The sequence below is a fragment of the Prionailurus bengalensis genome, chromosome F2, assembly GCF_016509475.1.
Source record: "Prionailurus bengalensis isolate Pbe53 chromosome F2, Fcat_Pben_1.1_paternal_pri, whole genome shotgun sequence".
Lineage (NCBI taxonomy): Eukaryota > Metazoa > Chordata > Mammalia > Carnivora > Felidae > Prionailurus > Prionailurus bengalensis.
The window spans coordinates 8,495,645-8,567,733 of NC_057353.1; the positions used below are offsets into that span (position 1 = coordinate 8,495,645).

The following is a 72,089-nucleotide window of genomic DNA, read 5'->3' on the forward strand; positions in this document are numbered from 1 at the left end:
GAAGGTGCCTCCAAGAAAGCCCTGGAAGGTTTTGGGTGGAGGGCACAGGCCACAGGGTCAGCCCAAGCAGGTTCACTGCCTCCTCGGAGGCTGAGGACAAGAGGGGAAGTGGAGGCAGAAAGAAATGCCCCTGAAGATATTGGTTTGGGTCGCTGAGGGAGTTTGTACTTGTCGGATTCAACTTTCTTGGTGAGGTAGGAGCGGTTACCCTTGGGGAAGAGTGAGTGATGGTGGGGGGGTGGAGAGTGAGCTGGGGGTGCCTGGATCAACCCCAAACAGGTCACTATCCTGGAAATGAAGGTGCCTAGGCCGCCCCAAGATCTCTTCACAGAACCATTCTGCCTGGGGCGTCTTGCGTCGCCTCGGCTGTGGTCGGCTGGCCCCAATTCTTGGTCACGTTTCTCTCGAGGGCTGACTCTCAGAGCTTGGGATTGGTTTAGTTTTGCTTTGTGTTTCAGGTACCTCCAATTCACTCTACCTCCAAGATTCGAACTGCTTTCCTTTGACAAACCGCGACCCCCTCAGCGGTAGGACGCGGTGGGAGCGTAGAGATCGCTCATGGCCTGGAGTTCCTTTTCTATCTTGGCATCGGCATGGACTGTTTACATCTCTCCGAATTCATACAGGGAGGCCCCAAACCCGCAGTGTGGGGGTGCTTGGAGATGGAGATTTGGGGAGGCAATCAAGGACAGATCCGATCAGGCAGGGGGGCCCTCGTGAGGGGAGTAGTGGCCTTCTAGGAAGAGGAACAGCTACAGGTCTCGCTCGGTGCCTGCACATGGAAGAAGGGCCGTGTGAAGACACAGTGAGAAGAGGCCGTCTGCAAGCCATGAAGAGAGCCCTCACCAGAAACAGTGTTCTCTGGCATCTCGATTTTGGACTTCCCAGCCTCTAACACTACGAGAGAATAGATTTCTGTGGTCGAAGCCACCCAGTCTGTGGTATTTTGCACGGCAGCCTGAGCTGACTCCTACTGCATCACCAAATGAACAAGGAAAAGGACACGGTCACCTATTTTTATCCAGCCACGCTCAGAATACCAAGAGTTCTTCTTGGTTCTCGAGCAGCGTGGGGACTACGGGACGCTAGATGACGTCATCCTGGAGGGCAGAGTGCCCGGTCCTGAGGTACAGCTCTCGTCCTTGAACCTTTCTCAAGGGTTGCTCCCGTGTTGGGCTCTTGATCATGGCTTCGTTAGGACTCCATTTCAAACGACGACCGGTACGAAACCCGGTTCAAGTGAGAACACTTGCTCCCCGTTGTATTAGGTCACCTTGGTGCACATAACCCTCTGGAACCCTCTCATTTACATGCGCTCTCTTCTCATATGAGCTCTTCAAGTAAATCTGAATTTGTTTAGACAATTTTATGGGTACTGTAAAACCACAATTGAATTTCAGGCCTTTGTAGAGGTCCCGCCAAGATGCACTCCAATTAGAAATAATTGCTGTTAATGCTGTTACGATGTGGTGGCTGCCCGCTATACCCCAGACCTTTGTTCTCCTAAATCCCTCGAGTCTCTTCTTTATTCTTCAGCTAAATAGACAGGCCCCTAGAATATACGCTTTTGGAATCGTAATATAGGAGCGATATTGTGCCTCTCTCTTAATTAACCTTGTTAAGCAAGGATTTGGAACATTAGCCGGTTAGGCTAAGAGGGCCTTTTGAGTCGCTCAGTACACATCTGCAGTTGAGTAGGATGTCCCTCTTGTGAAATAAAATGCCTTTTATTCTTTGGCATACCCCAAATACCTTTATTATTCTTTGAGAAATGGTGTGACAGGCTTGTTTAGCGAAACAATGTGTGCAAAGCACATAGCTTCGTGCCAGGCACAATGAAACCTTAGCTACTGCTTTTATTATTATAAAACAAGGCTCCCCCCCTCCCCCCCTTTTTTTAAGGCTTTCTGAATGAAACGGAAATACAGGGCAGAGTCAGAATCATGCAGGCGGCTCAAGATAAATCAGTCCGCAGTGGATTCCACTGATTCCACACTGCCTGAGACCACTGCCTTTCTAAGAGCATCTTACCCCACGACGTTCATGACTTGTTTATTTTGACTCTCACAGGGTCTTCTAAAGCACTTCTCATCCTTTCCTGCTCCCCGTACAAAGGAAGGTAAGAGACAAAGGCTGCTGTTTTTCTCCCGAGGCAGGCGCCCCCTCCCAGGCTGCGAAGGAGTTCCAGGGATACGGTAATGAACACAGTTTTCTTAACCTTGCTTTTATAGTTAATATCCAAATCATGAGAGCAGTTGGCCAGGCCATTAAGCTGCAAGAATACAACAGATTTGAGATAAAGGCAGCATCGACGAACACCAACGCGTAGAATTGCCCATTCTGTGGAAGAATACAACACGAACCCCAACCTGAAGTGCTGAATTAAACATTTGAAATTAACCACATGGATATGTTTTCTGGACTAACAGGCAGCAGTTAAACTAGCTCAGTAGAAATGTCATTTTCAGAGTCAGAAGCAACCATTCTTTGATCTCTTCTAGGGAAAAAAATGTGCTCCTGTGTAGACTTTGGGCTAGAGTCACTGTCTCCCAAGTTCATTCAGGGAATGTGCAGGAAGGCTTCCTGACACAGTGGCTCCTGATGTACCCTCAGCAGCACTGGCACTTAGTCTGTGAGCACACAGGGCATTAAGCAGTCAGCGTTGGTGTGACTGTGTTGGGAAGAAGGACACGGGAGGCTGGCCTGTCCTATACCTGGTGGCATAGGCTCAAAAAGGCCAAGGCTGAGAGCAGGGTGATAGAGAACCCAGAGCCCTGTGTCCTCTGTAAAGAGGGCATTCTAGCAATCTACAGTAAAACCTTGGTTTGCGAGCATAATTTGTTCCGGAAGGGTGCTTGTAATCGAAAGCACTTGTACCTCAAAGCGAATTTCAAGAACCATTGGCTAAGTCGTGATCACGTGACATTCGCTGTCACGTACTACGCGTATGGCAAGACATCGTTCCTTTATCACGTCAAAACTTATTAGGAATGTTTGCTCATCTTGTGGAACACTTGCGGAACAAGTTACTTGCAGTGCAAGGTTTTACTGTACTCATTCATGCTCCTCACCTCTCACTCCGGTTCCCTGCTTCACTTGAGCCACCTCCCCCCGCCGTGACCAAAGTAAAGGGCAGTTCATGAGAGAGAGGATTATTTTTCTCTCCCATCTGTTGCAAGCAGACTTGACAAAAACGGGCTATTTTTTTTTCATTAAAAAAAGAATAACCTAGCCAAAAAGCAGATAGCAACATTATTTGCAAAGGCATCAGTTGAAAATACGAGTCTAGATAACAGAAAAAGAAGGGTACTTGTAGTTTCCAGATACATCCTGTTGGACAAAAATGCTGTTCTCCATCGAAATAAGCATTATGCACCACTGGGTATCGGATGGTGTCGGCCGTGGAGCTGGTCTTTAGTGTTTCTTGTTCTTGCAAACGAAGCCATCCATTATGTTAAAGATGCCCATAAAGTCACACAGAAGCAACGCTATCTTGACAGGCAAGATACTAAAGAGAACACAAGAGAAGGTTCCTCGGTTATTACCATGAAAGCACCTTTGCCAGTTCAGTTGAAGTGCAGTGTCACTGACTTGTTGTAGCTGAAGTCATTGGCACAGGCACACATTAGTGTGCATGCTTCAGGGTTACCCAGGGTTTGTCTACTACGTGGGAGGACACTTGCCCGGAGTCTCTCTACCTCTTCTTGCTTTATTTGCATTCACTTGTCTCCCTCCTCATGTCAGTGTCCAAAGCTCCACTGCACTATGTAATGATTGCTGGGAAGCAGGGAAGTCTGGTGGATTTGGACGAGCCTACCTTGAGTCCTAGCTCGGTCACTTATATGCCAGCTCAGGCACATGACTTAGCCCTGGAGCCTGTTTCCACAGGTGTGAAACCAGTCATCGATCTTTCTTTTTTGGGACTCCTGTGAGGATTAGATGTAATAGGTCTCCAGACCTTTGGCAATATCCAGCTGAGGACTGCTCACCTTCTCCACCCCTGCTCACCTTTCCTAGCAGAGCACAGACCCCGTCAACCCTGACATTCACACCACAGAGCTAGGGGAGGTACACTAAATAGCACAGGCACAGTACCACTCTTGTGCTAAGTGAAGCCTGGCCAGCGAAAGGATGTAGGAATGACATCGGTGTGTTGCACAAAGTAGATACAACTAGCTGCAAAGAAAAAGGCACTTCCTTAGGCAAGAGGGACAATGGCTACCAGCCATGATATCTACGTTCATATAATGAACAACTGTTGCCCAGAGGACTGGAATTGCTCATCGTGCCAGATGGCCAAGCTAGACCCAGGGAACGTTAAAACAACACAGATTTCAACGCCACAGCAGGGGAGTGGTTCAGTAATGGAATGTGCTTCCTTGCAAAGCAGGAAGCACATTCCTTGGGGGCGGGGCTGGGGGGGGAAGGGGGGAGTGTAATTGGATGACCTGTTACAGTCCAGAAAATGAATTGAGATAGTGGGGATCGGCAGTAGCTGCAGCAATATGGCATCACGATTCCTGTAACTGGGGTCCCGTGCCCACAAAGTGCCGCTGAAGGTCTCAGCACTGAAACCCAATGGGGGGCAGAGAGAACAAGCAAGGATGCTCTCTTGTGCTTCCGAGAGGTCGTTATGTTCTCAGGTTTCCCCCCCCCCCCCATTTTTTTTGAAACCATCTTATACTCCAAATTTATCCTCCAACTGCCAGCTTTACCCATACCACAGATTCCTGAAATGTTTGGCTTATTGTCTGGCCTTAACTTTGGGGCTCTGTCCTCGAGGAAGCATGGACACGCTCTCTGTTCCAACATGATTATTCTATGATGCCCACAAGAAAAATCATCTCTCCTTAAAAAAAAAAAAAATCACTTCAGTCTGTCCACAGATCATTCAGGAAATACACTTCTTTTTGACCATAATGCAATACTAAGAGGGCGGGAAGAATCCAATTCCATTCTCTAGACTCTCACGGGAAACACTGCAACTATGGGAATTTGAGATCATGTCAGCAAATAGACACAATGAAGGGATCAAAGTTCAGTCATTTAACAGACAGTTTTTCAGTGGCCCCTCCTGGTAGGGGATAAGTTATTGACTGGCTTATTAGAGAAGTCATAGGAAGGTGATATTCTTACCTTTTAAGAACCATTACGAAGTATAAAAACCTTGGCACATATAAGTACACTTTCTCTTTCAGGATAGCATCGACTATCTTTTCAACCACGTATTCTGGTTCCAGAATCGGTAACAGAAAAGGACGGCTAGGGAGTGAAAAAAAGCAAAAACAAAAAAAGCCCAAGTTAACAAATTAATAACAATGAATCTCACAAATCAGGGATAAGAAAGATTACAAGCCATTATTGCTTGCTTCTTTCCCTGCCAATTTGACCTATTTCTAGATTGACTGCTTTATTATCAACACGATAATAACAACTTTAATTTGAAATGGCACAAGAGGATTCTAACTCATACACTCAGGTCACAATATGCAGCTATAGGTTAAACCATATTAAATAGCTGCCCGTCATCTCCATGAGATGCAGATTTGGGCATCTGTGTCCCTTCGGTGATTCTCAGTCTTTCCATGGAGACAGGGAAGGGGGCAGGACAGAGTTTGGTGGCAGACAGAGAGTGAGGCCAGGAATGCTGAGGGGGGGGTGGGGGGGGTGGGGGGGATACGGGGGGCAGGTCCGGTTCCAGGGGTGGTAGGAGCTGGACCCAGCCTTGAGAAAGCATCCACAGTAAACTCAATATCTTCAACACAAAGACATCTGAAGAAAGAAAAAAATTCTGAAACCAATTATAGATCAGGCTGAATCTGAAGACCTTTCTAAAGAACATTAACATATAGAATACAATAAAATAGGTGGTCCATCATTTTTTAAAATGTAGTTTTATTTATTTATAAAAAATTTCAGTGTTTAGTTTTGAGAGAGCGCGCGCGCGCGCATGAGTGGGGGAGGGGCAGAGAGAGAGGGAGACACAGAATCCGAAGCAGGCTCCGGGCTCTGAGCTGTGAGCACAGAGCCCAATGTGGGGCTTGAACCCACAAACCGTGAGATCATGACCTGAGCCCAAGTCAGAAACTCAACTGACTGAGCCACCCAGGCGCCCCCCCTAAAATGTAGTTTTTCTTAAAATCAAAGGACGTACTTACACAGTAGAACAACCTTCAAACATTCCAGTGTTTATAAAAAATGGGCACACGATAGTGGTCTTGATCCCCTTTAGTTTCTGGACTACTGTTTCTGTAAATACAGATTCAGCAAATCCATAGGCTGCAAATTTACTTGCACAGTAATCTGAAAAAGGCAAACGACACTAATGTTTATACTGGAATTTTCAAACGGCATTACATCGAGGTTTCCTCGTAACACTAATACCGACAAAGGATGGGACAAGTTCAGAGTTAGTTTGTATGGCCTTGGTCTGCGCCCACTGGAGGAAGCGAGGGGCGAGTGGGAAGGAACACTGTCACTTCAAGGTTGGTTGACAAGGACCAAGGGCCCTCTTGGAGAAGCAGGGCCCCGGGGGTGCCTCCCGCGGGTCACAGTGCTAGATTTCACTTCCACTTTCACCTTGACGGGTCGTCAGACCCTCTGCTAGCTGTTACGCAGGGCACAGCATGTGCCACTGGTCCCCGTCCCAAAGAATTTCAACACAATCAGGGTGGGGAGACACACACAAGAATAAATAAAATAATACAGGAGGTAGAGTCCAGGCTGAAGAGATCAACGTGGGTCACAACCCTCAGGTCAAGTTTTTTCCTAACTAGGACTCTTTCTTCCGACTCTTCCGGAGAACGTCAACCTCTACCTCTTATGCATCCTGCAAATGCAGGGTGAATGGAAAGTGGCCTTCACGTCCTTGGTGGGCTTTTGGTCTACAACTGCACTCACTCCAGAGGAATGGAATTACTCATCGTGCTAGATGGCCAAGCTAGACCCAGGGAACGTTAAAACAATATAGATTTTGAACTCAAGGCATGGAAACGTTTGGAGAAGAAAAGGCATTTCGGTAGACTTTGACTTTCCTTTTCCTCACACAATCAGAAGGGGCAAACCTGTTGTTCATCCTTGTTCTGGAGGGAAAGCAGCTACCGCAACCAGCAAGACTCCGGTCCCCAGATTGGCCACGGGTTAGCTGATGGGGGGAGGGGAGGGGAGGGGAGAGGGGGCGTCCCAAGCAGCTTCCAGGGTCCTCTGAGTCATTTGGTGTAAATGCGGTTCACTGAGCCCCTTGATCTCTGAGATTCAGATGAGCCGATATGGCCCGGGACTCGGGCAGCCTGCATCCTAAATGGCACGCCTGGGGATTCTGCTGCCGGGGAGCCAAGAGAACACCGTGGGGATTACAAAAAGCTCACACGTTCCTAAGGTGAACAGGGCGCCGGACGGTCTTGCATCTTTAGACAGATGTGCCAGGAAAAGGATTCAGAGAAGCTGCAAATAGCCCCGTGTGAGTCCAAAGACCCGTGAGGTAATAACAAAATGCGGTGGATTCCAAGGAGGCTGGAGGAAAGGAGGTCCTGCATTCAGGGAGGTGTGTGTAGACGGGTGGCATCTGGGGTGGCCAGTGATTCTGAAAACCCGGTTCGCGGAACCGATTCGAACTGTGTTAAGACCACTGTGCGCCGTCTCGAGCCGCGAGTCTTCAACCAGCGGAAAAGCAGAGAGGTCGATTTTCGGTTTCTTGGGCTGGAGAAACTTTCTCCAGGCCCACAGCCGAAGGAGACGGCTCGATGGAAACTTCTGAAGGCCCAGTGCTTCTCTTCACCACCCTGATAACAGTACCAGGGGGATTTGTGGGGGGGGGGGGGGACTATGCTAACCACTTGTATAAAAAAATTAGCAGTCAGGTGTCTCTCTCTCTCTTTCTTTCTCTCTTTTAAATGTTTATTTATTTTGAGGGGGGGGCACAAGCAGGGGAGGGGCAGAGAGAGAGAGAGAGAGAGAGAGAGAGAGAGAGAGAGAGAATCTCAAGCAGGCTCCACAGAGCACACAGCCTGAGGCAGGGCTCGATCTTGTGAACTGTGAGATCATGACCTGAGTTGAAATCAAGAGTCGGACGCTTAAGTGACGGAGCCACCCAGGTGCTCCTCTTTCTCTTTTTTTTCATTCCAGGGGATTGCATGGACCCAACGATCCCAAAGTGCAGAGTTCAAGTTTGTGTAAGCATATCTGATGGGCAGTTTTGAGGCACAATGTTCTCCACCACTTACCTTGTGGAATATATCTCTTGATTTATTCCCCTTTATCATTAGTACCTGAGGTCAATGTTGATTATTCAGAGCTGAGTAAGACAAGTTATAAAAGAGTTTGTGAGTGCAAAATATTACATTTCTCTTACCTGCCAGTTTATTTACTCCAACTAATCCAGCTGAACTTGAAATGCAAACCAAATGGCCATGATCATTAGCTATCATAGCAGGTAGAAAGCATTTATACGTCTAAGAAAGGCAAAGAAGACTGTTAACCTTTTATACTTTTTTTCAGACGTTTCTGTATGATGAAGAAAGTCTTTTAAGTTCATAAAAATACCTGAAGGCACGGGGATATAAAAATGTAAACATCTGGAAAGTAAGCTTCTTAACTTGTTTAACCTTTAAATCAATATTTTTCTGATGGCAGTTCTAATATTATTAAACATAATTTATTCAGACTTACATTTTGCTCACATTTGACTTTCAAAAACACACTATTCAGACAGTAATTGAAGCTGTACAGGACAGCCTGAACTATGGTGGGAACAATCCATAAACCAGTAAGAGAACTCGGAGACATGATTATTCAGATTAATATTGCCTTTCTCCCCCAATTTCGGTCATGTTTGAATTTCAAATTTTTCTGAATATTGTTCATCGGACACACCGCTGTTGGCTTTGGTTTAAAAATTCCACTTTCGGGGTGCCTGGGTGGTTTAGTTGGTTAAGTGATATTGGCTCAGGTCGTGATCTCACGGTTCACGGGATCGAGCCTCGAGTCGGGCTCTGCACTGACAGCATACAGCCTGCTTGGGATTTTCTCTCTCCCTCTGTCTGCCCCTCCTCTGCTCACACACGTGTGTGTGTGTGTGTGTGTGTGTGTGTGTGAGCAAGTGTGTGCTCTCTCTCTCTCTCAAAATAAATAAACTTAAAAAACTAAATAAAAACATCACTTCGTCTTGAAATTCATCTCTACTTCTTTGAATAATGGTTTCTTATTTGTATGTCATGTCATTAAAGAGAATATGCTAGAAAAAGAGGACCTATGCTGTGTCTCAGTACTACAGAACACCTTCACTTTTGATTTGGGACCTGGAAAGAAAGAAGGTAAAGGAGAGAGAAATGAGCTTTGATAGAAGATATATTCTACAACAAAAAAGTAATTCATTAAACAGGAATAACTGAATACTTACATGAATTTATGTTTCATATTTACTTTCAACTGTGAGTAATACGAATAAATATGAGAAAAGGGATTTCTTATAAAAGTCAAAGAACGTTTGCATGCATCGAATGAGTTTCAGAAAGAAACTAACATGTAGGGAGAGGTGGAAAAACAAAATGAGCCAACAGTGCAGCATAATAAAAAGCCCCCTGAGTTCCGACAGTCTGAGGTGAGTCACTTCTTCCTGGGGACGCATCCCTTGGGAGCATGGTCACCATGAGCTCTCTGACCCTCTAGCAAGTAAGTGCCTGCTCCGTGCAGAGGCTCAAAGAATGTATGCAGACTTGCCCAGACAGAGTGTTAAGAGTGAGGCTAATGTGGGGCAGGGACACGCCAGCATTGTGGGGACAACTAAAGGAAGAGGGAGAGAGAAGGAAAAGACCAAGGACAACAGAGAGGAGGAAAAAGAACCCAACATGAGATTATGGCTTTATCTTCATTCTGGCTGAATAATCTACTTTCATTCTAAAGAAGGAGAGGCACATTTGGGACAGGGTAACATAAATCACTTGCAGCAGCTCCTGAAGGAATGTGGCGGCCGCTTAGTTCTGAATGTTTCCATCTTTCTCCTGGAAACGATACAGAATGCCAAAAATACCACCACGCAAGGATGCTTTTGGTGAAACTAGGGGACAGAAACCTACGAAGTCCAAATAACATTTGAAGGCCACCACATGGGAGTGGGGTGGGGAGGTCAGGTGGGAAGGCGTGAGGAGAGGGAAGCTCAGGAGTCTCCAGCAAATACTCCCTCCCAGCAGAGAGGCTGCCCAGGGCAACAGGAACAGGGAGAGGCAAGCCGGGGCATATGAGTGGGTGCGGAGGCATGGCAAGACAGGCTTCAGCAAAGACCAGGAAAACACAACTTCTGCAAGGAAGACCATCACCTCTGGAGATCAGGAGCTGTGCCCCTTAACGTCCATGGTACCTGTGCTGTGCCCTTTAATGTCACCGAGGCTACAGGAAGAAACTTTCCTTTCCTTGATTGGATACTGAGCCAGGTGACGATACATCTTGGTTTGCCCAGAACAGACCTGATTAATGCCTGCTTATTAATAATGCCCTCTTCCGCTTTATTTCATTTTTTGTTATTTCTAGATTTTTTACCTCCTCCACTTTCAAAAGAGTTCCAACTTAGGCAAATGATAAGGTCAGCCTGGTCATGTATGTGGTGTCATTTCTGTGTAGCCTCGAGCAAATCTTTTAACTCCTCTGATCCCTTATTTCATCGAGCTGTACCAAGGATTATGCAGGAGGTGCCTAGGATAGCACCCGAGATAGGCTGGCGATCGATAAATGATAGTAAAGACATGGGCAAAGTTGTGTCTTTGCAAGATTCCTGAGCAGGGGCTCAGGCAAGTGCAGGCTAAGTTGGATCAGGAGTCTAAAACTGAGAAGCCTGTGCTTTATTGACACGCGAATACAATTGTAAGAGAATAAGAGGAAGTACGTCTAAATTCCGAGTAACTGTATATTTGTTATGAGACGAAAAAATAATTACCCATAAATGTGCTTTGAAATTCACATCTAAAGACTTTTCCATCAGGTCATCTGGGCAGTTGAGGAAATCGCTGCCTGTCACAACTCCGGCATTGTTGATCAGGATGGAGACATCGCCAACTTCTTTTTTAACCTGAATTGAGTAACAAGAGCCACACCACCCACAGAGTAATTCCTTACGTGATCGAAGTTTAATTTTCCCATAGTTTTTAGACGCTTCTTATCCTCGTTAACACAGACGGGGTTTACGTCCTTTGCAAACAAAGCACGTTTCATTTCCCTTGCTGAGTTTGCAGAGCATCAGCGATCCAAGTCTGATGGTTTTCTTCTCATTTCTTCCCCCCTCCGTGCCCCCCTTCTTAGGACGGTTCCAACACTGCAGGGCCGTCGGCCTTAACAGAGCGGTTAGAGCTATCCTCATACTTAGCGATCAGTCGCTTTGTGGCAGGCTCTGTGTATGTAGCAGGTGATTTCAATCACTGCGACAGGACCTAAGGCATTATAGGCGTGACATATAAATTAAGACCCAGCCCACACTGAGAGGGGGGTGGAGCAGGAGGGTGTGGAGAAAGTGCAAAATTCCTAAACACGTTTTACACTCGAGGAACAGCGCAGAACCCGTCTGTCCTGCTTGGGCTAGTGGGCTGGTTTTCTTCTCCCTGACACAGGCTTCTGGGTACTAAGATGTGTCAAGAGAGGATCTGAGTGGGCTCCCTTTGCCGGCCGGAGTAGGCACTCAGTAACTTTTATTTCAGAAATAAAATGTCTGGGTGTGACCCTGGGGCCTTCCGCTTACGGTGAATCTTTAGCTTGTCATCTTGGCTCTACTGGCAGAAGGGAGCACGGGATTTTCCAGGATTGGCCACGGGAGAGGGTGGTGCCCCTCTGCTCCCTTCTGTGTTCTGAATTTCATCACTGTGATCTGTATCACACAGCAGGGCCTCTGTCCCCAGGTCAGCGACAGCCACCGGCTGCAGGTGCCCCATGCTCAACAGGAAGCTCACGCAGTACTCTCACATCTCTAGCTCTGTGTGTGTGTGTGTGTGTGTGTGTGTGTGCGCGCATGTGTACACCTGCATATACGGTAGCAGTCGGCACAGAGGGGGACATATTACTGACACCACCTGAGGCTGTCTGTCATCTGAGGTTGTGGGTCCTAGCAACGAGGCTGATGTGTTGGGTATTTATTTGTTACCCAACTAGATGGGTGGCCTAGGGAAAAACCTTAGGACGAAATACAGACTAAGAAAAGCTCACACTTCATGGTAGTGTTTTCAGATAAAAGCATCCAAAACAATCTAAATTAGAGTTTTATTTGGAGAGTAGCTAAAATACGTCGCCAAATTCAAGCTGAATGGCTGTCAAGGCTAGCCACAACCAGCCCTACCTGAGGCAGAATCAGGTACGGCCTTCCGGTCACGGAATAATCAGTAAACCACAGGAACGGAAGGCACAGCGCGAGGAATGTCACCAATGGTACTGTGGTAGTGTTGCACGGTGACACCACACCTGTGGTGAGTGGGCCGTGACACATAACAGTGTTACCACGTCACCATGTTGGACACCTGAAGCCAGTGTGCCATTGTGTGTCAACTACACTCAACTGAAAAAAAGAAAGAAAGAAAGAAAGAAAGAAAGAAAGAAAGAAAGAAAGAAAAAAAAAAAAAAGAAAGAAAGAAAAGCTGGTCCGGGCTGTGGACCGGAAGACAGTACTAGCATTAGAGGCTGACACGTTAGCTCAGAGTCAGGGGTGGCAAGGCTAGAAGTGACATCCAAGGGAAATAAACAGGGACATGTATGTCCACTGTGGCCTCTCACATAGATCAAGAGTGTTCTCAAACACTTGACCAAATAAACATCAGACTAATTTCAAAATGGCCTCCAGGGGCGCCTGGGTGGCTGCGTCTGTTGAGCCTCCGACTTCGGCTCAGGTCACGCTCTCACAGTTCGTGGGTTCGAGCCCCATGTCGGGCTCTGTGCTGACAGCTCAGAGCCTGGACCCTGCCTCGGATTCTGTGTCTCCCTCTCTCTCTGCACCCCCCTTCCCCACCGGTGACTTATGCTCTGTCTCTCAAAAATAAATAAATTAAATAAAAATTAAATAAATTAATTCATTACATTAAAAAATTTTTTTAAATGGCATTTAGGCTTGTATCTTTGCAGTACATGAAAATTATATCTCTATGAATCATGCTTTAAATGTACGGGGCTAAGCATCCGTGATAAGATTTTTCATGTGAATAACCTTCCTTCCTATTGATTTATCTATTTAGCATATAGGTTGATCTTCATCTATTTTTTTTTTTTTCTGTTAAAGGACTCTCTTGTTCCAAAGTCTCCTTTTTCTCTTTAAATTAAACTTGGAAAGACATCATGAGTATTCAGCCCCTGCCACACTAGAGCCAAAGGGACCAGGTTTAACTGTATGAGACTTACATATTTATTACTGACCAATGACAGCCTAATAAAATGCTCACCCATGGGATGAGAGTAAGCTTGTCAGTATCGTGTACGAGAGACAGAGGGTAGCATTTAAGGTAAAGGCTCTAGTTTTTAACTAGTTTCCTTCTTCTGCAATCATTACGCTCCTCACTGTAAGAATATGGCCACAGACCCCGCCTGATAGGTCTAGTGACATTCCCACACAAGCTGTGCCCGCCTGTCAGTTAAGCACTGAACTTTGGCTCAGGTCACGATTTCACAGTTTGTGGGATCATGGCTTCATACCCCGTGTAGGGCTCTGTGCCGACAGCGCGGGGCCTGGCGCCCGCTTCGGATCCTGTCTCTGTCGCTCTCTCAAAAATAAGTAAACATGAGGAGTGCTGAGGGGAGTTGTTTGCAGTCGGCACGAGTGAGCATGCCAGGCCATCGGTGCTTTCAGTGCACAGGGATGAAGCTGTGAGCTCAGCAATAGCAGAGACATACTTGTGCTTTGAGGGAGGCGCGTGCTTGTCAGGTTTGGGTCCCCGGACTGTACGGGGCTGCCTGTGACGGAGGCTGTAGTTACCGATGCGGAAAACTGAAACAAAACTTCAAAGCACACCCACCAGCCGGTGACCTGCCAACCTTACCAGGAGACAGTGAGGTGGGAAGCAGCAAAGGGGATTCGACTCAGGGCCTAGAAATTGTGCCAGAACATTCCAACGTGGCGGGTTCCTTCCTTCTCACTAAACTGGGGAATTCTGGGTGTTGCCACAAGGGCGGCCCAGGACAGTGACATGTGGAGTACTCATGAGGACGCGAGGGGAGAGAAATCCTCATGAGGGAGAAGAGGCAGCCATCGTGCGACTATGTGCCTCCATGCACTAAGGAAACCCTTACCGTTGCATGCTGGAGTGGTGACGTCCTGCCAGCCTTCTTTACACGGGCAGCGGTATCATCGCCAAAGGAGCAACTGTGGTTAAGGGTCTTTGGGATGAATACGATATTCTGTTTTTCTCATGACTATTTAGGCGAAATATACATTCATGTGAAAGGCACTGTGGTGTGGTGGAAATAGCTGGGTTTAAACTCAGACAGGAAATGGGGTCGAGTCCTGGCTTAGTCACGGGCTAGCTCCGGGACCCTGAGCAGATTGTTCAAGATCTCTGTGCCCCCTTTTCCCTCCAAGAAACGGGCTGCCCCCTGCCTCTTCTACTGTAACAGGAGAAAGCACAGTCCATATTGCCTGGTATGTAGTGGGAGTATTCTGGAGTCAACAGACTCAAGGCCAAGCTCGGTCTTTGCCACTTGTTAGCTGTTTCTTGGGTGAGCTACTTACCTCCCTCAGCCTTGGTTTCCTTATTTGTGAAATGAAGATAATATTGGACCTCACTTTATAAGATTATGATACAATATAGATGGGCTTAGTACGGTATATTGTACACAGTGACCTCTCAAAAATCCTCATTCCCATTCCCCGATACTTTTTAAATTAAAGGGATGCTGGAGACAGGCAAATCTGCACCGAGCAAGGGGTTGAGACAAAGAGGAGGATGCACGTGAGCGAATCTGTAGAGAGAGCTCACCGCCCACAGGAGATGGCGAGACGCAACACCTACCTGCTCGGCCACTCTGTATATTTCTTCCTTTTGGCTGCAGTCGCAAGTGTAGGCATAGACTCTTGTGGCTCCGGCTTCCCGAGCCATCCTGCATGTTTCCTCATTCCCCTCCTTGTTAATATCCCAGAGAACCAGCACCGATCCGAGGTGGGCAAATCTGAGGGCCAAGAGCCTTCCCAGTCCTCTCCCAGCACCGGTGATGAGCACGATTTCACCAGCAACGTTCTTCCGTGGTCTGGGGATGAAGGTGAAAATCAGGGTCTCCAGAAGAGCAATCACTGATTTTCCTAAGAAGGTGATCAATTCCTTGGTGAACTTCAGGTTGGAAGCCATGCTGTGGCTGAGACCTACAGAGAAAGAGAGACCCACATAAAGACCTCGGGGACCATTCCCTCTGAGTGCGCCATCTACGTGGAGCGCAAGCTTTCTGAGATAGTGGAAGAAACTGGCTGTGTGATTGAAGCTTCTCTCTTGGTAGCAGATTCTGAACTTAGAAAGGGCAGGGGGCCCACAGGGACTGCGTCTTGGCCAACTTTCATTCACAGCACCAAGCGGGGCACACATCTGAGTGCCGTACAGGACAGAAATGTTCACTCCCCAGGCACTGTAACCGTGTCAACATTTGACCCGAAGAAGAAGAAAATTATTTCTCGTGGTTAACCTTTCTTAATAGTAATCACAAAAGCCCTGTTGGTTGCATCATGTGCTTGACTGCAATGCTGGCCCACAGTATGTGCTTTGGGGACGTCATCATGTTACTCAGGTTCAGAGTGCTGCTCCCCAAGAAGTCACCCGATAGGTTTGTTGAATGAATAAAAGGCCTTCCCTGTCACTCGTACAGGGCCACAGCTTACATCCTGTTATCAGTTACTCGCACGTTAGTGAGAGTGAGTTTACAAGATGCTTTACGAAAGACCCGCTGGGAAAGAAGGGTAGGTCTTATTTCCTGCAGTATGAGAAGACATGTTTAGCAGGGGGGCTACTGTGCTGGGGGTGGGAAGCTTCCCTGAATGGGGTGCCCGATTGAGAGGCACAGAAGAGGTGAGGAGGTGTCCTTCATTAAAGAACAGCAGGTGGTCACTTGTTTTGCAGTTTGGCGGAGGACAGACTAGTCACGGCTCATGACGATGGGTGGAGAGGTTCATCGACAGCAGGGCTTGGGGCATGGTGGGACCCTTAGGAAATTGTTGGGAGCTCAATTGCTGTTTCTTGTCTCATTCTACGGATGGAGCTGGAGATCACAACGAATGGGGATGTGGTTCACCCAAGGCCTTGGCTGCCGTTTAGCGCAGGGCCTGCTGAGTTCATTTATTACGTCCGCCGAGCACCGATGCCGGGCAGGTCTGATGCTGGGCACTGGGGCTGAGGGGATGGGTAGCCTCCCATGATCTCTGCCCTCACGAGCAAAGGGTCTGGTTGAAGAAACAGACATTGAGCAAAATAAATAAAGAATGACAGGGTGCTATGGAAAGTAGACGGGAGATCTGATTTAGACCGGGTGCTGGGGAAGAAGCAACAGGAGGGATTTGCTGGAAGGTGGCATTGGAGCAAGTAGTCAACTGATGAACGGCCAGCGGTAGAGAGAGCTGGGAGCAGCTTGAGCGACAGAGGGGAGAAAGAGCCTGAGGCTCGAGGAAGGTTTGGCCTGTGTGTCCAACACGGCCCAAAGAATTAGAGCGCTGGCGGTAGGGGGCATGGATATTGCGGGGTGCTGGTTTCACCAGGCTTTGGATGAAATGGCCCTCAAAGTCTCCGCCGTCTTTGTTCACATTTATTTTTCACACAGTCGCCTTTGGATGACTGACTGGGCTTCTCAGGCCCTGCGCGGTTTGGAAGGAAGGCGCTTTGAAGGGCAGACAGCGGTTTGCACGCTCTTATTTTAAGCTCACTCGCGGGACGTGTGGCTTGAGAGCTACAACAATGAGGGTCAGACTTCCCCCAGTAATAGGGCACCCCGGGCACCCTGCCCCGGCTGCAGCCTGGTCACTGCTAACACTTCTTCCGGGGAAAACCCACACCAGCTTATCAATGCCCCCTCTGGGAGTACCACTGTGTAAATCCACGCCCAAAGGCCAGAGGTCTACGTCTCTCCTCGCTGGACTCCAGCACCATCTGGGTGCTTAGAAGTCTCACCACTGACCTGGGGGGAGGCTCTTAATGCCACAGGCTCTAGACTCCAGCACTCTACCATCTCCACATGGGCACGACCTAAGACCCGGGGCAAGGTCTTACCACTTATTGCTGTCTCGGCAGATGCTTACTAGGTTCTTAAGAGCCTGGCATCCTGAGGTCGGCTCATCTGGGGTTTAGGGTGTCTGCTGGGGATCTGCACAGGTAGTGAGGTGTAGAGATTAAAGTGTGCACTGGGGGGCGCCCGGGGGGGGGCTCAGTCGGTTGTGAGCGCCCGACTTCGGCTCAGGTCACGATCTCACCAGGTCGTGAGGTCGAGCCCCACGTCGGGCTCTGTACTGACAGCTCAGCGTCTGGAGCCTGTTTCAAATTCTATGTCTTCCTCTCTCTCTGCCCCTCCGCTGCTCGCACTCTGTCTGTCTCTCGCAAAAGTAAATAAACATTAAAAAAACATGACAGCGTGCGTTGGAATTTCTGGATCGGCCACTGACTTCTCGGCAACCTTGGTAAAAATGATTTTATCTCTTGTGCCTCAGTTTCTTCTTCTAAATAAGGGGATTCCACAGCAGGCACCAATGGGGGCAGCTGTGGAAGTGAAAAGACTTAATACAGGTAAAGTAATAGGGTGTGTAATATGGCCACGATGATCTCTTATGAAATTTCTGAGCCAACTGGAAAGAAAAAAAGGTCCTCCTTGCTCTGCACACGGCTCCCTCCAGGGTGCATGGGGTGGGGTGGGGCAAGAGGGGTTGGGCTGGATTTCAGCACCTGCCGGCAGGTTACTCATCATCTCCGGCTCTACTCCTAATGCTCATCATGTGGGGGCCTTGTTAGAACACAGCCAGGCACATAACAGCAGCAAAATGCCTGTGCGTGAGCTCGAGCTCCGACTGACGTTCCTGCTGGCATGTGAATTATAATCCCTGGTCATAACAACAAAGGATGGTTATAGGAAGTATCCTTACCAACAAAAGTAAATGCGGGGTTCGGTTTCAGTGTCAAGACTGTGCCTTATGTAGTTACAGAGCATATTAAATGTAATCAGGTTATAGACACCTCTTTGGTGTCTCCATCCCATGGCCTCTCACTACTTGGTTCAAAAGCGGAACTAACTGGGGGAGCCTTCAGAGCCGGCGACCCTTGATCTCAGAGTCGTAGGTTCAAGCCCCACGTCGGGTATATACAGCTTATTTTATTTTATATACTGTTTTAAATTTCTTAAAAAGCTTATTTATTTTTGAGAGAGAGAGAGAGAGAGCAAGGGAGGGACAGAGAGAGACAGGGAGACACAGAATCCGAAGCAGGCTCCGGGCTCTGAGCTGTCAGCACAGCGCCTGACACGGGGCTCAAACTCACGAACCCGTGAGATCGTGACCTGAGCTGAAGTCTGACGGACGCCCAACCGACGGAGCCACCCAGGCGCCCCAGAGCTTATTTTCAAAAAGAAAACAAACAAACAAACACAGTAAGCTTAACTATTTAGGGGCAATGTGAGCAGGTGCCTTTCTCTTCCCAGCCCAGGAGGCGGCAAAGTGCTCCGGTAAGAGGTATGGGATGAATGGGGGGGGGGGGGGGGCGCGGCGGGGAGGGAGAGGCAGACGCACTGAGCAGCAGAGAGCTGGGGACCAAGGCAGCGTGGACGGAGGAGGATACCAGGGACGGATCCCGCCCTCTGCTCCGGGACCGGGCGGGGACGCTAGCAGCCCTTCCTTCTGGGTCTCGCGAGTCTGAATCTCGGGGACAAAGCGGCGCTCCCTCCGGCTCACCTGCCCGCGCCCTTCCCCCACCCGACCACCCTCCCCGCCCCCACCCCCCACCCCACCCCACCAGCCACGGTGTCACAGGGTTCCCGCCCGCGGGTGCGGGTGCGGGCGCTGGCGCGGCGCGGAGCCCCGTCCCCGTGGAGGTCTTGCCCGGCCCTGGCCCCGGATCAGGACTCGGGTAACTCACCCGGGACACGCTGCCCTCGCTGTCCGCGGAGAAGCAGTCCCTGCTACGCGCACCGCCTCACTGGCTCGTGGCGGGCGGGGCTCAGGGGTTTATTCCCGCAGCTGGCCCGAGGCCAAGGGTAGGTCAGCCGCGCCCGCGCAGTGGGTGGAGCCGCCCGGGGCTCCCGCAGGCCACGTAGGCCCGCGCTCCTTTTTTCCGGCCTTTCTTTTCCCCCTGGCGGCCAGATGTACAGGCCGGACATTTATTTGGTCACCGTGGCCGGACGCGCGCGCCGGGATTTTTGAAGACAAGAATCATCCCAGGGTGTCGAAAAATTCCGATATCCAGGCTGCCTCCTGGATTATGAAGTCAGAATTTCTGGGTTGGAAAGGGCCCAGGTATCAGCACGGAAAAAGTTCCCCAAGTGTTTCCAAAGAGCAGTCCCGAGGGTGGGAACCGTTGTGTTAGAGAACAAAAAGGAGGCAAGGTGCAGAGTCCTTGGATGGGGGCGGGGTGGGGGTGGGGGGCGACGCGGTTTGCCCGAAGGGAGCCAGGTCAGGTCTCTGCGCCTCGCAGGACGGGGCACAGATGCGGAGTTCTCCAGCAGAATCTGACTCCTGCAGTCGAGGTCAACAGCTTCTCTGGACCTGTGGCTGTAAGGAAGGTGGGTGTGGGAGAGACGCTTGGAAGGAGCGGGGTGCTGGGCAGGAGTGGGTGCGGCGCTGGCAGGAGGCCAAGAAGTAGGCGGGGGCGAAGTTTGTTCTAAGGAGATGAGGTTGGTGGCTTCTGGGCCTTTTGGCTAAGATCAAGTGTAAGGAGATGAGGTTGAGAAAAAGTCAACAATGGACTCTGGCCCAACCATTGTTTATTGAACACCTGTGTGTACAAAGATCTAGAAGATAGAGCAATACTGCAACCGTGGAGAAAAAAGATGTTCAGTTAACATTAGATAATCCTCTAATACCGCACACATCACTGCTGAAAGGCTTTATTATATAGGGTGGAGTTTGTTGGGTGACCTAAGAAGCTGAAATATCAGTGAGTTATGGGGTGTTGAAGGAAAACCGGGGAGTGAGGGTAAGACCACATTTGGAATTCACCCAGGGTGGGGTGGGACACACGTCAGTGGTGAAGGCTCAAAGGAGAGCAGGTTGGCCAGTTGGGTGTGGAAAGAACCACACAGTTTTCCCTACGAAGGAACCCTAGGTTGTATGAGCCTGGAAAAGCAGGTGCAGGGAAGAGCCTTGAATGTCATATCAGCACGCAGGAGGTTACTTACTTGTGTTCTGTAGGCTGCGGTGAGCTGGGGAAAGCATTTGCCTAGCTGTGCTGTCTGAAGGTGAATGGGGCAGGCCGGGGGTGCCCTGGTTTTAGCTCTGTAATCATCACATGAGGGTATGTGCCGTGCGAGACTCTGTACGGCTCCGGAGGACGGCAGAACTTTTCGGAGCGGTGGGGAGACTCATTCCTGAACCGCACATGTATGGATGATAGTGTCGAAAGTTCAGAAATAACAGGCATAAAACCAGCGAATCACCGAACCAGCAATTAGCCAAAGTTTATTGCGCACACACCAGAAAGTTTGCACGCTGGAAACACACACAGACCAAAACGTGGATGAGTCTCATACGAAAGCAGCTTGTACAGTGAGAACGCAGTGACTTTATTCTTCGCTGCGATTGGCTGTAATGTCAGAATCTTCTTAAATGATAGGAAACTGGGTCAGTGGTTACCACATACCAACCTTGGGAAACAGTTCCAGTTTTGTCAGAGGTATAGGCAAGAAAGAAGCCAGGTCAAGGGAGTCTTACAAAATAAGCTGAAATTCAGTTTTGCTTTCGTAACGACACTGGTTTTGTCTGCTCGGGGAATTTTGAAGGCTGGTCTCTGATGGTTTTTTTATTCTAATGATAGACATATACGCCTTGTGCCTGGCGTGTGGACAGTAGGGGCCAGCCTGGATGAGGAGAGGTTCCAGGCTTCGGAGACGGAATGGGCCAACATGTGGAGGTGAGTGACACCAGGGAGTGGCAGTGGACTCTGGCCCAGACGAATTGGTCATGGCCTTCAGATCACACCTCCTGCCTGTAAGAAATCAGATGGGCAGCCAGTGGAAAACACCAGCCTACGTACTCTCCGTGTTTTCTCTGGACAAAATTCTGGGCTGTTACTTTACTTTCTGGTGAGAAGTTCAGAGTAGACCTCGGGAAAGAAATCGCGAGCATTATTAGAAATCTCATTAAAACAAATATGAATGGAAAGCACTGGGCAGTCTCACTGATGGTATCTTCATTAAAGGAAGTGGAGACCTTCGTGTTAGGAGAAGACCCCAATCCAATTTTACTTGATGTGGGGGAAACTCAGTGCGTTGACTATAAGCCTGAGAGGTGAGAAAGTATTTTTAAAAGGTTCTTTGTGGCAAAGGCTAGGAAAAGCCCATTTAACGCTGAAAGATGCTAATGAATATATGAAAACATGCTCTAACTTCATCCTTAGCAAAATGAATATTAGAATGTTTCTTGCCTCCCAAAATAACAAATATTAGGGGCACCTGGGGGCTCAGTTGGTCAAACGTCTGATGCTCGATTTCAGCTCAGGTCATGCTCTCACAGTTCGTGGGTTCGAGCCCTGCATTGGGCTCCTTGCTGACGGCATGGAGCCTGCTTGGGATTCTGTCTCTCCCTCTCTCTGCCCCTTCCCTTCTTTGCCTCTCTTTCTCTCTCTCAAAATAAATAAATAAATAAACTTAAAAAAAACCCAACCCCCCAAAATAACAAATATTAGAAAAAAGAGCAAGCCTTCATAAAGGGGTGATGTGATTTATACATTGCTGGAGAACCAGTATGTCTCAAGAGCTGGAAAGGTAAATAGCTTCTCACCCAATTCTACCAATGGGACTTCATGTTTACAAAATAATCAGGTATCATTTGTTAACTCCAGGAAGGGAGTCACGGGTTGGAAAGGAGACTTTTGACTGTACTGTATTATTCTTCTGGAAATAAGTGTGTCATTAAAAAAGCAAATTGACCATTAGTTTCTGGCAAATATGCGCAAATGGAGTACTCACAGCCATTTTTGAAAAAATAAAATCATGTTTTTTTAAGGGCATAGGAAAGTACACAATGTTAGCTTTCAAAGCATAGTATCATTTTTAAATAGCGGATTTTTTCCTTTGTGTCTTTTTTGTATTTACCGAATTTTCCATTATGTACATATTTGTATTTCCCAATACAAATGTTGTTTAGAGCCTACATACACAGACATTTCCATTCAAGATGGCAGACTGAGAGATGCACTTATATCCTATTTTCTTCCAAGATTCCATTGAAATGAAAAGGAAGATATAAAAATGTGAACAAAAACATAATAGTGCTTAAAGAAAGAAAGGGACTACCAGTGAGGACTCACTAGAACTTAGTAAGCAGATGGATTCCATTTCCAGAAACCACAGCAAAAGACCCCTTAACCTAAAACACACCTGGGGAAGGCATTGCAGAAAGGGGCCCTTCTTCTCAATGGAATTCCTGAGTAACTCCCATTCATTAAATGAACACAGACAATGGAAATAGAACATGGGGCATCCAGATGGAATTAGAGTCTTGATGTAAAAACAAAACGACGACAGTCTTGGAATCAACTATAGGACAATCAATTTGTAATTTGGGGCGAGGCAAGGAAATCCCATCAGTCGTTCCTTTGACTCCATAAAAATTGTAAACTTCTGCAAAGAAATATCACGAAGTAAAATGACACACAATAGAGTAGGAGAAAATATTTTCACATAAAGAATTGATAATTAGCCATACTTTCTAGCATTTCTTGAAGCCAATTGGAGTAAGGCAGTCGGAAAAATGGGCAGAGGAATGCAGAGGCAGTATATACGATGGAATATTATTCAGCCAGAAAAAAGGATGAAATCTTGCCATTTGCAGTGACACGGTTGGATCTACAGAGTATGGTGTTAAGTGAAATAAGGCTGTCAGAGAAAGACACATACTGTATGATTTCACTCAAAAGTGGAATTTAAGAAACAAAACAAATGAGCAAAGGGGTTAAAGAGAGAGGGAGAGACGAACCAAGAAACAGACTCTTAACTATAGAACAAACTGAGGGCTACCAGAGGGGAGGCGGGTGGGGGCATGGGTTAAGTACGGATTGGAATGAAGGAGGGCATTGGTCGTGATGAGCAGTGGGTGATGTATGGAATTGTTGAATCACTATATCGTACACCTGAAACTAATAGAACACCGTGTGTCAACTAACTAGAATTAAGTTACAAACTTAAAAAGAAATGCGCAGGCAATTCATAGGCAAATAAATACAAATGACTGAAAACCTCTGAAAACGTGCTAAATTTTCCTGATATTCAGGAAAATGCAAATTGAATAGGAATAGTGTTTTTTATTCATTCATCGATCCTGTGATATTAAAAAGTTAGCTAAAACTCCAGGAATGGTGAGCATGTGAGAACACGGACATTCTCATGGGCCGGCACACCCTTTATGGAAGGCAACTGAGTGTTGTGCCTTGTAATGCTTCTCTTTCAAGTCTAAGAATCACCGAAGCTGATTTGCAATAGCAAAAAATTAGAAACTACTTCAATGCCCATCTATTCACTGATTCATGGTATAGTCGCCTAACAGAATTCTACGAAGTGGACAAAAGCAATGAAGTTAGGACTATCTTTACCATGAGGAAAAGAGCTCCAGGGTGTGTTAAGTGAACAAAAAGTACAGAATTACTCCATTGAAGTTACATGTTGTACATTGTATACAACCGAAGTACATTGTGAGCGTGTGACTCTGTGTGTGTGTGTGTGTGTGTGTGTGTGTGTGTATAAGTACAGACAGAACCATTCCCCGTGGTTACCACAGAGGGGAACAGAATTGAGTGAGAGGCATGTAGGGAGGCTTCTCATGTTATGATGGATGTTTCCGTATTATTAGACTTTTTATAAATGCCATGCATTATTTTATAATATCAAAAACCAAAATAATGATTAACATGTACATACTTTCAGGAAGCCTGGGTAGCTCAGTCGGCTGAGCCTCTGAGTCTTGATTTCAGCTCAAGTCATGATCCCAGGGTCATGGGATTGAGCCCCACATTGGGGTCTGCAGTGAGTGTGGAGCCTGTTTAAGATCTTTCTCTTTCTCCCTCTGCCCCTCTCCCCCACCTGCATGCTCTCTCTCTCTCAAAAACAAAAGTACATATTTTCTGCTTAAAAAGGACTCATTTTAAGAACACATGGTCCTTGGGGATTTCTTTGCAAAATAGTGGAAGAAATCTAGTCACCTGATGACACATTCAGAATATAGTAGTTTTACCAGAATGTATTATTTGGGGAATGCTGTCTTGATTTTGGTGGAAGGAGATTATAGCATTTTCAGAACAGCACAGACCTAGCTTAAAGGTAGATTTGGTTTGTCCCATGACAAGACGGGAGCAGTGCAAGCTGGACCAGAAGCAGGAAACAGGTACATGCGACTCACGTGAAAGAGTAAAGGAACACCACCCAGGAATAAGGCACCCCCCCCAAAAAAAACCCACAAAAAACAGGAAGAATAATTACTCCAAGCGTTGAAAGAGGCGGGGAGGGGTGTGTGGCATTTGTACTGCCACTTTCTTGGGGAAGTAACCATATTTCAAGGAAACTGAGAAGTTTCAGAAAGGTCCGGCTCTGGAGAGACACGATTGGATATCGCTGTGAATGACATTTCTCTGGAGGGTCTGGCTCAGAGCCAAAGGCTCCCCAATCTGCCCCTCCTGGAAAAAGACAAAGAGAAGCAGTGCTATATGTTTATTTTTGTTCCCCTATTTATTCCAAGGTCGTTATCACCTCTGAAGAGCTTTCAAAAGAACCCATCACTGAGCGATCATGAATTTATGGTAATGAGTTTATGCAGATTTCACCTGGTTTGTTGTGCCTCGGTTGCTTAAACATGTTGGAAGGCGACTCAAACACAGCCGATGTCTCATGGCACACATAAATTTTCTCCTCTTTTTATCTTGCCTTTCTCTTCTTGAATTTCTTTTTCCCTTTTTTTATTAAAAATTTTTTAATGTTTATTTATTTTTGAGACAGACAGAGCATGAGCATCTTGAATTTCTTTTTCCCTTTTTTTATTAAAATTTTTTTTTTAATGTTTATGTATTTTTGAGACAGAGCGTGAGCAGGGGAGGGGCAGAGAGAGAGGGAGACACAGAACCCGAAGCAGGCTCCAGGCTCCGGGCTGTCAGCACAGAGCCCGACACGGGGCTCGAACCCACAAACTGTGAGATCATGACCTGAGCTGAAGTCGGATGCTTAACCGACAGAGCCACCCAGGCGCCCCTCTTTTTTTCCCTTTTGATTCTACTTTTGATCCGTGTGAATACTAGTGGCGAAGGGCATCAACTTCCTGTATTGGTTCTAGAAAAAGTTGTTGATGGTGGATCTGTGATCGGGATGAGGAGCTAGGCAGGCGGTCCCCCCCCCCTCCAACCTCCACCCTTGAAAGTTGCACTGAGGTGCAATTTGCACGCTAGAAAGCTCACTTATTTTAAGTGTACAGTTTAATTTTGGTAAATTTATACAGTTTTGTATTACTGGGGTGCTTCCCATCACCCCAATATATTCTGTCAGGAGCATTTTAAACCCACTGTTTGGCTTAGATTTGTTGGGCAGTGGAGGTAACACAGATGATATAAATCCTGGCCCCAACACACGGTGTCTAGGGTGCCCCTCTCCCTCTCCAGGCAGGATACACTTTCTGGGATTCTGGGCTCGTGTGGATGGTTCCCAGCCAACCCTCTTGCCTTTTACAGGCTTTGTGTTTTTGTCTATCCTCCCCAGTATATGAGCACACAGGACAGACAGATAGATCCTCTCCCCCACCTCCTGAGAAACACCAGCACAACACAGGCTTAACCCGCAGCAATGTTACTTTCTTATTTCCTAGCTCCTTTTCCAGACTGATTATTTTAAAGGAGTTAAAAAAGGGGCATCTGGGTGTCTCAGTCCGTTAAGCGTCCGACTTCGGCTCAAGGTCATGATCTCACAGTTCGTGGGTTCGAGCCCCGCGTCGGGCTCTGTGCTGACAGCTCGGAGCCTGGAGCCTGCTTCCGATTCTGTGTCTCCCTCTCTCTCTGCCCCTCCGCCGCTCACGCTCTGTCTCTCTCTCTCTTTCAAAAATAAATAAACATTAAAAAAATTAACAAAGATAAAAGTTGTCTTAGAGGCTTTTCAAACTGGTTTTAAGACCACTGACATATACCAAGTTTTTTTTCTTTCATGTTTTTGCATTGCTTTTTTAATTGCCTTTACAATGACCCTTTTAGCATTTTAGTGATTTTAGTAATGGATTTTATAATTAATTTGTTACTAATTTGCAAAACTTTTAAAACCTGTTTCATCTAGCCAGAAACAATGGAAAGAAGTGAACAGAATATCCAGCTATCAAATACAAATTTCTATGGTTAGAAATTAGTTTCGAGTTGGAAGGGCCCTTAGTGACTTAGGTTAACCTCATTTTAATGACATACCTAGGTGCTCGTTTTAGCGTTATCTGTAATGGCGCGAATATCCAGGTAACATGTGGCAGGGTCATACAGCGGAATATTCTATGACAACAACAAGGAGTAAAGTATTGCTATATGCACAATTTGGGGAAGAACCTCACGAACATAATGTCGAGCAGAGAAATGACACACATAAGAAGATCCTGCGTGGAACCACTTATCCAAAGTTCAAAACCAGTGATGTTTATCAGGCCAGTGGTTATGTAGGTGGAGTAATGACAGAGGGCTCAGGCAAGGCTTGGGTGGTGCCCTGTTCAACACCATGATCTGGACAAAGTTTGCACAGGTGTGTTCCCTGCGGAGAAACTATCAAGCTGGATATACACTTGGCACTTTCCTGAATATATGTTGTCTTTCGATCAGAAGTATACTGAAAAAAATAATCAAACAAACCACGTTGTGCTTGTTTTCAGCAGATTAAAATCGTGGCAACTATTTTAAGTAGTCTTTGTTTTACCAATATTTTATCGTCGCCCATAATGGTGATGCAATCGGGGGGGGGGGTGCTATTTTGTCACTGAGAGTATCTTTCAGCCTTCGTCAGGCTGCAGCTTGGTTGTGCCACGCGGTGTGCTTTGCCCGTTCGACCTTGTTAGGTCTCCTGTCCTTCCTTCCGCAGCCCCTTTGGCTGATGCAGTCCCCACAGAGCAGGTGTAGTCCAGTCCTATGTGACCAGCTTTTGCTTGGGCTGGGTTTCTTGCGGCATCTCTCATTCTGGCAGGGCCAAAGTGGGATTTGTTTTTTCAAATGTTCGTTTATTTTTTGAGAGGGAGAGAGAGCAAACGCAGGGGGGTGGCCGAGAGAGGGAAACAGAATCCGAAGCAGGCTCCAGGCTCCGAGCTGTCAGCACAGAGCCCGGTGCTGGGGCTCGGACTCAGGGGCTGAGAGATCGTGACCTGAGCCGAAGCCGGACTTAACCGACTGAGCCCCCCAAGGCGCCCCCAAAGTGGGATTTTGAAATGCCGGGTCCGCAGGAGGGTTGAATGGCGAAGCCTTGAATTGAAGCCTTGAATGGCGAAGGCTCGTGCCTGCTGGGAATAGCGCGACCCTTCCAGAGGCACCTGTGGGTGCAAAGGACAGAGGCGGCAGGCGAAGGTGCAGGGGGCTCCCCGACTGAGCACGTGGTGCCTTTTCCCGTGCCCACGCCCCGGTGTGCACACACCCACTCCCAGTCCTCCATCCTTACCCCCACGTGTCCTTCCACACAGTGCCCCCATCTTACGGTGCTCCCTGTGAATCCCCGCACGTGCAGCAGGAGCCTCCAATCTCTTTGCTTTTAGACCCTCACTGATTCCTCCAACGTGGAGCAGTCGCTCATGCTCTTTAAGGGATTAATTCACCAAGAGCTTCCACATCATCAAATTCATAATTAAGGGTTTTGCACATACTACGCCACAATCTGACCTTCACAGTGTGAAGTGTGATGGTAGTAAAACCTTCCGGACAAGAGGTGCGCCTTGCGGGGGGTGGGACCAACACCTGCCCCCTGTGGGGGTCAGCAGGCACCGCCCCTGACCTCTCTCCCACTCTGTGGGGCCTGCCTTTGTCCCCTCTCTGCTCCCAGCCAGGGGCCCCTCCGGGTTGAGGCTGGAGCCCAGCCTGGCCCGTGGGGAAACAGGGCTGTGCCCGAGGAGAGCGGTTCCAGGGGGCGGGTGGGGAAGCGTGATAAAAATTGCACCGGGCCCTGGCTCAGCAGGACCGGAGGAGGTGAGCGAACGGCTGGCTCGCAGTCAGGGGTTGATCCCGCCCCGGGCGTCTGTCGGTTGATCCGCTCCGTCCGTCACGGGCACTTCAGGGACGTCTGAGTATACTGTGGACACTGCGGGTGAGTGATGTGCAACCGTGGAAAAGTCAAAAAGCGATGTAAATCCAATTCGGACTGGGGTTCATAGGATGTTAGGGCAGGAAGGGTTTTGGAAATTAGTTACGCCCAGAACTTTTCTACCGTGGTCTTGCCGGGTAACCCCGGCCGTGTGGGGACCCTCACTGCCCGGGCAGGTGCCTCGGTTCTGTGAATGGCTTGTGTTCTGGGGGAGAGCAAGTGTATGAGTCCAGGCTCTGGGGCTGGATGTGGTGGCGTAGCCTGGGTTCGAGAGCTGGTTCCACGCCTGGAGGTCCGTGTGACGCTGGATAAGCTGCTACTTGACCTCTCGGAGCTTCGGCTTCTTCTCCGCAACGGGAGCAGGGCCACACACGCCTGTTCTGGTTGTTAGGAGAAATCGACGACGGTAATGAAAACTACGAATGGCCGGAAACCGAGTACTTGCTCTCTGCCTGTAGTAATCACTGAGTTTTGTTAGAGAGGAGAAGCCCGAAGCTCAGAGAGGTTGACTCGCCCAGAGTCACAGCGGGCCATCAGTGGCACCAGGGCTGGATTCTCACCGGGGCGACCATCTCGACCACGGCGCTCTCCTGCTTCTCATCATGGGCAGCAAAATATCAGTAACTATAATTTATTGAGCATTTACTCTATGGCAGGCACTGTGCTAAGAGCTTTACACGGATTATTGTAAAGCAGGCCGCCCACCCCCGTAACCCCATCCTATGTCGGTCCGTGGCCTCGTTTCTCTGAGTTGTGGCATGTTACTGCTTTCCTTTTAGAGATTAGAAAACCAGGGCCCGGCAACCTTGGTGAAGGTCTGGTCGGTGGTAAGTTGGGAATTGAATTGGAACCAGCCGTCGCGCGATCTCTCTTGCAGGAGATCTGGCGCGGCGGGGGGGGGGGGGGGGGGGGGGGGGGGGGGGGCGCTTCCAGAACCTTCGACATGTAAGGCAGCTCAAAGCCCTGTGCTCAGGAGGCCCTTGTACTCGGTGTAGCGTCTGCCTTTGCTGCCTAAGAATTTGTTACCATTTACCTTCGAACTTGGCTTGTGGAAGTTGAGCTCCATAGCACAATGCAGCATGGGCGTGAGTAGGGACAGTAAGCTGGGGGGCGGTGTGCACATGGGGGGCGGCGTGCACAGAGGGGCCAGTGCGCAAACAGCAGGTGGCTCTGCGTGCGTGTGCATGCCCTGGGGCAGTTAGGGGTACCACAAAGCCCCGAGGAGGTGGCTAGGCCCGAACCCGCGCCCAGATTCCTGGCAGCAGCCCTGGGTGTGGAGGCGGCTGCAGGAGACAGCGAGTCCCACATGGGGGCAATGTCAAGACCAGGGGTGGAAGGCGGTCTTGCTCATCGTCCCCGGCAATGAGGCATCCGCACAAATAGTAAATCTCCCATCTGAGCACCGGAAGAGACGGCCCGTTCTCAGGCGGTGAACCTTGTCAGCAAATTATTAGGCAAAGTGCACACGCCATTGCAACCAAGCACATCCAAGAGTTATTAGAATTCCTCAAAGATTTATTGCTGCTGGCTGTGAGAGCTGCTCTTGTGTTGCAGAGCCAACAGTCACAGGCTTGGAAACAGAAATTAAATTTAAAGATTGTTGCACTGGATGGAGGGGCGCCTGGGTGGCTTAGGTAGTTAAGCGTCTGACTTCAGCTCAGGTCATGATCTCGCGGTTTGTGAGTTCAAACCTTACCTTGGGCTCTCTGCTGTCAGCACGGAGCCTGCTTGGTATCCTCGGTCTCCCTCTCTCTCCACCCCTCTCCCATTCCTTCTCTCGTACTTTCTCTCTCTCTCTCTCTCTCAAAAATAAAATAAACATTTAAAAAAATGAAATATTTTTGCACTGGATGGAAAAAACACGTTTCAGTCATAGTTTCATGTGAACCAATTATTAGTGAGGAAAACAACTTAAAAATTATTTTTGGGGCACCTAGGTGGCTCAGTGGCTCAGTTGGTTAAGCGTCTGACTCTTGGTTTCAGCTCAGGGCACGATCTCACAGTTTGTGAGTTCGAGCCCCAAGTCGGGCACTACAATGACAGTGTGCAGCCTGCTTGGGATTCTCTCTCTCCCTCTCTCTCACTCTCTCTCTGCCCCTCTCCTGCTCACGCTGTTTCTGTCTCTCTCAAAATAAAAAAATAGGGGCGCCTGGGTGGCGCAGTCGGTTAAGCGTCCGACTTCAGCCAGGTCACGATCTCGCGTTCCGTGAGTTCGAGCCCCGCATCAGGCTCTGGGCTGATGGCTCAGAGCCTGGAGCCTGTTTCCGATTCTGTGTCTCCCTCTCTCTCTGCCCCTCCCCCGTTCGTGCTCTGCCTCTCTCTGTCCCAAAAATAAATAAACGTTGAAAAAAAAAATTTAAAAAAAAAATAAACTTAAAAAAATTATTTTGCCCCTTATAATTGAAGATATAGTGACAGAATACACCAGCAGGCATTCTGAATTATGAACAAATTATGAAGGACAGTTTGGTTCCTTGTACAACCTCCACAAGTTATAGGAAATGTCAGAGAAAATCTTAAAATGCCATTGTACACATTTGCACTTAAAATTAAATATAGACCTACATGCATCTGGATTGTATCAGGAGTTAATGTTTTTAGAAAAATCGTTCCAGGAAGTTTATCAGCTTGTTACTAAAAACTGTGTTTAGAAATAATTTATCAGCAATGTATCTTAATGAAAGCAAAAAAAAAATGTATTCTAGTGTTGTTATAGTCTATAATATACTTTAAAATATTTATTTATTTATTTATTTATTTATTTATTTATTTATTTATTTATTTATTTATTTATTTTCAGAGAGAGAGCATGAGCAGGGGAGGAGCAGAGAGAGAGGGAGAGAGAGAATCCCCCCTCCCTCTGCCAGCACAGAGCCTGACTCGGGGATCAAACTCACAAACCACGAGATCGTGACCTGAGCCGAAATCCATTTGTGAACACTTACCTGACTAAGCCACCCAGGCACCCAGAGTTATTTTCTTAAAGGTTTTTTCTGGGACATACAATGTCTTAACCTAAAAGATTTATGCTACTTTAATTCCAGTGAAAGACACAAACTTTATTCCTATATGGCTGTATTACCTCTTCCATTTTTGTGCTATTATCATTAGTTGGCCGTATATTTGTGGGTCCATTTCTGGATTCTCTGTTCTATTCCATTGGTCTGTGTGTCTGTTTTTGTGCCAATACCAGACTGTCTTGATGATTCCAGCTTTATAATATAGGCTCAAGTCCAGGACTGTGATGCCTCCTGCTTTGGTTTTCTTTTTCAACATTACTTTGGCTATTCGGGGTCTTTTGGGGTTCCATACAAATTTTAGGATTGTTTGTTCTAGCTCTGTGAAGAGTGCTGGTGCCATTTTGATTGGGATTGCATTGAATGTGTAGATTGCTTTGGGTAGTATTGACATTGTAACAATATTTGTTCTTCCTATCCATGAGCATGGGATATTTTTCCATTTCTTTGCATCTACTTCAATTTTTTTCAGAAGCTTTCTAGACTTTTCAGCATACAGGTATTTTACCTCTTTGGTTGGGTTTATTCGCAGTTATTTTATGGTCCCTGGTGCAATTGTAAATGGGATCGATTCCTTGGTATCTCTTTCTGTTGCTTCATTATTGGTGTGTAGAAATGCAATAGATTTCTGTACATTGATTTTGTATCCTGTGACTTTGCTGAATTCATGTATCTGTTCTAGCAATTTTTTGGTGGAGTCGTTTGGGTTTTCCATGTAGAGTATCATGTCATCTGTGAAGAGTGAAAGTTTGACTTCCTAACTTTGCCAGTTTGGATGCCTTTTATTTCATTTTGTTGTCTGATTGCTGAGGCCGGGACTTACAACACTACGTTGAACAACAATGGTGAGAGTGGACATCCCTGTCGTGTTCCTGATCTCAGAAAGAAAGCTCTCAGTTTTTCCCCATTGGGGATGATATTAGCTCTGGGCTTTTATATATGACCTTTATGATATTAAAGTATGTTTCTTCTATCCTGACTTTCTTGAGGGATTTTTATTAAGAAACGATGCTGTATTATGTCAAATGCTTTTTCTGCATCTATTGACAGGATATGGTTCTTATCCTTTCTTCTATTCATGTGATCTATCATGTTGATTGATTTGTGAATATTGAACCGGCCTTGCAGCCCAAGAATGAATCCTGCTTGATCATGGTGAATAATTCTTTTAATATACTGTTGACTTAGATTTGCTAGTATCTTGTTGAGAACTTTTGCATCCATGATCATCAGGGCTATTGGCCTGTAATTCTCCCTTTTAGTGGGGTCTTTGTGTAGTTTGGGAATCAAGGTAATGCTGGCTTCATATAATTTGTCTAGAAGCTTTATTTCTGTTTCTATTTTTTGGAGCACCTTGAGAATAGGTATTCACTTTGCTTTAAATGTCTGGTAGAATTCTCCTTGGAAGCCATCTGGCCCAGGACTCTTATTTGTTGGGAGATATTTTATAACTGATTCAATTTCTTCACTGGTTATGGGTCTGTTCAAATTTTCTATTTCTTCCCATTTGAGTTTCAGTAGTGTGTGGGTGTCTAGGAATTTGTCCATTTCTTCCAGATTGTCCAGTTTGTTGGCATATAATTTTGCATAGTACTCTCTAATAATTGTTTGTATTTCTGTGGTGTTAGTTGTGATCTGTCCTCTTTAATTTGTGATTTTATCTATTTGGGTCCTCTTCTTTTTGAGACATCTGGCTAGGGGTTTATCAATTTTGTTTATTTTTTTTTTTTAAAAACCCAGCTCTTAGATTCATTGATCTATTCTACTATTTTTTTTTTTTGAGGTCTATGTTGTTTATTTTTGCTCTAATCTTTATTATTTCTTTTCTTCTTCTGGTTTTGGGCTTTCTTTGCTGCTGTCTTTCTAGTTTCTTTAGGTGTGAAGTTACGTTATGTATATGGGACCTTTTTTGCTTCTTGAGATAGGGCTGGACTCCAAAGTGTTTTCCTCTTAGGACTGCCTTTGCTGTATCCCAAAGAGTTTGGACTATTGTGTTTTCATTTTCATTTGCTTCCATATATTTTTTAATTTCTTCTTTAATGTCCCTGTTGACCCATTCATTCTTTTTTTAAAAATTATTTTTAATGTTTATTTATTTTTGAGAGAGAGAGAGAGAGACAGCATGAGTGGGGGAGGGGCAGGGAGAGAGAGACACAGAATCTGAAATAGGCTCCAGGCTCTGAGCTTTCAGCACAGAACCCAATGCAGGGCTTGAACTCATGAACCGTGAGATCATGACCTGAGCTGAAGTCGGATGCTTAACTGGCTGAGCCATCCAGGCGCCCCTCATTCGTTCTTTAGTAGGGTGTTCTTTAACCTCCATGTATTTGGGGGCTTTCCATAGTTTTTCTTGTGGTTGATTTCAAGTTTCATAGTGTTGTGATCTGAAAATATGCATTGTATGATCTCAATTATTTTATATTTGTTGAGGACTGTTTGTGACCCAGCATATGATGTATTTTGGAGAATGTTCCATGTGCACTTGAGAAGAATGTGTATTCTGCTGCTTTTGGATGAAAAGTTCTGAATATACCTGTTAAATCCATCCGGTCCAATGTGTCATTCAGAACCATTGTTTCCTTACTGATTTTCTGCCTACATGATCTGTTCATTGTTGTAAGTGGAGTACTAAATTCTCCTACAATTACAATGATCTCCTACAATTACAAATGATCTATACATTTGTTTATGTTTGCGATTAATTGATTTATATATTTGTGTTTCCACATTGGGGGCATAAACATTTATAATTGTTAGCTTTTCTTGATGGATAGACCCCTTCGTTATGATATAATGCCCTTCTTCATCTCTTGTTACCATCTTGTTTTAAAATCTAGTTTGTCTGATATAAATATGGCTACTTCTTCTTTTTTTTTTGATATCTATTAGCATGATAGATGGTTCTCCATCCCCTCACTTTCAATCTGCAGGTGTTCTCCCATCTAAAATGAGTCTCTTAGAGGCAGCATATCGATGGATCATTTCTTTTATCCATTGTGATACCATATGTCTTTGGAATGGGGCATATAGTCCATTTACATTCAGAGTGATTATTGAAAGATGTGGGTTTAGTGCCATTGTATTATTTGTACCTTTCCTGTTTGTGGTGATGTCTCCGGTCCTTTGTAGTCTTTGCTGCTTTCCACTCACAGAGTCCCCCTTAGGATCTCCTGCAGGGCTGGTTTAGTGGTCATGAACTCCTTCAGTTTTTATTTGTCTGCGAAAGCCTTTATCTCTCCTTCTATTCTGAATGACAGCTTTGCTGTATAAAGACTTCTTGGCTGTATAATTTTCCTATGCAGCACATTGAATATTTCCCGTCACTCCCTTCTGGCCTGCCAAGTTTCAGGGGACAGGTCTGCTATGACCCTCATGTGTCTACCTTTGTAGGTTAAAGCCTGTTTGTCCCTAGCTGCTTTCAGAATTCTCTTTTTATCTTTGTATTAGGCCGGTGATATGTCATGGTGGTGACCTGTTTTGGTTGATTTGGAAGGAGTTCTCTGTATCTTCTGGACCTGAATATCTTTTCTTTCCCCAGATTAGGGAAGTTTTCAGCTATAATTTGTCCAAATAAACCTTTTGCCCCTTTCTTTCTCTCTTCCTCTCCTGAAACTCCTATGATACAAATATTATTTCATTTCATTGAATCATTTAGGTCTCTAATTCTCCCCTCATGGTCTCGTAATTTCTTTTCCCTCTTTTGTTCAGCTTCATAATTTTATCTCCTATTCACCTGTTCTCTCCTCTGCTTCTTCCATCCTCGTTGTCACCATATCTAGTTTATTTTGCACCTCATTTACAACATTTCTTTTTTTTTTAATTTTTTTTTCAACGTTTATTTATTTATTTTTGGGACAGAGAGAGACAGAGCATGAACGGGGGAGGGGCAGAGAGAGAGGGAGACACAGAATCGGAAACAGGCTCCAGGCTCTGAGCCATCAGCCCAGAGCCTGACGCGGGGCTCGAACTCCCGGACTGCGAGATCGTGATCTGGCTGAAGTCGGACGCTTAACTGACTGCGCCACCCAGGCGCCCCATACAACATTTCTTAATTCATCCTGTTTCTTAGGTCTTTGATCTCTCAAACAATAAATTCTCTGCTGCCTTCTATGCTTTTTTTCAAATCTTAGGACTATTATTCTAAATTCCTGTTCAGATATGTTTATATCTGTTTTGAGCAATTCTCTGGCTGTCATTTCTTCCTGGAAGTCCTTTTGAGGAGAATTCTTCTGTTTCATCGTTTTGGCTAGGTTTCTGTCTTTTATGTGTTTTAATAGCTTGTTATGCGTCTTGCACCTGTGAGCACTACTATATCAAAAAGGGGTCATACGCTGTCCGGGGCCTGGCCCTTCAGGAAGTGTTTTTGCAGTGTGTTGCATGCTCTCTGGTATTGTGACTCTGGTTGCTTTATCTCTGTACTCGTAGTGGTGGATTGTTTGGACCTTGTACCAGCTGTGCTTTGATTTGTTCATTGAAGTAACCCTGGAAAAAAGTAAAAAAGGGAAAGGGGAACTTATCCTATCCAAAGAGAAAAATGAAAAGGGTGAAAAAAGAAGACCAGGCAGAGACTCAAAGAAACTATAAGACTTAATCCAGGGAGAGAGAGAGAGAGGAAAATAAAGAAGACAGAGATATAGAAAAGGTGTAAAAAGAGGAGAGGAAAAATGCCTGATTAAACAACCAGAACAGAGAAAGAAAGAGAAAATAAAAAATAGATATATGTAGTAAGAATTGACCAAAAATCAAATCTGAAACTATGAGCCTGATTCCAAAGGGAAGAAAAAACAAAAAAAAAAAAAAGAGGGTAGAAAGAAAAAGAAGGGAAAAGAGAAGAGAAGGAAAGAAAAGAATAGAGGGAAAAAAACCCCAAAATAATAAATAATTTTAAAAAATAGACTAACATACAAAACCGAAGGACAGTTGCCTGTTGGTGCCAGGGACCGGTGGCTGTGCAGGTCTGGAGGACAGGCCCATCTGGTTTGGTCAATGTCAGTCCCACTGGGGCGGATAAGCAGTTACCAGGCACAGAAGGGCGGTACTTGGTGTAAGCAGGTCCTGCCACCGCTAGGGGCCGCTGTCTTGCTCCCTGAAGCCCCACCATGTTGGTGATGGGGAGAAAATGGTGGCACCCCGATCTCTCCTCCCAGGACCAGGTGTCTCAAACTACACTGTCCAGGCAGTCCTCACAGAGTAGCGCCGACGGCCAGCTTGTCCTGCTCCAGTCTCCAGCGCCTCCTAGGTACTCGCTGGGATCCAAATCACGATGTCTTAAAGGACCCCACACTGTGTGGACCGGATTCTGGGCTAGCACAACTCGCTCAGCCGACAAAGGGCCTCAGGCTGGCCCTGCGGAGTCTTTGGTCCGTGGGAGGGCAATCTACCCTCTTCCCACGGCACTCAAGGAAGGGGACTGCTCTTCCAGTTTGCCCCTGAGATCACTACCACTCCCAGCGGCCGGCTCCCCTCATTCTACCCCCACCCCCAGGTGCACACACATGGCAGTGGCTTGGGTTGAAAGTCGCTCACCCCTGAAAACTCTTACCTTCAGCTCCTGAGGCTGTTTGCAAAGTAGAAACTCCATATTTCTCGTTCCCCAGTCCGTGGTCTTCTTGTCCAAACACAATACCACACTTGCACCGCCTCTCTTTCTCTTCCTTTTGTCTCTCCACAGAAGGGGTCCCCTCCCCTCCATGCATATGCTGCCCACCTCTTTATCTTTTCCAACTTGCATACATGCACCTTGATCCCACCAGGCAGCCTGTATTCCTGGGTGTTCCCAGTGTTCTGACCTCAATACCACTGTATTTGGGGGAGGAGGGAAATCCCAGTCCCCCTACTTCTCTGCCATATTAACTCCAACCCGGTATTTTTTTTTTTTCTTACCATCCATATGCCCCTAGTATGGGGGGCTTTCCTGGGCCAACTCTGCTTTCATTCTGAATGCACTTGAAGACCATCCTTAGCATTCGATGTTAACAGCATTATCTAAGACAAGTCTGTCTCCACAGGAGGCCAAGTGATACAGTGTGAATGGATAAGAAAGATAATCCTTCTCACATAACTTACAAGAAAACGCAATAAAAATTCCCCACTTCAGGAGTTGGTCCTCAGCCCAAAATTTCCTCTGCTCTCTAATTAGCTTATTATAGTTTTCTTTCTCCACATCATTTCTCAAGAACCCCAATGTCCTGGATCATTCAGGCCTCAACTAAGACTTGCATACCCAAGTGACCCAAAGACCAGTAGAGAGCCTCGCTGGAAGAATCTGCTGTTCTCAGTCTTGCCTTTTTGTTCAGGTGTTCTCATTCCTTATTCCAAGAAGTTTCTAATATTCCTTCCAGAAAAAGCATGTTCCAGCCTTAGGTATAATTCTTCTTAGAAAAGACATTCTCCATTTTCTTCCTGGCTTTTCCATTTACTTTTCATTGTTCTTCTTCCAAATTCTCCCAACTCTCCTGTTTCCTTTTTCTCTTGCTGCATTGTTTGTGAGTCAAAAGTGCATTCATTAATTTCAAAAATATTTATACTTTACCCTTAGGTTTTCAATAAAGATTTATTGCAAGAATGAGCCCTAAATAGATATTTTTAAGGATAGGAAGGAATCTAGATAATTTAGTCATTAACTGTTGATTTTCAGAAATGGGAAAGTCCATTTTCACGAGTCAAAGCAAGAGTCATTTGATCCTGCGCAGCTGTTGCTATTAGAAAGTTCTTTCTTATGTTAAGCCAAGATCTGTGTCTTTTCCAGTATCAAGGAAAGGAAAGACTTACTTTTGAGAATGAACTTTTGTAAGAGAATGTGCTCTCATTTCCTAAAGCCCATGGAAGATTCTAGATATCTCTTGCAGAATCATCAAAAACTTCTCATATCTCCTCAGCCTTTAAATTTTTTTCAAGCATTTAAAAATGGGTAATTCATTACTTAAATACCGTTGTCCAATATTTTAAAAATGTTTAACATTAAAATTTTTTTTAATGTTTATTTATTATTTGGAGAGAGAGAGACAGAGTGAGAGCGAGGAAGGGGGCAGAGACAGAGGGAGACACAGAATCCGAAGCAGGCTCCAGGTTCTGAGCTGTCAGCACAGAGCCTGGAGCAGGGCTCAAACTCACGGACTGCGAGATCATGACCTGAGTCGAAGTCAGACGCTCAACTGACTGAGCCACCCAGGTGTCCCTAATGTTTAAACTTTTTGACTATTCTTTATTTCATTAGGTTAGAAACATTTCTTTAAGAGTAACTTCCAATTATTATATTATGCTGAAAAAATCAATCCTCGCTTCCAAAGATGGACAGGTCCAAACGAATCTTTGCTTCCCCCAGATGACATACCCACGAAGTGCTTTAAGTACCGTGATCGTGTGAGATGAGACCTCACGTGAAAAGTGTTGCAGTAACCAGGGTTTTTTTTTTTTTTTGCAAACTTGATGAAGAAAAATTTTTTTAGACATGATCAGTTCAGTTTTGTGGCTTTTTGGGGACAGATCTCATGAGTACATGTGAAGATTTGGAAGAGTTACGTAGACAGCTATTATATATTCTGAAAGTTCAAAGTTACTGAAATAGGAAGAAAAAGTGCGATGCCCACTAGGGAGTCTTTTTAGGTTCAACTCAACATTCAGACTCAGAAGACAGACATGGGTGGGAGTCTACTCAGTGGGTATGAGAAGGAACGTCAGGAGCCAGTGGGCAGTGACAGGCATTCCTCTGGTTTGAATGGGGGACGGGGGTGGGTAGGCCTTACAGCATTCAACATACATGTCCAGGGAACTTCTCCTCAGATGCCAGCTCAAGTGCAAGGAGACTCACACAGGGCAAGTGCGGGACCTGCCCAGGCATTAAAGCTTCATGCTCCATAGGGCCCATAACTTCATGGGCTTAGACGCCATGAACCCAGTGACCAACTCCATGAACCCGGTGACCAGAACCCCCTGGTTTAGGAAAGCCCAAAGTGTGGCGTCCTTCCCCATCAAGTACTTATAATTTATTTATAACTCCTCTCGATCTGATGCAAGTTACCAATTGGTGGTCCTTTCTATCATAAGCAATGTTGCTTGCAAACATATTTGACATTTGACTCTTACCAGGTTACCCGGGGAACAGAGGTAGGAAGTTAACCTAAGAGAAAATTCTCTTGCAGAAAAGCAAAGGTTTTGTTAACCTTCTCCCCATGATACATAAACACAAATGAAAGGTAACAGAGGAGTGGACCATACGGCTTCTCAATATCATAAATCTAATAGATAAGTCGCTGAGTGAACTTCCAACAACATTAACCAGGAAATAGGCAAAACCCGGCCACACCAAAGCCTCTGTGTGGCTAACAGCTGTCAAAAGGTCCTGTATCTTATTTGGTGACTATCTTATTCGCCACTACTTTTCTACTATCATAGATGTAGATACACAGGACATATGTGTTGAATGAGTGCATAAAGGAATAGATTCAACTTAGAAGCACAAGGATTCATTCTTGGCTGAATGAATCAAAGCTGACAGAACAGGCCTTCTGACACCTGAGTGAGGAGGTGTGGCCCAATTTACTTAGAGATAAATGGCCCTTCAAAAGCCACGGCTGGGTGTCAACCTAGTTAGACAAAAATATGTTCATGCCCCTGAGGCACTAAAGAAGGGTTAAATAATTCTTTGAATATTTGTTTTAAGAAGACAGGGAGGTAGAGGGGTGCCTGGGTGGCTCAGTCGGTTAAACATCCAGCTTCGGACCAGGATTTGTTTGTCAAAATAAATAAACATTAAAAAAATTAAAAACAAGAAGGCAGAGAGGTGTCAACATTTTAAAAGATAACTAAGACAATTGCAAATTAAAAGACAGTTGAAAGAGCATTCATTTTCGTGAAAATCTTGCATTTGGGAATTTTTATTCCTTTGTTAATTCCAAATTTTTTCTCTAGTTTGTTCATATCAAGTTAAACTCCTTTCTTTGTATAAATGTAGAAATATTATGTCTCACATAATGGGATAAATCTTCTATACTGAGTGCCCCCTCTTTGGTTAACACAATACATATTTTATTTGAAATTTCATGTTTTGGTTTTAACATGACTCACTAGCTCTTGTACCTGGTAGACTGATGGTCGGTGATCATGGTTCAAGATCCATTCCAAAGCCAGAAGGTGTTATTAAGAGTGTTTGCCAGGGGCGCCTGGGTGGCTCAGTCGGTTAAGCCGCTGACTTCGGCTCAGGTCATGATCTCGCGGTCCATGAGTTCGAGCCCCGCGTCGGGCTCTGTGCTAACAGCTTAGAGCCTGGAGCCCGTTTCAGATTCTGTGTCTCCCTCTCTCTCTGCCCCTCCCCTGTTCATGTTCTGTCTCTCTCTGTCTCAAAAGTAAATAAACGTTTAAAAAAAAAAAAACTGGTAGTGTATAGATGTCTAAAGTATCCTTTTTTTTCCTTATGGAGTAAAGAACTTAGGAATTTTTCAGCACATCTAGATGCAAACAAACATGATTAGTTATGAGTTTATCGAATAAGCAGATTCAATCCCACTAAGGACGTTGGTATGATCACCCAACTCCAGTAGGGATTAATAGGCAACACAAATAAGTCTTCGCTTTGAGGTAAATGGTATTTTTCTTCATTACAAAACTAATGTGTGTCTTTAAATCTGGTGTCGAAAAATTATCAGCCTAAAACACTGATTTACAGGGTCATTACTTTTAATCACCCCCCTTTTAAAAAGTGTCATATATTTCTATTTAAAAATTAAATTCAGGTCGATTTGCATTAATGTTTTTGTAAATACATCATATTCACTGAATTCATTGGAATGGCTGTGACGTCCTCATGTACTGAACTAAATAATGATAGGAAAAACTGCATATGTAGTGTGAATAGCTAGAAAAATCATCAGTGTGCTAACCATGTGCCAGGAATACGGTTGGCACCGTTGAAAGCCTCAGTAACCATTGGTGAACAGGAATGCTGTAGCATGGGGAGGAGCTCTAGATAGTCTATCCTCATAACAGTTTATTTTTTTACCACATTTGGGGCTTCAGCTCTGGGTGTCCCACGTTTCAGGCTGAATTTCATTTGCTTTCTCTCTTCCTCTGAAAGAAGCCACACAAATATCCACCCCAACATACTCAGCAAGGACCGTCATCATATTTGGAGATATTTTTCTGGAGAAATGAAAGCAAAAAAATATATCATAATCCTTGAAGAGGAGTCAAAAAGAGGTCTTTGCAAAGATTGCTTTTTTAAGATTTATTTATTTTTTATTTATTTTTGGGAGAGTGCAAGTGAGGGAAGGGCAGAGAGAGGGGGACAGAGGATCCGAAGCAGGCTGTGCCCTGACGGGATGACAGCACAGAGCCTGATGTGGGGCTCCAACCCACAAGCCGAGAGATCATGACCTGAGCTGAAGTCGGATGCTCAACAGACTGAGCCACCCAGGCGCTGCACAAAGATTGCTTTTAAATTACCCGGTGTGAGTTGTCAGTGATTCATGCTGTGGATGTGTCGCTCAATGACAGGGATAAGTGTGGTCCGAGGAGCTTTGAAAAATCCCGACGCTCTGGCCACAATTTTCCGGTATATTACACTCACATAGTCTGTGGAAAGACTCGTGCACCCTTAGCAGCTGGGACCAACAAATGGTGGCAAAAACTAGTCTGAAAACCATACTGAAAGCGGAACTTTTCAGGGGGGCAGGTCCCGGGCATTTGTAGTTTTAAATATGTCCCAAGTGGTTCCAACAGGCACCCTTGCTTTAGTTCCTTGAAGACAGACGAACTGTACCTCTAGCTCATGGCACACACAGGCACTTGATTGAATGTTAGGTTTTTGTCCTGTATCCTCTCTAGAGAAGAGAGGGCATCTGGGCCGAATCCATCTACAAATAAATACTCTGGAACTCATAGAGTTAGGTGCCTTGCATGAAGGTGTGGGTGTTCTTTCACTAAATGAAACGAGGAAATTGCTAAATATCCTTAATATTCTCCTGGCAATGTACTTAGTTGTTTTTTTTTTTAATCTTTCACTTTCAAAACAAAATTCCCCATGAGTTGAACTAAAAGAATTCACCAAAAAGAAAAAAAATGAGGGAAGGGGGTGTTTGTTTGTTTCTGTTGAAAGAAACCATTTGTGCTCTATAAGGAATAGTTGCTAAATTTTGTCAGCGTCTGGAGTAACAATAGTCCAATAAATTGTCCCCGTGCTATGAAAGTACTAACTCTTATCATTTAAAAATGTAAAGTTGCTTTCTGGGAAAAGAGGTAGCAATGATGGGGCATTTTGTTCAAAAATAACCAAATGCACATTAAAAAATAAGTGTATTTGTGTTGACAAAGTGAGAGAGCATGAGCAAGCTGGGGAGGGGCAGAGAGAGAAGGAGAGAGAGAATCCCAAGCAGGCCCTGTGCTGTCGGTGTGGAGTCCAACGCGGGGCTCGATCTCACAAATAGTGAGATCATGACCTGAGCAGAAATCAAAAGTCAGGCACTTAACCGACTGAGCCACCCAGGTGCCCCCAAAATGTACATCTTATATACTTACACAAAATTGTATGTCAATTATATTTTAATAACTCTGGGAAAAAATTTATCTACTCATTCTTGTTTCTTTCACCTGCTACCGTTTTAGGATTATTAATCTTTCTTTTCCTGGAGACTTTGTTTTCAACTTTTATGTACATAAGCACTCCAAGTTTACAAAAGCCATCATTTAACATCACTGCCTTCTTTGCTATCAGGCCATCTTCTCTGGGCAGGCCACATTCATTCTGTGAGTTTGACAGTGTAGCTTTAGTTCTCCCCATTCTGGGGAGGCTAACATTATATTATAGATATAACATTATATTCAGGTATCAGAAAAAGTCTCTTAGCAAATGTGAAAGTCTTATTTCTGCTTTCATCATTTGAACCTCTTCCTCCCATTCAAGGCTGTTCTCGTGGACCAGACATACTTTCTTATCTGCTTTACTTGGTTATCTACTCATCTGTCAAGAAGATAAGAGGGGAAGTGATTAAATGAATTATAGTACATTCATCCCAATAACAGGACATAGCCAACCCAAATCATGCCTTAGAACAATATTTAGCGGCATAAGAAAAGTCTCTTAATGTATAAAAATGTGTCTACTTCTGTACCAGCACACATTTACCAGAAGGACTAAAATTAAAAAGACTGCCAACAACATACATTGATAGGTTGGGGAGCAAGTGGAATATAGAATGGGAATGTACATGATATAACTTTGGAAAAGTTCTGATTGTTTCTTACCCTGTGACCCAACAATTCCCTTCTAGGTATTTGATCCAAGAGAAATAAAAACACGTGTTTACAAATATTCCTGGTAAAATGTATATACGTGTGTGTGTGTGTGTGTATATAAACACATATACATATACATGTATATATATACATATATATACATGTATATGTATATATATATATAGTCTCTTTATGTATATAAAGTCTCTTTACTCATTTAGATGGAGTTTTTTAATATGTTTGTTAGCTTTCATCATGCTGGCATGAATTGCCTCTTCCTATCTTTTGTATCTCTTTATATACTAAGGCTGATAATTCTATGTTCTATATATTAAAAATATTGTCTCCCAATTTGTTATTTCATTTTAGTTTAAATATATTGCATATTTGGCACAGTATTTAAGAGTACAGACTATATATTCATTTAAATTTTTTTTTATTTTTATTGTTTTAGTTTTATTTTAAAGGGAGGGAAAGAGTGAGTGCAAGCAGGGAAGATGGGCAGAGGGAGAGAGAGAGAGAAAGAGAGAGAGAGAGAGAGAGAGAGAGAGAGGGAGAGAGAGAATCTTAAGAAGGTTCCATGCCCAGCATGGAGCCCACTGCAGGGCTCAATCCCATGACCCTGGGATCATGACCTGTGCCGAAATCAAGAGTCTGACGCTCAACTGACTGAGCCACCCAGGTGTCCCCAGACTGTATATTTAGAATGCCTGGGTGAGAATCTGGAATCCAGCTCTTAGGGAGTATATAGCTTTGAGTGAATTACTGAATTGCTCTGTGCCTCAGTTCACTCACCCATAAAAGGGAGGTAATAATAGTATTTACTTCACATGGTTCTTAGAATTAAATGAGAGGACACATGGAAAGTGCTTGGTCCGATCTCCAGAAAGTCATGAGTACTCAATAATTATGAGAAATATATTGTCAGGGTGGCTGGGTGGCTCCGTCTGACTCTTGATTTTGGCCCAGGTCCTGATCTCACCGTTTGTGAGTTCCAGCCTCGCATTGGCCTCCGCGCTGACAGCAGAGAGCCTGCTTGGGATTCTCTCTCCCTCTCCCTGCCCCTCCCCGGCTCATGCTCTCTCTCTCTCAAAACAAATAAAGAAAACAAAAAAGGGGGAAAAAAAAGAAAAACAGTGTCATTCTGCTGTATTTGTGTTACTGATTAGTTGGGAGGGTGCAAAATGGGCCATAAAATTCACCTTCTGACTTCCTTGGGCGCACACCGGCACAACTCAGATTTTCAAAATGTATAAACTTACACAAGTGCATATATTTGTGTATATATATAGAAATTTATTATAACTTTTGCTGATATAAAGTGTGCATAGTATGTGATTTATCAAATATTGTAAATTCCATATAGTCAGTTGCTTCTCATAAAATACTTTTGTTGCTTTTTTGCTATATTACTGTATCACCTATAATATTCTGCTCTATCGATATGCAACATTTTGGTTACCCATTCATTAGCTTACAAATATTTGGATTGTTTTTACCTTTGTAGCTGTCATGAGTAATGCTGTATGAACATTTGCATACAGGTTTTTGTGGAGATTTATGTTTTCATTTCTCCTGGGTATACTCCTAAGAGTGAGATGACTGGGCCATGTGGTAACTCCACGTTTCACATTTTGAGGAACTGTAAAACTATTTTTCAAAGCAACCACACCAATTTACAACCCCCCCTAGCAATATGTGAGGGTTCTAATTTTTCCATATCTTCACCAACTTTGTTATTGTCTGTGTTGTTGATTATAGCCATCCTAGTTGATGTTGAAGGGTTATCTCATTAAAAAAAATTTTTTTAAATGTTTATGTTTAATTTTGAGACACAGAGAGACAGAGCATGAGCGGGGGAGAGGCAGAGAGAGAGGGAGACACAGAATCCGAAGCAGGCTCCAGGCTCTGAGCTGTCAGCACAGAACCCGATGTGGGGCTTGAACTCATGGACAGCGAGACCATGACCTGAGCTGAAGTTGGATGCTTAACTGACTGACCCACCCAAGTGCCCCAGTAAGTTTTGGTATTGGGAAGTGTGACTCATTACAACTTTATTATTTTGCAAGATTGTTTTGGCTTTCTGTATCCCTTGCATTTCCATATAAATTTTAGAATTAGCTCACCAATACATGTAAAAAAGGCAACTGGGATTCTAATAGGAATATCATTGAATCTGTAGATCAATTTGGAGGGTATTTGCATCTTAACAATAGTATGCCTTCCAATCCATGAACTTGGAATGTCTTTCCATTTATTTAAAGTCTTTTAACATCTCTTTCAAACATATTTTATAATTTTCAGGGTATGTTTTGCCCTCCTCTTGTTAAATTTATTCCTGAATTTATTGTATATTTTATTATTTTTGATGCTACTTTAAGTGGAATTGTTTAATAATTTAATTCAGGGTTAGTCATTACAAGTGTATAGAAACACAATTTTTTTGTGTGTTAATCTTGTATTTTGATCCCATAACCTTGCTTAATTTCTCAGCTCTAATAATCTGTGCATGTGTACATATATTCTTTATGGTTTTCCATATATACAAGGTCATGTTATCTGAGATTGAAGATAGGTTTACTTCTTCCTTTCCAATCTGAACACCTTTGTTTCATATTCTTGCCTAACTGTCCTGTTGAACAGAAATTGAATCAGAGCAGTGACGCAGACATCTTTGTCTTGGCCTTGATCTTTGGGTAAAAGCATTCAATCTTTGACTCTTAAATGAAATGTTAGCTATAGGTTTTTCATCGATGCTGCTTATTAGGTTTTAGAAGAAATTGTGGTTTATATACACAATGGAGTACTACGTGGCAATGAGAAAGAATGAAATATGGCCCTTTGTAGCAACGTGGATGGAACTGGAGAGTGTGATGCTAAGTGAAATAAGGCATACAGAGAAAGATAGATACCATATGTTTTCACTCTTATGTGGATCCTGAGAAACTTAACAGAAACCCATGGGGGAGGTGAAGGAAAAAAAATAAAAGAAGTTAGAGTGGGAGAGAGCCAAAGCATAAGAGACTCTTAAAAACTGAGAACAAACTGAGGGTTGATGGGGGGTGGGAGGGAGGGGAGGGTAGGTGATGGGCATTGAAGAGGGCATCTTTTGGGATGAGCACTGGGTGTTGTATGGAAACCAATCTGACAATAAATTTCATATATTAAAATAAAATAAAATTAAGAAAAAAGAAAAATATTATAATAAATGACTCACGTTAGGTGTCATGGAAAAAAAAAAAAAAGAAGTTCCCTGCTATTCGTAGTTACTTGGGTGTTTTTATGGTGAAAGGATGTTAGATTTTGTCAACACTTCTGCTGTGTCAATTGAGATGATTATGGGGGAATTTATTTGTCCTTGCTGGTATTTTACTGAGAATTTTTGTATTTAGATTCATAAGAGGTGTTGATCTTTGGTTTTATTTTTCTTCTGGTGTCTTTGTCTGGTTTTGGTGTCAAGGTAATTGAGGGTCATAAAGTGAGTCGGCAGGTGTTCAGTTCTCTTTTATTTTTTGGAGGAGTTTTTGAAAGATGGGCATTAAGTACTCTTTAAATATTTAATAGAACTCAGGGCACCTGGGTGGCTCAGTCCGTTTAGCATCTGATTCTTGAATTTGGCTCAGGTCATGATTCCAGGGTCATGGGATCCAGCCCCACATCAGGCTCTGCACTGAGTGTGGAGCCTGCTTAAGATTCTATTTCTTTCTCTCTCTCTAAAAAGAAAAAAATATATATTTAACAGGACTTACCAGTGAAGCCATTTGGGCCCAGGATTTTCCTTGAGGGAAGTTTTTTAGGTTACTAATTCAATATGTTATTTCAGTCTATTTAGTTATCTTATTTCCTCTTGAGTTGGTTTTGTTAGTTTATGTCTCTAGGAATTTGTCTATTTCATCTAAGTTATCTAAATTGTTGACATGTGTTTGTTCATAGTATTTTCTTATTATCCTTTATCTTTCTGTCTGTAGTAACGTTTCTTCTTATTCTTCTTATTCTTATTTTAGTACTTTGAGTCCCCTCTCCCTCTCTTTTTTTCTTGGTCAGTCCAGCTAAGGTTTTATTTTGTTGATCTTTTTAAAGAACCAATTTTGATTTCATTAGTTTTTTTTTTCTAATCTCTATTTCACTTATTTCTGCTACATTTTTTTTATCATTTCTGCTTGCTTTGAATTTAATGTGCTCTTATTTTTTTTTTTATAGTTTCTTAAGGTGAAAGATTATTCATTTAAGATCTTTCTTCTTTTTTTAAAATTTACTTATGTACAGCTATTTCTGTTAGGTCAATTTAGTTTATAGTGTTCTGGTGTTCCATGCCCTTTTAATCATAGGGGATTCCTTTAATGATTTTTAAACTGTATATATTTATATTAATATATATTAAATATACATTTAATGTTTGTTTATTTATTTTGAGAGAGAGCACAAGCATGAGTGGGGGGGGGGAGGGGCAGATTGAGAGGGGGAGAGAGAGAATCCCAAGCAGGTTCTGTGCTCTCAGCACAGAGCCCCGATGCAGGGCTCCAACTCACTAACCATGAGATCAGGACCTGAGCTGAAATCAAGAGTCAGATGCTTAACTGACTGAGCCACCCAGGCGCCCCTGAGTTTTTTTCTTAAAGGTGTTTCTGGGACATACAATGTCCTAACCTAACAGATATATGCTACTTTAATTCTAGTGAAATACACAAACTTTATTCCTAAATGGCTATATTATCTCTTCCATTTTTGTGCTATTATCATTATACATGTTAGATCTCTATATGTTATACACCCAAGAATACATTGTTGTAATTATTATCTTATGAATTTTATGTTTTAAAGAACCCGGAAGAAGAAAGGAGAACAAGCATATGTTTAAAGAGTTTGCTACATCAGTCTTCTCATTTTTAGTTCTCTTCATTCCATCCTGTAGGTTTGAGTTACTATCTGTGTCATTTTCTCACCCACCTCCTTTGTGCTCTTATTGTCAAAAATATCACATATTTATGTCAGATAGGCCCAACAATACTATTATGTCCATATTGTTTATACATTTAGAATCTGTTAAGGGAAGAAATGTGCATTTATGCTGTCTTTTAAAAATTGCCTATTTTATGGGTGCCCGGGTGGCTCAATTGGTTAAGCTCAGGTCATGATCTCACCATTCATGAGTTCAAGTCTCACATTGGGTGAGCTTGTGCCCTGCTTCAGGTGAGCATAAGCCCCACTTTGGGTGAACCCCGCTTCTCTTTCTTTCTCTCTCTGCCTTTTGTGGGATTCTTTTTCTCTCTCTTTCCCTCTGTCTCTGCCCCTCACTCACTAGACCCTCTCTGTCTCTCTCAAGAAAAAAATTGCCTACTTTATTACATTTACTAGCACTCTTATTTTTTTTTTTCAGGTGGATTCAAATTATACTTTGGTGTCACTTACTTTCAGCCTGAAGAGCTTTAGCATTTCTTGCAAAATGGGGAGCTAGCAACAAATTCTTTCAGTTTTTGTTTTGCCTTAATTTTGAATTCAGTTTTACTTTATTTTGCTTTCATGGTTTTTGAAAGATAGTTTTGCTTGGTATAAAATTCCTTTTTTTTTGTAGGTTGTTTATATTACCTATGATCTTCTTTATTAAAAAAAATTTTTTTATTATTTATTTTTGAGAGAGAGAGAGAGACAGAGCACAAGTGGGGAAGGGGCATAGAGAGAGAGGGAGACACAGAATCCAAAGCAGGCTCTAGGCTCTGAGCTGTCAGCTCAGAGCCCTATGCCGGGCTCGAACCCATAAATCATGAGATCATGACCTGAGCTGAAGTCCAATGCTTAACCAACTGAGCCACCCAGGCACCTGTAAAATTCTTGATTGAAAATTATTTTCCTTTCAGCACTTAGAATATGTTATCCTACTGCTTCTGGCCTTCATTTTTCCTATTGAGAATATACTGTTAATTGATTTTGGTAGAGCTTATATATGTATATGTACATGATGTACATAAGTCATTTTTTTCCTCTTGTACATTATGTACATGATGAGTCATTCTTTTCTTTTTTGTTTTCCTCTTTCAACATTTTGAGTATATGATATATCTGGGTGTGTAACCCCAATGTTTACCCTACTTGGAGTTCATTTAGCTTCTTGCATATGTAATGTTTTTCATTAAATTTGGGAAAATTTCAGCCATTATTTCTTTGAATATTTTATCCTGGTTCTTTCTTTTATTTCTTTCTACTGTCCTCAGTCCTCATGTGTAGGCTAATGTGATTAATGGTGTCTCAGACTTCTCTGAAACTTTGTTCATTTTTCTTCATTTTATTTTCTTTCTTTTTTTCTGATTGCATAGTCTTTACCCATCTATCTTCAAGGTCACTGATTCTTTCTACTGCCAACTTAAATCTACTATTGAGCTGCTCTAGTGACTCTTTCTTTTCAGTAATTTTTCTGTTCCACTCCCAAATTTACATTGTTTTTTTTTCCCTCCCAAATTTGAATTTGTTTTTTTTTTAATTTCTATTTATTTTTTGATGAAACATTGTCATCACACCTTTTTTTCTGTTTTTAAAATATGTATTCCTTTAGCTCTTTGAATATGTTAATAATAGCTGCTTTGAAGTTTTTCTGCTAAGTTCAACATCTGCACCCCCTTCAAGGCAATTTCTATTGCCTACATTTTTTTCCCCTATGTATGGATTACACTTCGTTGTGTCTTTGCGTATCTTATACTTTTGTGTTAGGTATCTTAGGCAATATATTGTAGCAGCTCTGGATAGTAGCCCTCCATGGGGCTTGTTCTTATGGTTGTTTGCTTATTTATTTAGTAGCTTGGCTGGACTAGTTCAGTGAAGTCTATTTCTCCTGCGACGTGTCACTGATGCCATTTGATACCGTTGCTTCAAAGATACGTCTTTGGCATGCATATAGTCTTCCTGGATGTCAGGAATAGCTAGGATTTAGCCAGGCAACTACAACTTGTTGCCAGTTGATTTTTCTACAACTTGTTGCTGGTTGATTTTTTTTTTTTGACAATACTCTGATCTATAGTCTTATCCAATTGAAGTTAGGTCCCATAGCAGAACAGAGAGATGCCAATCGTTGAAGCTAAATTTGACCTTCACCTGGCAGAACCTCTGTGTTATGAAGCAAGAGTTGGGTGTGATGAGTAGTTCACTCTCCACAGGCTGCCCCACCTGAATTGTCCCTACTGAGTAGGATATGAGGGTTGGGAAGATGGCAGGAAGTAGGGCTGCCACCCAGCTGCTGCCACCACTCTGTGTGGATCTTCCACACCCTAGAGCTTGGAAGGTTGGGATCTGTAAATATTTACTCTCTGGTGAGTCTATGTAAAACAGATCTTTGTCTTAAGAAGATGGAAGAGATGGGGCCTGCCACTTAACTGCTAAAATACCGGTATGGCTCTCCAACAACAAAGAGTTGTTCTTGAAAGAATTGTTTTCTTCACCAACAGCCTCTCTCCCCCCCGATCTTTCCTGCCTAGTGGGATTTGCAGGCGGAGGAGCAATGTCAGGTTGAGTCCATCCACTCGCTATAGGTCTTCCACAGAAAATGGGATGGTCTGATGTTCACTTGCTGTCAAACTACCCATAATGGCAATTCCATCCCAGAGATCTGGGGGAGATGAGAACTGACATTGGTTGCCAAGCCCACTGGAACCGTTATTTTATCAGACAGAGCTGTGAGTGGATAGGTGTAGTCCCCACCCCCAAGACCATGGCCTCCTTGTGTTCTTACTGAATTTCCATAGATTTTGTTGAATAAAATACATGCCCTTTGATCTAGTTCCAAAGATTTTGAATGATTGCCTTTGTAAATTTTGACCAGCTTAATACATATCTCTTTGTGAGACACTTTTCCCCTCTACACTCTGTCAACTCTTCACCACCTATTTTGGCACTGTTATTTAATTTTATCATCTCTCAAGCCTGTATTTTTTTTTAATTTTTATTAAAAAAATTTTTTAAGCATGTACTTGTTTTTGAGAGAAAGAGAGACAGAGTGTGAGCAGAGGAGGGGCAGAGAGAGAGAGAGAGGGAGATGCAGAATCCGAGGCAGGCTCCGGGCTCCAAGCTGTCAGCACAGAGCCCCACATGGGGCTCAAACTCACAAACCACAAGATCATGACCTGAGCTGAAGTCAGATGCTTAACTGACTGAGCCACCCAGGCGCTCCAGTCTCAATAGACTTTTAATAGCCTCGTTGCTTTTCAGTCAGCTTTTTTGTTGGCTGTGACTCTTTCCTACAAATATGGCTGATTAATGTCATTTGGATCAAGTCAATCCTCTTTTTAGCAATTGTAATAACTGTGCTTGCCCTAAATCATATTTATACTTCCACTGTACTCTGATTAGCTCCTTTGTGTAAAAGCCCTCATATTTCATTTGTATTCTTATTTGGACCATTCTACCAAATGTAAACTTTATATCACCCCCTAACACTTCCCCATATATATTAACCGATCTTGTGAAATATTTTTAGTTTTTTTTTTTACTTTGTATTATTTTTAGGAAAGAAATTATCTTCTCAACATTACAATGCTAACTATTTTAGTAACTTCTCACTACCAATTATTCTGTTATATTGTAATATTCAGATTAGCAATTTAGCTATATGTTTTCACCATACCATTAACTTGCTAACCATATTATTATCTTGAAAGTGAGTAAATTTATTAATTTAATACATATTGAACTGTTTTTACTAAATTAGGCAGTCTAATTATTTCTTGTGTTTGTCCATATTTCAAAACTTCAAAATAAAAAGATGATAATTGACATATATTAGAAGATTATCCGAAGAGCAAAGATTATTATGAAGAGTTCACATTCTTGGTTGTACAGTCATCAAACATTCCAGTTTTGATGGATTGTGAGTAAATGATGATGGTTTTAATTTTACTTTTTTTTTTTAAGTATTCTTAATTCAAAGAGAACTCTGCAAAGGCAAAAGCTGTGAATCTGCTTGCACAATCATCTGAAACAAACGGAAAAGCTGTTCATGGTAGAATTCAAGAAGTTAATTCTTGGACTTATTTTAAAAATTGAAACGCCCTTTCCTTTCTCTGGCTTATCCTTGGGGACCAAGTATCACTGTTAAAGTCATTTTTGTGGCCACTCTGCTTCTAAATCTTCACACTATTTACCCAGCAACAGGATGGAAATTATTTGAATTTCTCTTAACCCGAGACTACTCATTAGTATAAGGCACATTCTTCTTTTTGTTTTGTTTTGTCTTGTTTTTAGAGAAGGGAATATCTCCCCTTATCACGGCCATTTTCAATAGGAATGCCTGCATTATAAAAAGAGCCACATGTACCATGGATTTTCCCTTGGAACAGGAAGAGTTCTTTGTACCTTGGAAGAGTCCTAATCTCAGGGTGCCATGAACTAGGGAATTCAAAGACATATGGTGAAGTAAAGTATTCATCTGATAGTTCATTTATATCAACTATTTCTGCTGCAGTTGAAATACAGACCAAGTGACCATGGTTAGATTTAATCATGGCAGGAAAGAAGGACTTACAAGTCTGGAAGATACAAACACACTGTGTTAATATTTCATTCACTTCTCATTTTATTTCCTCAATAAGTATTGATAAATTTACAGATTCATGTAATCAATATTCACTTAGCACGTATGGTGTAGCAGGACAAAATAGTGACTGGTACCATGTAGTTACTTCTCAAGCATCTGAAAATTTATTATGTGTTTCTAGGAGATACTATTTGACTTATTTTTTTCTTTTAAGTGTGCTATGCCAATTGAATGAAATCAACATTTTACATTTATATTTTCCTAAAAACCTAAAAGCTAGTATGCTTAGTTCTTCCATGAGATTTTCAGCAATTTGTATGAAAATTTAATCACATTCACCTGCCTGGCTTTACTGTAAACCAGATGTGAAATCAATGGATTGGCAGAATTCGGAAAGACTGTTCAGGGAAAGATGGATGTTAATGCAAGAAAAGCATGCTCTGGTAAACAAAGTGCTTTGGAATTGTCTAGTATGACTTAGATATATTCCTAGCTATTTTGGTAAAACTTACTCATTCATCCAAGTAAGGTATTAATTCAAAGTCCTCATGCCCTGAAAAATTACCAGTCCCCTTACCCTGGCATCTCTTAGGTCCTGTCAGGGAACCTTCCCAGTCTCTCTTCCCCCAACACTGTGCTCTTTTACCTGATTATTTCTGAACAGAAGTTACTATTTATTTATTTAATGTATCTTTACGTATATTTGCTTTCGAACTGGGGCCAAAGTCACTACCAGTTTTCTGTGCTTCCACTCAAGAAAAGTTTACCTTCACAGAGGGGAAGTGACTAGGGACTTCAGGGATCTGTTGTGTTTGTGGCCTTGCATACAAGTGGCAGACTCTTTCAGGACATTCTAGAAGATGAATGAATTACAGACTCATCCTTTTTTTTTACTATATAGATATGCACCAGTAAAAGGAAGAAAAAGGAATGTAAGGAAGTATTGAGTGAGCGATTAGCCATTAAAAATGTATTAATAAAACCTTTATGAAGCATTTTCAATCAGGGGACTCAGTAGAGAATTACATACGGATCCAGATTTGCACATTACTCCTAATCAAGGCAAATCTGTGAACTAACGAGACTTGTTTGATAAACAGCTCTATTTATTTTCCCTGATTTTAACATGTGTGGGAGGTAATGCTAAAAGGCATCAGAAGTGCTTGATTTTATTTTAGTGCATTTGATGTAAGACTTGTTTTTTCTCAAGGAAAATCCTAGTTAATAAACTTCCTAAATTTGTTCACACTGGTTACTGTTCAGAAAAGTTTTCAATTTCCACAAGATATTTCAGGTTCTGAAGAGTGCCAACATGTGTTCAGTTGTGTTGAATTACAACAAATGATGACTTTAGTGTAAGAAAATAAAAAGGATTAGTGTTTTTGAGCTTCAAATAGCTTTGACAATTGTTTGGACTTGCCCTGCCTTTTATAATTTTTGGATATCATCTTTTTTGACAACGTTTTAGTATCACCAGTGATTGTGGTACTCTGCATTGTCAATTAAGTGACTTGAAGACTTTAGGATTAATATTAGGTTGGGTGCATTTATGAGAAATCTTTGGGTGCGCCTCGTGGCTTGTGAGTTCAAGCCCCGTGTTGGGCTCTGTGCTGACAGCTCAGAGCCTGGAGCCTGCTTTGGATTCTGTGTCTCCCTCTCTCTCTGCCCCTCCCCTACTCATGCTCTCTATCTCTCTCAAAAAATAAATGAACGTTAAAAAAATTTTTTTTTGGTTAACCGTAAAATTTTTAAAGAAATTAAAATTCATAGAGCAAAGGTATAGAGTCACCTAATATGGTTTTGAGTTATTTTTTTTTTTGTAAAGCTTGAATTGAGACAGTGAGTTCAGTGTGACATATACCTAATTTTCTAAGACGATGCTAAGGATAATTATATTTTAAAGTTAAGGTTTATAGCTAAAAATGATACTGTCATGTAGCTCTATGCATATTCTATAGGTTTAATATCATACACATATACTAATGCCTATTAAAAGTAATAAGCAACATAAATGTTTGTATATAAAGATGAGGGACCTCGTAGCTTAAACTTGGCCATAGAATATTCAGTCTGCTGGAAACAAGAACTGTTCTCTACCTTAGTGTCATCTGTCTGGAGACTGACGATTCTTACCTTGTCAGAATGCTCTGAGCCCTTTCTCTAACTTTTGTCATTCTATTGAATTGTTCAAACGAAGAATAAAAATTTGTCATAGCTGGAAGCTTCTTAAGCCTATTATTAATCATCCCCTCATTAATTAATATTGTTGCCTTCTGTTCCATCATTTAAAAACAACTGTATTGTCACTCTAGCTATTGAGGCTTCCAGGGTAGCCATTCAGCTGTTTTTGTTTGGACAAATAAAACTGAAGATGTCACTGCACTCGGAGTCACTTCTTAGTTGACCAAACCACCCAAGGCTCGTTCTTTTGGCTGAAACCCATGACATGGCAATCAGTGGCTACCGGGATGCTGGGAACGATGGGATACATTTGGTATGCTCTCTATTTCTTCCTTAGTTTAGCCCCATTATAGGATTTGCCCCGAGGAAATGTGGGGAAAAGCTGTCAAGTCAAAAAGAGAAACTCAACATTTTCCACGAATATTTATTACTACAAATATGTGTCATCAGAGATCTTCGCTGGGATGAAGAGAAGGGCTCTGGCGATTGTTGGTACATTCACTGTAATAATTAACCAAATCCGTGTAAAGTGGTCATGTCTTATGCCAAAATAGAAGTTTCTCCTTTCTCCAACTGATGCTTTTGGTTACCCAAATAATGGAATTAGGTGCATTCAATTTTGTCATCAGTAGGAAGTGTGTGGGCTCCTCTCATGTGCCCAAAGGCTCTGGTGCTACAAGCCAGAAATGATGTCTGGTGGAAGACACAGGGCAACACGAAACACTAAAAAGTCAGTCTGGAAAGGGATTGGCCAACAAGTGGACTCTAGGTGTGGGCTTCCCATTGTGAGCTGCAGACATTCTTGCTCTCGTCAGGACACAGCAGAGGCAGAATCTGGTCCCTTGGGCCTCTTCCGTCCAGAAGCAGTTGACAGTGTGAAAGCAGACTCAGATCGGGATCAACCAGAACAGAAATAAAGCCATAGGGCTGGATGGTGAACTCAATGAAAGAAATGTAAATGTGTTCAGTGTTCTATTTTCTTTTTTCTTCTTCTTTTTTTATTTTTTAAAATTTACATCCAAATTAGTTAGCATATAGTGAAACAATGATTTCAGGAGTCAAAGAGTCAAAGTTTGACCTCCTCCTGACCAATTTGGATGCCTTTTATTTCTTTGTGTTGTCTGATTGCAGAGGCTAGGACTTCCAATACTATGTTGAATAACAGTGGCGAGAGTGGACATCCCTGTCTTGTTCCTGGCCTTGGGGGGAAAGCTCTCCGTTTTTCCCCATTGAGGATGATATTAGCGTTGGGTCGTTCATATATGGCTTTTATGATCTCGAGGCATGCTCCTTCTATCCCTGCTTTCTTCAGGGTTTTTATCAAGAAAGGATGCTGTATTTTGTCAAATGCTTTCTCTGCATCTATTGAGAGGATCATATGGTTCTTGTCCTTTCTTTTATTGATGTGATGAATCACATTGTTTTGTGGATATTGAACCAGCCCTGCATCCCAGGTATAAATCTCACTTGGTCATGGTGAATAATTTTTTTTAATGTATTGTTGGATCCGGCAACAATATCTTGTTGAGGATTTTTGCATCCATGTTCATCAGGGAAATCAGTCTATAGTTCTCGTTTTTAGTGGGGTCTCTGTCTGGTTTTGGAATCAAGATAATGTTGGCTTCATAGAAAAAGTTTGGAAGATTTCCTTCCATTTCTATTTTTTGGAACAGCTTCAAGAGAATAGGTGTTAACTCTTCCTTAAATGTTTGGTAGAATTCCCCTGGAAAGCCATCTGGCCCTTGGGCTCTTGTTTTTTGGCAGATTTTTGATTACTAATTCGATTTCCTTACTGGTTGTGGGTCTGTTCAAATTTTCTATTTCTTCCTGTTTCAGTTTTGGTAGTCTATATGTTCCTAGGAATTTGTCCATTTCTTCCAGATTGCCCAATTTATTGGCATATAATTGCTCATAATATTCTCTTATTTTTGTTTTTATTTCTGCTGTGTTGGTTGTGATCTCTCCTCTTTCATTCTTGATTTTATTTATTTGGGTCCTTTCCTTTTTCTTTTTGATGCAAACTGGCTAGTGGTTTATCAATTTTGTTAATTCTTTCAAAGAACCAGCTTCTGGTTTCATTGATCTGTTCTACTGTTTTCTTGGTTTTTATAGTATTAATTTCTGCTCTAATCTTTATTATTTCCTGTCTTCTGCTGGTTTGGGGTTTTATTTGCTGTTCTTTTTCCAGATCTTTAAGGCATAAGGTTAGGTTGTGTATCTGAGATCTTTCTTCCTTTTTTAGGAAGGTCTGGATTGCTATATACTTTCCTCTTATGACTGCCTTTGCTCTGTCCCAGAGGTTTTGGGTTGTGGTGTTATCATTTTCATTGGCTTCCATGTACTTTTTAATTTCCTCTTTAACTGCTTGGTTAGCCCATTCGTTCTTTAGTAGGATGTTCTTCAGTCTCCAAGTATTTGTTACCTTTCCAAATTTTTTCTTGTGGTTGATTTTTAGTTTCAGACTGTTGTGGTCTGAAAATATGCACGGTATGATCTTGATCTTTTTGTACTTGTTGAGTGCTTATTTATGTCCCAGTATATGTTCTATTCTGGAGAACGTTCCATGTGCAGTGGAGCAGAATGTATATTCTGCTGCTTTAGGGTGAAATGTTCTGAATGTATCTGTTAAGTCCATCTGGTCCAGTGTGTCATTCAAAGCCATTGTTTCCTTGTTGATTTTTTGATCAGATAATCTGTCCATTGTTGTGTGTGGGGTGTTGAAGTCGCCTACTATTATGGTATTACTATCGATGAGTTTCTTTATGTTTGTGATTAATTGATTTAGTCACATTTGGCACATAAATGTTTACAACTGTTAGGTCTTCTGGGTGAATAGACCCCTTGATTCTGATATAATGCCCTTCTGAATCTCTTGATACAGTCTTTATTTTAATGTCTAGATTTTCTAAGTGTGGCTACTCCAGCTTTTTTTTGTTGACCGTTAGCATGATAGATGGTTCTCCATCCCCATATTTTCAATCTTAAGGTGTCTTTAGGTCTAAAGTGGGTCTCTTGTAAACAGCATATGGATGGATCTTGTTTGCTTATCCATTCTGTAACCCTATGTCTTTTCATTGGAGCATTGAGTCCACTGACATTTAAAGTGAGTACTGAAATATGGATTTATTGCTATTATGATTCTTGTGGAGTCAGAGTTTCTGGTAGTGTTCTCTGGTCCTTTCTAATCTTTGTTGCTTTTTTTTTTTTCCATCTTTTCTTCCTTCAGATAGTCCCCCTTAAAATTTCTTGCAGGGCTGGCTTAGTGGTCACAAACTCCTTTAATTTTTGTTTGTCTGGGAAACTTTTTATCTCTCCTTCTATTTTGAATGACAGACTTGTTGGATAAAGAATTCTTGGCTGCATATTTTTATGATTAAGCACACTGAATATGTCCCTCCACTCCTTTCTGGCCTGCCAAGTTTCTGTGGATAGGTCTGTGGCAAACCTGGTCTGTCTTCCCTTGTGGGTTAGGGACTTTTTTGCCTTGCTGCTTTCATGATTCTCTCCTTGCCTGAGTATTTTGTGAATTTGACTCTGATATGCCTTGTTGATGGTTGGTTTTTGTTGAATCTAATGGGGGTCCTCTGTGCTTCCTGGATTTTGATGTCTGTGTCTTTCCCCAGGTTAGGGAAGTTTTCTGCTATGATTTGCTCACATAACCCTTCTACCCCTATTTCTCCCTCTTCCTCTTCTGGGACCCCCTATGATTCTGCTGTTGTTCCTTTTTAGTGAGTCACTGATTTCTCTAATTCTTAAATCATGCTGTTTTGCCTTAATCTCCCTCTTTTTTCCTGCTTCATTTTCTTCTATAAGTTTGTCCTCTATATCGCAGATTCTCTGTTCTGCCTCATCCATCCTTGCCACTGCTGCACCCATCCAGGATTGTGGCTCAGTTATAGCATCTTTAATTTCATTCTGGCTATTTTTTACTGCAGAAAGGGATTCTAATCTATTTTCGACTCCAGCTAGTATTCTTATTATCGTGATTCTAAATTCTGGTTCAGACATCTTGCTTGTATCTGTGTTGGTTAAATCCCTGGCTGTCGTTTCTTTGTGCTCTTTCTTTTGGGGTGAATTCCTTCATTTTGTCATTTTGAAGGGAGAAAAGGAATTAATGAGGTAGAAAAATTAAAATTAAAAAATTACAATTAAAAAAATTACAATTAAAAAATTAAACACACACACACACACAAATCTAATGAATGATGCTAGATCCTAGGTGTGTTTTGGTCTGGGTGTTGAAAGTGGTTTGACAGATTAGAGAAAAAAAAAGGAAATCGTTTGAGAATTTGAAAAAATGAATACACTGAAGTAGACTAAAATGAAATGATGGGGGTAAAATAGAATTTGAAAAAATATATTTTGAAAAATATATTTTGAAAAATATTTTTCATTAATGAATTAATGAGGTAGAAAAATTGAAATAAAAAATTAAAATAAAAAAATATTAAAATTAATAATTAAAAACACATACACACACACACACACACACAAATCGAATAGATGATGCTAGGTCCTAGGTGTGTTTTGGTTTTGGTGTTGAAAGTGGTTTGACAGATTAGAGAAAAATAAGGGAAAAAAAAAAGGAAGTTATTTCAGAATTGAAAAAATGAATACACTGAGGTAGACTAAAATGAAATGATGGGAGTAAAATAGAATTTGAAAAAATTTACACAAAAGTAAAGGACATAGTAGAAAAAAATTAAAGAAAAATATTTTTCATAAAAATGAAAAATAAAAATGAAGTTTTTCTCTTTCTGCATTCCAGAAAAAGAAAAGAAACGATAAAGAGAAAAAAGAAAGAAAAAAAAGGAAATTGTTTTAAAATTTGAAAAGGTGAATACACTGAAGTAGACTAAAATAAAATGATGGAAGTAAGATAGAATTGAAAAAATTACACAAAATAAAAAATATAATAAAAAAATTAAAGAAAAATATTTTTAATAAAAAGGGAAAATAAAATTGAATTTTTTCTCTTTCTGTATTCAAGAAAAAGAAGTGTAAAAGAGAAAAAAAAGAAAGAAAATTGAATACAGGGACCTGTTAACAGATTGAAATCAGACTGAAATTACTTCGTTTTCCCCTAGAAGTCAGTCTATGTAGAGCCTTATAGTCCATAAACTAAGCCCTTGGTGAGACTTGTGTTCTTGAAGAGCGAGGTGGGCCCAGTTGGGCGGGGCTCAGTGTAACGGCTCGGTTCTCCACTAGATGGCGCTGCTAGCCTCCTGGGGTGGATGGTGGTGGCGCTCGTAAGTATGCGCGTGCGTAGGCGCGTGAAAATGGCGTCCTCCAGCTACCCTGTCTGTTCTCCTCGATCAGCAATTGCACAGCGGCCCTCTGTCTTCAGCTTCTGTCCACTCCCCGCTCTTTTACTGTCCGTGACCAAGCCCCAGGCAGTACCTCTCTCCCAAGTTTTGTCTCAGATGCGGCTGTTTTCCCCGCCCCTTACTTCCGAAGGACTGTGGCTTTGACCCGTTCTGCCCCTCTGCGGGAGGGTCTCTCCGAGCACGGGCCGAATGAGCAACGGCCGAATGTCAGCTGAACCCAGGACCGCTTGTGGGACCCTGCTGCTGCCCGAGCCCCGAAACTGCGGCCAGGTGCCAGCCCGCCCCAGAAAAAGGTCGTGAGAAAAAGGTAGTGTAGCAGCAGTGTCTCAGGGATTATGGAAAATCACAACACACGCCTGGCAGCAGGCTTCACCCTCGACCTTGTTCCAGCACCAGCGACTGTGGCCATTTTCTGGGGTCTGCCGGGACCAGGTGGCTTCAGCCGTCTCTACCAAATGTCCTTCCAGCAGTGGAACCGCTTCTCCCCGTGTGGCCCAAGCACCTCCCGGACCCCACTCTGCTCCTGAGGATTCGCCCTTCCCGCCAGAGCACCGCCAGGTAGGGAGCTGCGGAGTTGCGGTCTCTGCACCCGCCTTGTTTACAGTCTTAATGGAATTTAAACCCTCTCCTTTCTCCCTTCTCCCTTTTTCATTTATTCCCTGTGGCTGTTTCCAATTTTCCACTTTCTCCCCGGCTGCTTTTGGGGAGGGGTGCTTTTCCCATATCCTCTCCCCCTCCCCAGTCTCTGCCCTCTCTCCTCCCACAAAAGTGGTTCCCTACCTTTCATGGCTTCTCACTCCCCAAGTTCACCTCTCCACGACGCCTACCTGCTGAATTCTGTGGTTCAGGTTGTGCAGATGGTTGTGTTAATCCTCAGATCAGTTTTCTAGGTGTGTAGGATGGTTTAGTGTTGGTCGGGCTGTATTTCGTGGACGCGAGACACACAAAAAACTTCCATGCTGGTCCACCATCTTGTCTCCTCCCAACGTTCTATTTTCTGATGGGCATGTGAAGTCCTTTTCCTTTCTTCTTGATATGTGTCTGATCCTCAGTGAAGGAAGCTATGCTTGCGTAAGCTGCCATAAAACTCTTTTTGAAAGATATCTCGTTCCAACCGACACCCTCAGAATTTTGGAAAATGTCTTATGGGGAATCTTAGTGTAGATTGTAAACTCACAAGTGCTCAGAGGACTAATTCTAGTTCTGAACGTGGATTTCAGATGAACGTCTTGCTAACGGGTTAAGCTTAGACAAATATATGGAATGAAATTTACTGTAACCAGCATATATCCATAAATGATCAAGCCATTGTATTGGTAACATGAAAAATATTAATTTCCTTTGTCCATGAACCTGTTTAGGGCAGTAGACAGATTCTATCACAGTGACTATTACTGAGATGCTGAGATCCTTCCTCTTTTATGGCCATGGACTTATTTTTATAGGTTCAATAAGAACCACTTCTTTCTCTTTGCCAGGATATAATTGAAGACATTGAAAATGTAACCACAGCACAGGTGTGTCATTTTTAAGTGTCATTAAAAAGTGTCATTTGATCATATACAATAAACTCCCGTTTTTAGGGACAGTGGTTATAGCCCATATGTGAAACCAATGCCTTCCAAGCTTATTTCCCAGGAAGCTGGACTGATACCTGTTCTGGGGCTTACAGGACTCCTCCCAGCCTTATAGGTATCAAGGAAGGTCATTTCCTGGTAGACCAGGTACCGTGGAAGAATGGGAGGACCTCAAGAAAAGGAAATCTACCGTAATTAGAAATACTACAGGCAAATCTTGGTGGAGACATTTTTTAAAATTTAGTTTTAGTGCTTGTTTAGTTTTGAGAGACAGAGCATGAGCAGGGGAGGGGCAGAGAGAGAGGGAGACACAGAATCCCAAGCAGGCTCCAGGTGAGCACAGAGCCCTACGCGGAACTCGAACCCACGAACCCACAAACCACAAGATCATGACCCGAGCCAAAGTCAGACATCCAACTGGTGGAGTCACCCAGGAACCACAGTGGAGACATTCCTTGGCTTCCTAATCCTGGAATATAGGAGTTAATAACAGCAGTAACAAATTTAAAAAAAAATCTTTGGAATTTTATAGAAGCAAATGAAGATTCCTTTCCTACTCTTCACGTGGAAGTTGATCTCTGGTTTTATATGTTCAGCATCATCTCTCCCAAGGTTTGCTGACATTGAACGAGAAGGCTATGTGTGCTTAACTGGTACCTGCTACTGTAACTATGTAATCAAGCCAACCGAATAGGACGAGCCATAGGGCCAAGTTCAGAGACTACACGAGGCCTAAAGGATGGGCAGGAGCAATGTGAAAGTCAGGAGAAAGAATGTATTCTTGTCAGAGAGAACTGTTTGGGCAAAGACCCTCCTGTAGGAAAGAGCTTGATGTACTCTGGTGTCTTATCAAGATCCTTGGAGTACAGGAAGTGAGCAGAGAGTAGAGAAAATGAGAGGGGGGAGGTAGATGAAGAAGACTGCCACATCGTGGACCTGCTTCCTGGCCTGGACAGGGAACCGTACATTATTCCAAGGACATTGGGAACCGTCTGAACATTTCTGGTCAAGGGAGTGTGATGGTTTGATTAATGTGTTTAAAAGATCATTTTGTTCCTGTAGGAAGGCAAGGGAGAAGGCATAGGCGTGGTGCATGTAAAGCATTTAGTGCAAGGGAATTTATCCTTGAGACTTTGATTCTCCAAAATAATGTATTTCAGCAACAACAGCTATAGTCACTGAATTCCTAAATTATGTAAGTAGTGAGTATGAAAATATTTTATGCTAACAAGAATAGTACCAATTCACAGGGTACTTTCCTACACATCATCTAATTTGACCCGCAAGGAGGTCACAGATTCGTAGGACAGCTTTATAGCTAACGAAATAAGGTCTTTGAGCCTTGGCTTGCCCAATGTTATGTAACTGGTAAACCAAGGCTTTGGATTCTCAGTCCAGTCATTTTCTATTATATGAAGCCACCTGATGATCTCCTATCTAAAGGAAATTTGCTTTTCATTAGGCAGTTCAATAAAATAGAAATATTATTGTAGTACAAAGAAAGCCTTGACATATGTTTACCTGATACTTAAAATATCCCTCTGAAAGTCAAGCCAGGTAGTTATTTCTACTGTATAGTGAGGACCAGGAGGGTGGCGGGGTGTGTGTGGGGGGGAGGTCGAGTAGCTTTATTCAAGGTCCCAGAGCTACCTAATAAAATAGGTAACTTCAGGATTAGGACAGAGGTCTCCTGAATGGAGTCCAGGCCTTTACCATCAGAGCAGGCTTTTCTTGGAGCTAATGTGTCCTTTTCCCAGACCCGCCTTTAAAAAAAAAAATAATAGAGGAATTTTTGGTTTTGGTGACACTTTCTTGATTTTTGATAATCATATTGTGTTAGACTTGAACACTCACACAACCATTTCATGCAGATGTGCATACCTAGAAAACCCATGTTAACACAGACCACAGCTGCTTGAGGAAATAACCACTGGCATAGTAAGTAGTAGCAGCAGCAGCAATAGCAACAACACTTCTGGAATCTTCCTACATGTTATGCAGGTTCTTTTTTTTTTTAATTTTTTTTTTTAAGGTTTATTTATTTTTGAGACAGAGAGAGACAGAGTATGAATGGGGGAGGGTCAGAGAGAGAGGGAGACATAGAATCTGAAACAGGCTCCAGGCTCTGAGCGGTCAGAACAGAGCCCGACGCGGGGCTCGAACTCACAGACTGCGAGATCATGACCTGAGCCGAAGTCGGACGCTTCACCGACTGAGCCACCCAGGCGCCCCAAGTTATGCAAGTTCTGAGTGTTTTGCACGTCTCAATTCATTTAACTCTTGCAAGGTTGCCCTGTTGTTGATGCGGTCTCCCTTATTTATTTTTTATTTTGTTGCTGGTACTTAAGGTGTCCTATCCAAAAACTCATCACCCAGATCCATGTCAAACAGCTTTTTTCCAGTTTTCTTCTGGGAGTTTCAGGTCTTACATTTAAATCTTTAGTCCATTTTGAGTTAATTTTTTTAAGTGGTGTAAAATATGGGTCCAGTCTCATTTTTTTTAACATAGCAAGGTTGTGGAGAAAAAGGAACCCTTGTGCACGTTGGTGGGGATGTAAATTGATGAAGTCGTTATGGAAAATAGTATGGAGGATCCTCAAAAAATTAAAAATAGAAATACCATGTGATCCAGCAATTCCACTTCTGGGAAGATATCCAAAGGGAACAAAAACCCTAATTCAAAAAGATACCTGCTCCCCCATGTTCACTGCAGCATTATTTACAATAGCCAAGACATGGAATCAACCTAAGTGTTCATCAATGGATAATCGGAGAATGAAGCTGAAATACGTGTGTGTGTGTGTGTGTGTGTGTGTGTGTGTGTGTGTATTCCATTGTGTGTATGTATATATTATTCAGCCATAAAAAATGAGGAAATCCTACCATTTGTAACAGCATGGATGGATCTTTTTTTAAATGTTTATTTATTTATTTTAAGAGAGTGAGTGAGCAGGGCAGGGGCAGACAGAGGGAGAGAGAGAGAGAGAGAGAGAGAGAAGAGAGAGAGAGAATCTCAAGCAGGCTCTGCACTGTCAGCACAGAGTCCGACATGGGGCTCAATCTCATGAGCCCTCATGAACCTTCATGAGCACTGAGATCATGACTTGAGCCAAAATCAAGAGCTGGACATATAACTGACAGCCACCCAGGATATCTGACATGGATGGATCTTGAAGACATTGTACTAAGTGAAATAACTCAGAGAAAGACAAATACTATATGATCTCATTTATATATGGAAACTAGAAAAGAAAAAAAAGTGCAAACTCTTGGAAAAAAGAGGTCAGACTTGTGGTTAGCAGAGGAGGAGGGTGGCAGGAAGGGGAATTGGAGGAAGGTAGTCAAAGATACAAACTTCCGTTAGAAGATAAAAAAATCCTATGAGTTCTCATCACAAGGAGATGTTTTGTTTTGTTTTTTTCAAACTGTATCTCTATGAGAAGGTGAATGTTAGTTTAATATATTGTGGTAATCATTTCACAATATATGTAAATAAAACCATCATCCTATATGCCTTAAACTTATACAGTGATATGTCAATTATTTGTCAGTAAAACTGAGGGAACCTCCCCCAAACAAATCCAAGTGTGATGCAGAAAGCATTCTGGGTCACAGGATTTTTATGTGGAGAACAAGAAAAGATCGTGACTTTCTTTCTGGTTTTTCTGTAGGAGGAAGTTTGCTCTCAAAGTAGATGCTTCATGTAGCTCTCTGTAAAAACTATTAATTTTCAATAACATACTGTTATGCCTTGGGACCATTCTGAGGACAAGAGTTCTGACATTTCTCTAGCCATTCATTGCCGAAATGTTCCCTGGACTAAGAGACCACACTCTCAGGCATCTGAAAGTATTCAGTTTGGGGACAGAGGTAAAGCTTTATGTAAGTCTGGGTGCAGGAAGCTCTGACCAGAGGAGACACGACTCCCAGGAAGGTCCTTGGGCAGCTGTGGCAACCAGGCAGCTAGAAAAAAAAAACTTGAGAAGCATTCTGATGAGCAAACACTTACCAAGTACTAAACACTACGCGCTTCCCATGCCTTGTTTTATTTAATTCTCCAAACAGCCCTGTGGGGTAAGCATGGGACTCAGGTAGGTACATAACTCGCCGAGGGGTGTACCTCTCATAAGTAGAAGTGAGATTTGAGCCCAGACTGTAATTCCAAAGCTCCTGCTCCTCTAACCGCTATACACGTAGCTTCCCTAAATAACGTGTAATAAACTGTGCTTTGAATCCCAACGCGTCCTTTCCTTTCTCTGGCCCTTCCTGAGTGCTTTGGGTTAGAGGATCGGCTGTGAGAATGCAGTAAGTATTCCTTACTTGGTTCCATCCTTGGTTCTCAAGAATGTTAAAAATATGGAAATAACAAACATAACAAAGCATTTTATAGAATGCCGTGCGTTTTTATCGTTTGCACAAGAGACTCTGATAATTCACTCGGTTTGTGGACAGTCATCACAAAGGTCCCCATCTTCGAGACATGGAAAGCTTTCCTTCCCTTGTTTTGTTTCTTTTTGTAACTGTTTATTTAACTTCCAGTTAGTCAACATACAGTGAAATGTTAGTTCCCGCAGGTAATCGCAATTTAGTGATTCAGCACTTACACACAACACCCCAGTGCTCATCACAAGTGCCCTCCTTGATCCCCATCACCTATTTCGCCCATCTCCCCACCCACCTCCCCTCTGGTAACCCTCCGTTGTTCTCTATAGTTAAGAGTCTGTTTCTTGGTTTGCTTCTTGCCTCCCCCATGATCATTTGCTTTGTTTTTTAAACTTTTAAATTCCACATCTGAGTGAAATCATATGGTATTTGTCTTTCCCTGGCTGACTTCACTAAGCATAATACACTCTAGCCCCATCCACATCATTGCAAATGGCAAGATTTCATTCTTTTTTATGGTTGAGTAATAGTCCATTATATATATATATATATATACACATTATATATATTATATATATACACACATGTTATATATATACATTATATATATTATATATATACATTATATATATACATTATATGTATATACTGTATATATATGTATATACATTATATGTGTGTGTGTATATATATATATATATACACACACACACACACCACATCTTCTTTATTCATTCATCAATCTATTAATATTTGGGCTCTTTCCGTAATTTAGCTATTGTAGATAATGCTGTTATAAACATCACGGTGCATGCATGCCTTCGGTTTAGTGTTGTTTGTATTGCAATTACAATGAGTAATTGTAGTGCAGTTGTAGGACGATTGCTGGGTCATAGGGTAGTTCTATTTTTAACTTTTTGAGGAAGCGGTTTCCCATTTCTCCACATCCTCACCAGCATCTGTAGTTTCCTGAGTTGTTAATTTTAGCCACTCTGACAGGTACGTAAACTCATTGTGGTTTAGATTTGTATTTCTCTGATGATAAGTTGATGTTGAACATCTTTTCACATGTCTGTTAGCCATCTGTATGTCTTCCTTGGAAAAATGTCTATTCATGTCTTCTGCCCATTTTTAAATTGGGTTATTTGGGGGGTTTGTGTGTGTGTGTGTGTGTGTGTGTGTGTGTGTGTGTAGTTTTACAAGTTCTTTATATATTTTGGATTTTAACCCTTTATCGTATATGTCATTTGCAAATATCTTCTCCCATTCCATGGGCTGCCTTTTAGTTTTGTTGATTGTTTCCTTCCCTGTGCTAAAGCTTTTTAATTCGATGAAGTCCCAATAGTTTATTTTTGCTTTTGTTACCCTTGCCTCCAGAGACATATCCAGTAAGAAGTTGCTACAGCTGATTTTGAAGAGGTTACAACCTATGTTCTCTACTAGGATTTTAATGGTTTCTTGTCTCACAGTTAGGTCTTGAATCCACTTTGAATTTATCTTTGTGGATGGTGTAAGAAAGTGGTTCAGTTTCATTCTTTCACATGTTGCTGTCCAGTTTTCCCAACACCATTTATTGAAGAGGCTGTCTTTTTCCCATGGGATATTTTTTTTTCCTGCTTTGTCAAAGGTTAATTGAGCATATAGTTGTGGGTTCATTTCTGGGTTTTCTATTCTGTTCCATTGATCTATGTGTCTGTTTTTGTGCCAGTGTCCTCGACTTTTTATACTGTGCCTCTACTGTGAAGTTGCTGAGGGCTTGGGAGAGGGGTTTGCATAAGGGTTCGTGGGAGCCACATTCTTCACGTTGGCTGTTGGTGAATGTGGGGCTTTGTCGCCAGGCCAAATACATGCTCTCACAAGTCCGCACTGCCGGGCCCCCAAGCACATGTCCCTCTTTCTTCTTTGGTTCTCCTTTGAGCTTCCACCACCTCTTAAGCTTCACACTGCAGAAAGTCAGCAAAATTAGCAAAAACAGCTAGAAAAGAAGAATAAAAGAAGAATGTTGGAGATGACAGTTGAACTACCACATGCCCCTCTTTGGGAACTGTTTTATATACTGTGTCCAGAGAAGAATGGCCTCAGCAGTGGGCACCTAGCATTTCTGCCAGAGTGGCCACAGGACCTAAATCTTACCTGCAAAAATGCTGCACTGTGGTGACACAAGTCCTTAGAGGGGCTGAAGCAAGCTAGATGCTAGAAGCTGTCTCGTAAATGATTTTGGTTTTATGTGTCCTTTTCCACCGTTCACCATTTCTGTGGCTGTCAGATAGAGGAGTGTCAACCATAAGAATTTAGCTGTGTCTAAGCTATGTTTACATAATGACAATGTGTGGCATATACCCAGTGTTTTCAATTCCCACAGAGGCCTGGGGTAAAGGTGTGTCCTGTGAAAGCGCATGTCTAAAGTAATGTACAGGCACAACACCGCCAACTGGTCCGCCCTCCAACAGGTGCACGAAGTCATTCCTTCTGCAGTAAGAGGACAGAACTACTTCTTAGCTCAGCTAGGGAAGTGACACTCAGTTGTTGATTTGTCGAAACAATTTGCCGATCAGGACACACGATTGTCCTCACGTTTTTATTGTGAAAAATTTCCAACACACCTCACACTTAAAGAAATAGTACGTGAGTGTTCCAAAAACCTACACTTACATCGAACAGTGGTTAAAATTTTACCCTATTTGCTTTTTATCTCCTCTCTTTTGGTGAGCCCTTTCAAAGTTAAGTTGCATTTAAGTCACAAATGCAGGTGCCCAGTACTTATTTCTGGAGCGGGAAGCTATCATACGTAACTAGGATGAAATGATCATACCTAGTAAAGCTAACATTAAGTCTACAATACCATCTAATATTAATCCATATTCATATTTCCCCACTTGTCCTAAAGATCCAATCAGGTTTCAGGCGTTGCATTTGGCTGCCTATAATAACTTTCTGCCTAGAATAGCTCTATCTTAAAAAATTTTTTTAATATGTATGTCACTGATACATTTTTTTAAAAAGTTTATTTATTTATTTTGAGAGAGGCGGGAGGTGGGAAGGGGCAGAGAGAGAAAGAGAGAGAGAAAATTCAAAGCAGGCTCTGTACTACCAGGGCAGAGCCCCCACATAGGGCTCGAACTCATGAACTGTGAGATCATGACCTGAGCTGAAATCAAGAGTCGGAGGCTCAACTGGCTGAGCCACCGAGGCACCCCTGTTACTGACTTTTTGAAAAGAACAGACCAGGTATCTTGTAGAATATCTTGTATTCTCTGTTTGTCTGACTGTTCTCATGGTGTCGTTTAACCGGATCTCTATCCCCTGTATCTTCTGTGAACTTCAGTTTAAGTTTAAGGACTTGCTTATACTCAGATGAAACATTTTTGGCAAGAAATGTCATATATACTATTGAACAGTTCATACTGCAACCTGTCATAATATCTAGGCTGTTCACTATTAGATGCTTGAATTTAATCCCCAGGAGAAGGTGGCAACTACAAGCTTTCCCCATTGTAAAAGCACAGTAATGGGCCATCTGGGTGGCTCGGTTGGTTAAGCATCGGACTCTTAATTGCAGCTAAGGTCATGATCTCACAGGTTCTTGAGTTCAAGCCACATGTCAGGCTCCCTGCTGACAGGGCTCCTCTGTGGACAGTGCAGAGCCTGCTTGGGATTCTCTATCTCCCTCTCTCTTTGCCCCTCTTCCTCACTCATGCGTGTATGCTCCCTCTCTCTCAAAATAAATAAATAAATAAATAAACCTTAAAAAATATAAAAGCACAGTAATCATAAGTACTAGTGGTCTATGGGATGGTACTTGGGTGCCATGTGACTATATTGCTTCCAACAATCTTTTTCCCTAATGATTTAAAAATATATGTATTATTTATCTCTATCTCTATCTCTATCATCTATATTTATATTTTTGAGAGTAGTTTTAGGTTCACAGCAACACTGAGCATAAAGCATAGAGAGTTCCTGGATACTCCCCCATCTCCCACTTGCACAGCCCCTCCCACTATCAACATCTGCACCAGAGAGGTGCATGTGTTACACCTGATGATCCTGCACTGGCACATCATTATCACCCCAAGTGCATAGTTTACATTAGGCCTCATTCTGTTCTTGGGTTTTGGCGTGTATCCACAGTTATAGCACCACAAGAGTAGTTTTATGGCCCTAAAAATCCTCTGTGTTCCACCTATTATTCATCCCTCCCACCCCCAATCCCTGATCTTTTCACTGTACCTATAGTTTTGCCTTTTCCAGAATGACCTATAGTTGGAATCATACGGTGATTCCATGGTGTGGCTACAGCATGTAGCCTTTTTGGATTGGCTTTTTCCACTCAGTAATACGCGTTTAAGTTTCCTCCAGGTCTTTTCATGGCTTGAAAGCTCATGTCTTGGCATAGCCAAATCATATTCCATTGGCTGGTGGTACCACATCGCATTTACCCATTCACCTACCGAAGGGCATCTTGTTTGTATCTTAGTTGATAATTATGAGTGAGGTTACTGAAAACACCTGTGTGCAGGTGTTTCTGTGGATGTCAGTTTTCAACTCCTTTGGGTAAGTAGCGAGGAGAGTGGTCACTAGGTTGTATGGTAAGAGTGTGTTCAGTGCTGTGAGAAACCGCCAAACTGTCTCTCAGAATGGCTGGACCAGTTGCACTGCCATCAGCTATGAATGAGAGCTCCTGTCGCAACGCATCCTGGCCAGGACCGAGTGTTGTCAATGCCGTGCATTGTAGTCCTACCAGTAGGTGTGTAGAACACTCAGTGATTTTAACATCCACCCATGATCCTTGCCTGAATTGATGATTACACTGGAGATTGCAAAATGGTGATTTCTAATTTAGCGTTGTCTTCTTTTCTATATTTATTAGTTGACCTCCTTCTGTCACAGGAAACATTGTGCCGTGCTTTTAAGAAAACATCTTTCACTATGAGGAGTTCTAAAGAAACGTGAGTCTCTTGGCCTTGCAGGTGTATCATGCTTTGTGCCCCTCTGGGACTCACAGAAAAGTACAAGTGTGACTGTTACTCCCTTATTTTTTGTATTTCCCCATAACCTAGCCAATGTCTTGCAAATAACAGGCACTCAGTAACTGTTTTTGATTGGATTACATTGAACAATGATCTTCAAATGCTATTACGGATATAGTTAATAAATTCTCAATGTATTTTCAAGATCTCAGAAAATAGAAAATGATATGAACTAAGTATGTCAGAAGAGAAATATTTTGAAGTATAAATAACTATACAGTTCAGAGTTTTCTGCCTCATCTTTCAGATTACTTATCAAACTGTGATTTTGGTTTCCATGTCTCTCTCCTCCACAAAACTATGAATTTCTTAAGGGAGAGGCTGGCCCAATTCACCTTGGTACCACGCACCCAACAAGAGGTATAACTCATAGTCTGTTCTTTGTAAGTATTTGCTGAATCCATGAAATAAAGATGTAAGAT

The 72,089-nt window shown here is 42.9% G+C and overlaps 1 protein-coding gene across 1 annotated transcript; it reads right to left on the minus strand.

Annotated features, from left to right (window-relative positions):
* Positions 1–1,730: 1,730 nt before the first annotated feature.
* Positions 1,731–19,158, minus strand: SDR16C5 (short chain dehydrogenase/reductase family 16C member 5). Its single transcript, XM_043601110.1, has 7 exons — positions 19,047–19,158; positions 14,967–15,313; positions 10,928–11,059; positions 8,351–8,450; positions 6,159–6,303; positions 5,137–5,262; positions 1,731–3,508 (listed from the first exon to the last, which is right to left on the minus strand). The coding sequence occupies exons 2-7, from the start codon at positions 15,297–15,299 to the stop codon at positions 3,415–3,417; spliced, it is 930 nt and encodes a 309-aa protein (XP_043457045.1). The 5' UTR covers positions 15,300–15,313; positions 19,047–19,158; the 3' UTR covers positions 1,731–3,414.
* Between the last annotated feature and the right edge of the window lie 52,931 nt (positions 19,159–72,089).

What these genes read in the sequence shown, in the direction of transcription:
- SDR16C5 (XM_043601110.1), bottom strand. Translation starts at nt 15,299, where the DNA reads ATGGCTTCCAACCTGAAGTTCACCAAGGAATTGATCACCTTCTTAGGA. An exon ending in TATACAGAGTGGCCGAGCAG is followed by an intron (nt 11,060 to 14,966) that starts GTAGGTGTTGCG and finishes TACTCAATTCAG; the next exon opens with GTTAAAAAAGAAGTTGGCGA. An exon ending in ATTTCAAAGCACATTTATGG is followed by an intron (nt 8,451 to 10,927) that starts GTAATTATTTTT and finishes TGCCTTTCTTAG; the next exon opens with ACGTATAAATGCTTTCTACC.